The sequence below is a fragment of the Sorex fumeus genome, unplaced genomic scaffold (genome assembly GCF_029834395.1).
Source record: "Sorex fumeus unplaced genomic scaffold, SorFum_2.1 ptg000115l, whole genome shotgun sequence".
Lineage (NCBI taxonomy): Eukaryota > Metazoa > Chordata > Mammalia > Eulipotyphla > Soricidae > Sorex > Sorex fumeus.
The window spans coordinates 12,680,308-12,752,396 of record NW_026606172.1 but is presented as its reverse complement, the minus strand read 5'-3'; positions in this window follow the sequence as shown (position 1 = coordinate 12,752,396).

The following is a 72,089-nucleotide window of genomic DNA, read 5'->3' as shown; positions in this document are numbered from 1 at the left end:
TTATATCATTGCATTTTAATAAACATTCAAATATGATCAGTGATTGAATTTCTGAAATAATAAAATATGAGCATGAAGAAGCCAGAGCTGAATCATAAGATAATGGCTTCTTTGATAATATGATGGGAAGAGTAGATATTATTTTGAGACATAAATTATTCTTCTGGTATTCTCCTTTTACTAGCAATTTGATCCCTGACCTTTCACCAACTTTGGGTTAATTTCGATGAGAATTGTCCTGGTAATGTGAAAAGTAGAATACTATCTTATTCCTTTTTGTAATTTAAAATTTATCAAATTTTATTTAAATTTTATCATTAAAATATATCTCTGAAGGAGAAAAATATAAAATCTGGGACGAACATTTGAGAAACATAGGAACATCTTTCTTCACCCTTTCCACCAGATTGTTCTTAAATATTTATTCATTTATATTTTAGCCCACACTTTCAAGAACCCCTAGCCTCTATCCTACACCAACTACACACAAATATAAGGAAAGCATGCCTTGTTACTTGATGGGATATTGGTGACATAAAGTTGGGTTTTCCTTTCATTCTTAGATGTATGGGAAATAAAAGATTTCAATGACTGTATAGAACAATCTAGAGAATTACCAACTGAAATAGAAAATAACATTATTGTATTATGCAGCTTTGTTTTATGTTGTCAGAGTGATATATGTGGAAAGCCCTTGGGGGAAATATCTGAGGAGAATTGAATGCATTTATAAAACTGTCAATGATCAAGTCATCCATATGGTGATGTAAGAATAGTAGGTGGGAAGCATGGGAGAGATTGGCCAATACATTTATAAAGTAATCCTTCAACATATTTGGGAGATCTTAAAAAACTCAATACTAAAAGACAAAAAGTGCCTATAAGCAAGGTATGAGATTTAAACTTTTATTTTTAATCAAGATTTCAGTTATGATAAGTCTTGGAACATGAGAACTGAGGAATGGTGTAATCAATGACATAGAAGTTAAAGAGAAGCTGTTGGTGCGACATTTTAAAACAATGGTATTTGCTACTAGTAGTAACTGAAAGTTCATTAAGTAGGTGAAAGTTTGAAAAAGTCATGCACAAGTCAGATTTTTTTTCTTGCTTTTTGGGTCACACCCAGCATTGCATAGGGGTAACTCCTGGCTCAGCACTCAGGAATTACTCCTGGAGGTGCTCGGGGGACCACAGAGGATACTGGGAATAGAACCCAGGTTGGCCATGTGCAAGGTAAATTCCCTACCCGCTGTGCTATCACTCTTACCCCAAGAGTCAGATTTTAAGGTGAAGAATTCTTTAATTAACCAGATTTGTATTAGATTCTTCTAAAGACCTAATATTAATTTTCCCATTTTGATTTTTCAGTTATGATTTTTTCTGCATAAGTGCCAGTATTCCTAGTCATATGTATGTGCCACAAGTTACTTTCATAGGTAGGACTGGCTGACAGATATAATTCTTAACATTGATATGTAAGCAAAATGACCAAATTATTTGTGAATTTAAAATAGCAAGTAACATGTTCATTGATTTGTTTGAGGGAAATTGACTTAGCTTGCCCTTCTCTTTTCTTTTACTTTTTTGCCTGTTACCTTTCTAATTGGACAGAGGATAATAGACTTAATGCATTAAAACAAAACAAAACAGCAAAACCCACATATTTTATTTTGGAATCTCAAATCGTAGTATTTTGGGAAAGGATATATGAGAGAAGACCCAAAAGAACTTTAACTTTGCCAACCTTGGATATCGTTGATACGTGATGAAAATTAATCCCCATGTGATTAACTTTCAACAGAAAAAAATGTGTTACAAGGAGTCAAATATTATCTCTAATTAGAAAAGGATACAGTTGTCGTGGTGTTGCCATGGAAATGTTATGCCTTAAGGAAAATATACCATAGACGACTGATAGGACCTATTGGTGAATTCTCTGACTAAAAGCAGTGTTTCACTGGTGTCCTGCCATTTCTAATCTGACTCTCCAGGTGTTCAGGAATATTCATAATCAAAGTGGTGTTGGAATTCATTTATGGTAATCCATACTATGCTCTTAGGTTTTATTAAAATGATATTTCCTGTGAAATTGATCTTTAGGTTAATTTCAATGGGGAAAAAAACTTGCCGGGTCAGAGTTGGAATTAATTAGATAATGAAAAGCACCATATGTTCTCAAAAATCTGAAAATTAGTTGCAAAGTCACCGTTAATTTAATTATCTGGTCTTACTTACTTGAATAATTGATGCACAATGAGAATAGACAAAATACAACTCTATGAAAGAAATTTTGAATTTCTATGGTTTGGTTACCCAAATAAAACTATTTTATAACATACCATTTAAATGGTAATTCTCTAAATCCAATTAGACTACATTGCCATTTACATGACAATTTGTTAAAATATATTTTCCAGTTAATATTATCTATCATTATTTTATTTGTTTTCGAATATAGAATTTTAGATAAAATTGGTAGAAATCAGTATCTAATTACAGAAACATTAGACTATATTATATAAATGTAGTTGAGTGAATGAGTTATATATGATGAGCAATTATAGCTATCTATTTTAAAAGAAGTATTCTAATCCAGCATGAATGCACAAATTGTGGAAAGGCATGATATGCACATAATTTAAATTTTTTTTTTTATTGAACATCTCTTGTCAGTGGATCTAAAAATTGAGCTTGACTTAATGTAATTTAAAACATCTTTGAAAGGGAAGATAAAATTTCCAGTCCCACACATTTTAAGCATCTAATCTTCCCTCTTAATTTTATTACACACACAGACATATACATGCATGCAGGTTCCCATCCTTCATTGTTAAAAATAATAATTCAGTTTACAAATTAAAGGTCCTTCAGTTTTGATTTAGTATGATTTATTTCTAATAACTAATATAATAAACTTCAAGCATCATCTAATTTAGAGTCCTGAGAACTGACAGTTAAATAAAAATAATACTATTAAAGACTCTTTTCATAAAGTATGTATCTTTGCCCAGATAAAATTTGTTATTACTAATTTTAGCTCTTCTCTCTTCAATCTGTTCTTGTTATATTCAGTTCTATGATGTGCTATTATTTTTTTGTGCAAGCATATTAGGGTTTCTAAAATATTGCCTAGTTTTTTTCTTAATAATATTTTATGTTTTGAAATTTCTGAATCTAGCAGCATTTTTTAATAAATTATACAAATTTTAATAAACAATTTTCATTATGAACTATTTTTATGGCATATCACTGTTACTCTTTTAAAAGAAATGACATCTGTACCTATATGTTCTTTGCAGCACTGTTCACAATAGCCAAAATCTGGAAACAACCCAAGTGCCCCAGAACAGATGATTGGTTAAAGAAACTTTGGTACACCTACACAATGGAATACTATGCAGCTGTCAGGAGAGATGAAATCATGAACTTTGCTTATAAATGAATGGACATGGAGAGTATCATGCTAAGTGAAATGAGTCAGAAAGAGAGGGACAGACATAGGACTTCATTCATTTGTTGAGTATAAAACAATACAACATGGGGCTCACACCTAAGGACAGTAGAATATATGGGACAGATAGATTGCTCCATAGCTGGAAGCCTGCCTCCTGAGCAAAGGGGAGAAGGCAGCTGGAATAGAGAAGGGATCACTAAGAAAAAGATGGCTGGAGGAATTGGTTGGGATTGAAGATGTGTGCAGAAAGCAGATAAAGAATCAAACATGATAACCTCTCAGGGTCTGTATTGCAAACCATAATGGCCAAAAGTAGAGAGAGATTATGGGGAATAATGTCTGCCATGAAGGCAGGGGGAGGGTGGGAATGGGGGACTATTCTGGGGATATTGGTGGTGGGGGATGTGCACTGGTGAAGGGATGGGTGTTTGATTATTGTGTGATTGTAACCCAAACATGAAAGTTTGTAGCTATCTCATGGTGATTCAATGAAATGTTTTTAAAAAAAGTAACATTACACCTGACCAAATGTGAACATTATCTTGCATCTCTCACACATTTCAGTTACAAAACTTGAAATACAAATATAGTAGATCGAGGTTTATATATTCTATAGTCTATTATTATTAGCATTAAATAATTCTTAAGAAGAAAAATTATTAAAATGTGTTTTCAAAAATAGAGCTATTTGGATAAATATTAAAAAAACTACTGCCCCATTCTGCCCTATGCCAAGAAAAACTAGTCAAAAGACCCCAGAAATCACTCAAACTCATGGATAATGGATCTCTTTCTGTATCTGCAACTATCCCACACACAGCCATTGGAACTTTTCCCAAACATTATCAATTAAATTCCCTCTGTATAGGTAATCTAACAGGAACTAGATACCCACTTCTTTTGCCCCACGCCCCACAGGTGAGAATTCAATTCCATCCTGCAAGGATCATTCAGACACCTCGAACTGCACTGCTGTCAATCCCACCTTTTACACACACTAAGGATACATGGAAAACTACATGATTTTAATTCAGTGCAAGAATGCCGCCATAAAAAATCAAAAAGTAGTAAAAAGAAAAGACTCAAACAGAATAGCACCAAATCTCATTTTAATAAAAATGACAAGAACCAGAGACAGACTACTTAAAAATTCAAAAGAGAAGAAAAGTTCAAGTACAAGGGAAATAGCATAAGAATCACAGCCGATCTTCCATATTTAACTTTAGAAGCAAGAAAAGAGTGAAATTATATATCCGGAGTACTAAACAACAATAACAACAACAACAAAATCTTTCCATGTAGAGTCCACTATGCAAAACTGACATTTTGATTTGAGAAAGATAAAAATATATCAAACAAAAGCTGCTGATCATCTATAACTAAGCAAGCTTGCAAGAACTACTGACAGGCAGTCTATAGGAGGAAAATAAATAATTCTAAAAACAACTACACCCTGCACATAGAAAAATGGCAATGTATCCCTCAATATCAGTGGCTAAATGGATCAGGAAACAGAACTCATATATGATAATTATAGAAAACACATCAAAATTCAAAGCACAATGCATGCCCAGTGTGAAACTTTGGAAAACAAGTATACAAGCTAATGGTGAACACACACACACACACATACACACACCACACCACAATTTGGGGCAGTCAGATCAAATAGTATTTGATCTAAGAATGCAAATATATATAGGGATGGGAACAACATATTGGTTATGGGAACAAAGCATTAAAGTATGTTATTCTATGCACCAAATAAAGGATCATAAAAGTTTATAAAGCTTCTTTTTATAGACCTAAGGAAACAAGTTGGGAGAAACACAACAGTAATGGGGTATTTCAACTCTCCACTCTTGCCATGAGTCACTCCCACTAGACAGAATATCCAAAAAGATACAAAAGCACTAATTTGAAGAACTGGAATTAATTCGTGTATTTGTAGTAGGTCTTCCATACTTAATAAATGGCATATCCATCTCTAATAAGCATGAACAATTTTTTTAGGATTTATCACGTTCTAGAGCATAACTTAAACATATATAAGTTTACAAGTAAGGAAATTACTTAAGCATCCTCTAAGATCACCATACTATGAAGGTAGGGCGCTTGCCTTGCACGCAGCCAACATGGTCGACCTGAGTTCGATTCCTGCGCCCCTCTCGGAGAGCTCGGCAAGCTACCGAGAGTATCTCGCCCACATGGCAGAGCCTGGCAAGCTCCCCGTGACATATTCGATATGCCAAACACAGTAACAACAAAGTCTCCAATGGAGACGTTACTGGGCCTGCTTGAGCATGAAGGTTGAAAGTAACCACAAAAAGAAAATGGAGAAAAAACCCAGTACCTAGAAGCAAAATAAAACACTGATAAATAACTGGATCAAAGAGGGAATCAAGAAGGAAAAAAATTATTCCTGGAAATTAATAAGAATGAAGAAAGGAACAGTTGTAATTTACAGGATGCAGTAAAACCTTCAGAAGAGGGAAATTCATAGCAATGCAGTCCTTCATCATGAAAAAAAATAACACTAAAATTAACAACTCAAGCACAGCTCTTTAATATCTGGAGAAGAAACAACAAAGTAGTTGAAGGAATGAAACAATAAAATCACAATAGAAATCAAGAAAGCAATACAAAGAGTTAATGAATCCAGGAACTATTTCTTGAAAGGAATAAAGGATTTAGACAAACCTTTGACTAGACTCATGAGAAAAAGTATGAAAATGCCAAAATAAATTGGATTAGAGATAAAAGGGGATAAAAAAGAAACCTCAAAAATTCAATAAGCCATAAAGGGTTACTATGAACAACTTTGCACAATTAAACTGTAGAACCTAAAAGAAATGGACAGATTCTTAGGTTCATCTAACCTCCCCTAATTGGGGAGGAAATGTACAACCTGAACAGGCCAATCACAAGCAAGAAAAGTGAAAATGTAATTTAAAAATTCTCCAAGAACAAAGGCCCTGCTCCAGATGGGTTCACTATGAGTTTTTGTGTAAACTCCAAAAGACAGCAGTGGTCTATCTCTCCCGCTGCCTGCGTTTGGTAGTCCCACTCTGTTTCCCCCACCCAGGGGAGGTCTATGGCGATGGGCATATGAAGGAAGGAAACAAGGGCCAGGCTGGTTGGTGTTAGTTGCAGTTGCTGTTGATTTAATTCCCATCTCCATTCTCCTCTGATTTTCCTCCTGCTTCTACCTCCCCCATGCTACTTCATTCTCCTCCCCAATCTCCCTTCATTCTCCTTCTGGGTTTGGAGCCTGGATCCCTTTCTCCTTCTCCTTCTGGAGTCTGGATCCTGATCCCAATTCCCACTTTCTGGAGTCTGGATTCTGATCCCCTAGCCCACTTTTACAGTCTAGTTATTTCCCCCAGCATGAGGGGTTGGGGTAGGGCATTTGCCTTGCATGCAGCCAACAAGGCCGACCCGAGTTCGATTCCTTTACCCCTCTCAGAGAGCCTGGCAAGCTACCGAGAGTATCTCGCCCGCACGACAGAGCCTGGCAAGCTCCCCGTGACATATTCGATATGCCAAACACAGTAACAACAAGTCTCATGATGGAGACATTACTGGGCCCACTCAAGCAAATCAATGAACAACGGGAGGACCGTGACCGTGACTAAGTAAAAGGATCATCAGAATGTCAGGTGGCACGAGGGGTTGGGGTAACATTTACACATATGTGTGGTAACAATCAATAGGGGTAAATTTCTTTCCCTCAGGGAAAGCAGCTTCTAGGACAGATACTCTCTCAGCAGGACAACCCACCCTAGAATGGAATCTCCTGGGTGTGTTTCTCCTCTCCTTGTCCAACAAATATATAAGCATTCATAATATTAATTATTTTGTATGGAAACACTAAGAGATACATTAAGCTTATAGAATTGCTCTCCTAGGGCCATCTTGATCTCAGACTACAGTGCTCAGGCCAGATAGTCTTTCCTATCCCTAACAGGGTCCTACTCTGGTCGTTACTTTTGGATCATGACAGCATTTGTCTATGATCAAGCTCTTAACTTGTAGTTAAGAATTGTGGCACTTTGGCCTTTCCCATTTCGATGCAAGGGTAGCTCACAGCTTTCCCTGAGTCCATTCAGTCCCTCATTGGGACCCTGCTTTTAGGATGTTAGGAACCAAGGGCAACTGAGGCTTAAATCGAGAAAGCAGATGCCCGGGATTACATAATATTCAAAGCCAATTAAATCCTAAGTTACAAAGCATAATATCAATGGTCTTCCTCTATCTATACAAAAAGGACATTGCTTTAAAGTAAACTATTTAAAGGACATAAGAAGAGGAGAAAGGCAATATTAACTCGCAATACAATTTCAGTGTTCTAGAAGTATCTAGAACAGTATCTAGATGTATCTGAACTTACAAATTGGGGAGAAGAGCATAGGGTAGAGTTTACAGATAAACACAAAGGAATGGAAGTGCCTCAGGAGCAATTTAATAAACCTGAGTACCTTGTGGCAAGGGAGAAAGGACAAAGCAATATTATTCTACAAGTTTTATCAAACCTTCATAGAAGACTACTACCTTTACTATTCAAGCTCTTCCAAAATAGAGTATCCTTCCTAATAGTCTCTAATGAACCAACATTGCATTAATACCCAAAGGAAATAGAAATACTATAAAAATAGAATTTTACCAATTTCTTTATAAATATTGATACAAAATTTCTCAACAAACCCTTAATGAACTAAATTCAAGAACATTTCAACATTACCATACTTCACTATCGGGTGTAATTCATCTCAGAGATGCAAGATTGAGTCAAATAACATAAATGAATTAACACAATAAAATTCATGAATAATGAATAACTGTCCCATAATCATGTTATTTGATGTATAGAAAGTATTAGACACAATCTATTATTCATTTATGGGTTAAGAAAGAAAAAAACACTAGGCAAATTAGGTATGGATGGAACCTTCCTCAAGATAGTAATGATCATTTATAACAAACATACAGCCAGTAACATTCTCTACTGAGAAAAATTCTAAGCATTCCCTCTGCAATCAGGCACAAGAAAAGGATGACAAGTATCTACAGTATAATTCAATATAGAATTAAAAGTCTATCAACAGCAATTGCTCGAGCGGGCCCAGTAACGTCTCCATTGGAGACTTTGTTGTTACTGTGTCTGGCATATCGAATATGTCACTGGGAGGTTGCCAGGCTCTGCCGTGCGGGTGAGATACTCTCGGTAGCTTGCTGGTCTCTCCGAGAGGGGCAGAGGAATCGAACTCGGGTCGGCCATGTTGGCTGCGTGCAAGGCAAACGTCCTACCGCTGTGCTATCGCTTCAGCCCATCAACAGCAATTAGGCAAGAAAAATATGTGAAAGTGATTCAAATTGGAAAAGAACCTCAATTATCACTATTTGCAGATGACTTGACAATATGCATAGATGCCCGTAAAGAGTTTATTGAAAATTTCTCCAAAAAAAGATAAATACAACAAAATGCTGGCTACAAAGTCAGTACAATAAAGGCTGTCATATTTCTAAATACAAATAATGAAATAAAATAGATAAAAGCATCTTCTGTATTAAAAATCATTCAAAATAGTTTCCAAAAATAGCATATACCTAGGAATCAACTTAACAAAAATGTGAGAAATCTATAACATAAAAACTATGAATCAATTAAGAAAATAGTAAAAGAACACTTTAGGGAATAGAAAGGTATGTCATACTCGTAGATAAGAATCAATATTGTCAAAATTACCATCACACATAAGCTATATATAAATATAAGTTTTATATACTTAAATATTTATATATAGCTTATGTATGATGGTAATTTTGCCAATATTGATCATATATATGTATATATGCATATATACAAATAATATGATCTTAATTTAAATTCTGGTGACATTCTTCAAGGATTCAGAGTCATCAATAATAAAGTTTGCACACAATCATAAAATGTCTAGAATAGCCAAAGCCATACTGAAAAATAGGAAATTGGGAGGAATCACATTTTTTAACTTGAATCTATGCTATCAACATCTAGTGATTCAAACAGCTTGGTACCAGTATAAGGTTACACTCTCTGACCAAAGGATTAGAATGAGTACACAAAGACAAATTCTAAAATCTGTTGACAACTAATTGCCAACAAACGAACCTGGTACATGTTGTGGAGTGCAGATAGTCTCTTAAGAAAATGCTGAAAAAAACCTGCTGGAGAGATAGCACAGCAGTTAGGGTATTTGCCTTGCACAGGGCCTACCAGGGTTCGATTCCTCTGTCACTCTTGGAGAGCCCAGTAAGCTACTGAGAGTACCCCACCCTCACAGAAGAGCCTGGCAAGCTCCGCATGGCATATTCGATATGCCACAACAGTAACAAGACTCACAGTGGAGACGTTACTGGTTCCCACTTGAGCAAATCAATGAACAATGGGACTACAATGCTACAGTGCTAATCACATGTAAGAAAAAAGAAAAATGCACTTAAATAATATAATTCTGACCCCTGTGGATCCTACCATATTTGAAAAATAACTTAATATAGATATAATAATATTGTGCTTACTGGACTGCAGTTGGTCCTAAATCTAATGATTTACATCCTAAAAGGATATATAGGTATAAAAAATTAATATGAGGTTATGCTAGCAAGAAAACAGAGAGGAATTACTCAGCTATAATAAAAAGAAAGCATCTATTTTATAACAACAAGAAAACTTAGAAGTATGAAAATATTTCCAAGGTAGAGCACTATTTGCTACACTATTTGTTTGAATTTAAATTTCTTTCCTTCACAAAGTTGATAAATAAAAAATTTGTATGTTGGGCTGGAGAGATAGTACAAAGCTAAAAGAGTTTTCAATACGTCAGTGTTGGGAAATATGAGTAAGGAGAAGCTGCTAAAATCTCAGGGCTGGGACAAATAGACAAACTGGTGTCCGCTCGAGTAAACTGACGAACAATGGGATGACAGTGATACAGTGATATAGGGATGCTCATCTATATTTTATTCTGAATATACAATGTTTAATTGCCATTTTCATATGCTTTCTAATAAGCTTAGATATGTAATATGGGTAAGATTTTATTTTGTTTCCCAACTCTCTTATTTCCTAAGTGCTTACTATTTTCTGTAATAGCTTCTACATTCATCAATTGCTTAGGCCAATTACTTTCATCTTGTCATTAATGCTTCATCTTTCATGTTGGTTACTTAACATGTAATCATATTCTTTATAATGTTTTCACAACATATCCAGAATGCAATTATTCTTTAAATTTCCACTAATGTTATTTTGCATCCCTTTTATCTCCCTAGTGGACCACTGAATAGATCGAAATGTTGTCTAGTCATCTACTCAAGTGCCACACAAGACAAAATATTTTTTCTCTGCAAATACCCAAATCAGATAATATCATAGACTCTTTGGATCCTCTAAGGTATAATATCCTTAATATTCAATCCTAGATCTTTAAAAGATCTTATACTAATATACTTGACTTGGCTGGAGTGATAGCACAGTGGGTAGGGTGTTTGCCTTGCAAGTGGCCAATATGGCTGACTCGAGTTTGATTCCTCCGCCCCTCTTGGAGAGCCCGGCAAGCTATCGAGAGTATTGTGCCCGCATGGCAAAGCAAGTTCCTCGTGATGCACTCACTATGCCAGACACAGTAATAACAAAGTTTCACACTGGAAACGTTATTGGGCCCGCTCAAGAAAATCGATGAACAACAGGACAGTGACTTGACTTAGTGTTTGTTAATTCTCCTACTCCATTCATTCTCACTTCTCCAAAGACCACTCCCTTGATTTTATATAGATAATGTTGCATTTCTTTGAGGACTTCAACTCATTTTTTCTTCAGAATATTAGCATTTGAATTTACCTTTATTTCCAAAGTATTTTCATGGTTTTCTCTTTGCTTTCAAAATATCACTTCACAGGAGCTAATAAGGTGACCATTTTTTATTTGTCTGATTTTGGGATGCATCCAGAACTTCTAAGGAGTTACTCCAAACTCAGCATTTAAGAATCAATTCTGGTGGTGTTTGGGGGATTAATAGGATGCCAGGAATCAAACCCAGGTTGGCTGTATTCAAGGCAAGCACCCTGCCTGCTCTGGTATCCTTCTGGCCCCCAATTATTTATTTTTTAAATATTTACACTACTTCAAGATTTTCTATTATCTTGCAATAATTGAGACTGTGTTGTATTTGTAAAAGAATACACAAATAGACTAATCCAACAAAACAGAGAATGCAGAGACTCATACAATACAAATTTTCTATAATATAGACAATTTTTTTTCAATTTTTATTAGTGAAACACCATGAGGTACAGTTGTAGATTTACAAATTTTTGTGCTTGGGTTTCGATTATACAATGATCAAATACCCATCCCTCCACCAGTGCCCATTTTCCACCACCACGGGTCCCAGTATCCCTCCCACCCTCCCATCCCCCCATCCCACCCTGCCTCAGTGTCAGGGCATTCCCTTTTGTTCTCTCTCTCCTTTTGGGTGTTGTGGTCTGCAAAAGAGGCATTGAGTGGCAAACATGTTCAGTCCATAGTCTACTTTCAACATGCATCTCCCCTCCTGGGAGGATCCTCCAAACACCCTTTATTTGGTGCTCCCTTCTCTATCTGAAATGCCCTTTCCTCTAGAATACCCAGCTGGCCTCTAAGCTATGGAGTGATCCTCCTGGTGCTGATCTCAGCTATTCTTGGGTATTAATCTCATATTTTGTTACTTTATATCCCCCAGATGAATGCAATCTTTCTATGATATAGACAATATTTTTAACAAAAGAATCAGAATGTATTAGCATCTATATGCAAATAAATAAAAACACATCTATGTTCATCCTGGTTGTCTGAATCTCATCCAGAGTGACCCTGAGTTTAGGGAATTGCCCTTTAAAATACCAGGATAACATTGTGTGTATATCACAATGGCAAAAAAAAAAAACCAAACTGGTGATGTAACAAATTAGATCATAATATGGAGAATAAGAATTTTTCTGTTTTTAAGTGGGCAAGAAAAATAATCAAGACTTGGAATGCATTTTGAGAATTTTCCACAAAATTGAGCACACTGTAGTCATATTATCCAGCAACTGTAAAAATACTTTGAGTATGATTCCTTATTTTTTGTATGCAAAGGAGATGAAACTCAGGTGCCAACAGAAACACATATGTGTTTAGTTATAATGCTTCAGTTTAATTTTGACTATTACCTGAGGCAGAGTCTAGATGCAGTGATGCCTGCCAGTGAGATCAGATATTTTTAGTGCAGCCATTTGTAAAGTATAGCCTGTTTAGCAGAATAAGTTAATGAACAAATGGACAAAAGATCTAATTGACATCATTGTTATTTGCATCTAGGAAAACTTCTATGTATTGATGCTCAAAAATAACAGTAAACATTACCAAGATGATATTGTTACTAAAAAATGTTAAATAAATCAATATAATTTACACATTAAAATAAATCAAATATGATTTTGTAATGGATTTAAATTTGTAGCTTTTTAAATTAAGAATCATTTCAAGTTTCAACTTGAGATCACTAAAAAATGTGCCAAATACATTTTCATATATCTTTAGTTAGCCATGTCTTTAAATACTTTATGTTAAGCAAAATGTTCATTGTTCCTATATATTTCTTGTAAGAGCATTTAACCAATATGTTATGGCAAAAATTATCTATTCAACTTGAAATGACTATGTAATTAATTTAAAGCATTTAAAACCAATTTAATATGAACTCTACTTCTATCCTATTATTAACCTTTGAAGGCATAAAGAACGATGCTCTTTAGAATGTTAAAGAATACCTTAATATTTATATAAGTAAATTTCAAAACCAATTGATATTTCAAGCATTTGGATGGCTATTCAATCCCTTAGAGGTACCAATGATTTATAGATGTATGACTTTGTTTGAATAATCAACGTTCTAAAACATTTAAATGAAATAGTAGGCTAGAGCTCCCATAATCCTTTCAATGGTTTCTGAAAAATAGGTTTTCCAAATACTGAATAATTCTTCTCCTTTCACCAAAACATAAGCCCTGCATTAAATTATAAAAGGCACTCAGGAGACATGTAATAAAAATAAAACATTTTCTTCAAACATATTTTTTCCACAAGTCCTTCATACAATTAACATCCATCTAGCTAATAAAAACAACCCAGACCTATAATGCAACTCTGAAATGGTCAGGCAAGCTTAATTCATTGCAAACTCTTTACAATGCCGTCCCGGGAATTTCCATGTTGTATCCTAAGTCACAAACACTATGACAACTAATTGAAACAGAAGATATTTGGAACCTGTGGCAGAAAAAGAGCAAATATTTCTTATAAATTTCTGTGGGAATCTAGCTAAAAAGCTTTCCATAAAGCAAGAGTGGTATGTATGATCATCAAATCACACTGTTCAATGATAAGATATGTTGACATTGAACTAACAATTTATGTTCATTGCTTCACCCAAAAAAATGCAGTAGTTCTTTACGGCAAGTATCTTAATCTGTTTGTCTTTTTTAAAAAAATTTATTAGTGAAACACCATGAGGTACAGTTGTAGACTTACAAATGTTTGTGCTTCGGTTTCAGTTACATAATGATCCAGTATGCATCCCTCCACCAGCACCCATTCTCCATCATTTACATTTCCTTTTAATTTTTCTTAGTGAAACACCATGAGGTACAGTTGTACAAATTTTTGTTCTTGGGTTTCAATTGCACAATGATCACACACCCATCCCACCACCAGTGCCCATTTTCCACCACCACAGGTCCCAGTATCCCTCCCATCCCCCCATCCCCTTATCCCACCCTGCCTCAGTGTCAGGGCATTCCCTTTTGTTCTCTCTCTCCTTTTGGGTGTTGTGGTTTGCAAAAGAGGCATTGAGTGGCAATCATGTTTGGTCTATAGTCTGCTTTCAGCATGCTTCTCCCATCCTGGGCGGGTCCTCACAACACCCTTTATTTGGTACTCCCTTCTCTATCTGAGCTCCGTTTTCCTCTAGCATATGTGGCTGGCCTCCAAGTCATGGAGCAAAATTCCTGGTACTAATCTTGGCCACTCTTGGGTGTTAGTCTCCTATTTTGTTACTTTATGTTCCCCAGATGAATGCAATCTTTCTATGTCTATCCCTCTCTTTCTGACTCTTTTCGCTTAACATGATACTTTCCATGTAGAACCACTTGTATGTAAATTTCATGACTTCATCTTTTCTAACTGCTACATAGTACTCCATTGTGTAGATGTACTAAAGTTTCTTTAACCAGTCATCTGTTCTTGGGCACTCAGTTTTTTTCCAGATTCTGGCTATTGTAAAGAGTGCTACAGTGAACAAACAAGTGCAGATGTCACTTCGACTATACTTTTTTGCCTGTCTGGGATATATTCCAAGGAATGGTATTGCTGGGTCAAATGGGAGCTCGATTTCTAATTTTTTGAGAATTGTCCATACTTTTTTCCAAAAGGGCTGAAGCAGTCGGCATTCCCACCAGCAGTGAAGGAGGGTCCCTTTCTCGCCACATCCGCACCAGCACCGGTTGCTTTTGTTCTTTTGGATGTGGGCCAGTCTCTGTAGTGTGAGATGGTATCTCACTGTTGTTTTGATCTGCTTCTCCCTGATGATTAATGATGTAGAGCATTTTCTCATGTGCCTTTTAGCCATTCGGATTTCTTCTTTGGGAAAGTTTCTGTTCATTTCATCATCAGAGATTTTCTGTTTATTTTGCCGCCCCATTTTTTGATGGGTTATTGAAAAATATCTTTTCTCGAACTTCCTGTCTGTCAATTTCAGAGACTATCAAGTTCTCTGGGAAGAGTTTCTGAAGTTTTACACTGCCTAAGGCAATTTAGAAAATTTATCCACCTTCCTGTGAATCTATGTGTGTGTGCACGCGCAAGCACATGAGCTGGTATATGATTAACTCAAAAACACTAGCAATTCTCCTTGCATGCCATTTTATAAGATTTCCAGTTACCTTACAGAACTTGGGGGTGGATACTGGATCATGCAGATAGAAACATCTTCATGGCTCCCTGAAAAGTGTTGCATAGATGAATTTGCATCTTTCTCTGGGTGCTTATAAATTACTATGCAGTTTTCAGACTGTACTTTCCTCAAACACTAGAATGGGAAGGAAAACAGTTATATTTCTTATCAGGTAGTGAAGACAATTGTAAGTTATTCTCTTTATCTGCAAGTAGATTCAAAATTCCTGAGAAATAAGATTTGCAATGTAAAATCTTCATTTGTTCTCACTATGTCTTTCAAAGAACATAGATTTTGTAATAAAAACATGTCATTCAATTTGTCATTCAAAGACAAATTCAATATGTCATTCAAAGATAAAAATTTGGTTAAATAAAGAGAAGGTAGCCCTACCTGATTAATGGAAATTTTACCTTCTTGAAGAGTGAGTAAGGTTGCATAACCAGTAACAATAACAACTGAAACTAAAAATAGTAAAATAAAATTTAAAAATGTCCAAGCTCCTAATACTGGAGGTTATTCAGCTAAATGTCCACCCTGATTGAAATTCTGCTGGAGATTAATCTTTAGAGAAGGTATTTGGTGTCAGGAGCCTCTAGGCAAACCTTGGACTTGCACAGTTGAGATAATAACAACTGACTTTAGTTTCTTCTGCCTATGGAACAAATGATGTGGGACAGAGATAATGACTCAGAATGAAATCGTGGTTATCATTAGTGTATAATTGAAATTAGGAGACCATTCCAGCAAAAGTCAGATACACATCAAGAAAATCTTCTTTTCCACTCAAAACTAAAAACATATTGCTATGTTTAAACATTGTGAGGAAACAGTTATAGAAATAAGTGATAAATGACAATATTTGTTAAGCTTTATTTAGCTATTTAATCAATTCATAATAACTTTACTCACTTGTGCTATTGATGAAAATCTATCTCAAAGTACTTTTATGCAATAATTAGTAAAGAATGGAAGATGGAAGATACATACAAACAACTGCCAAATTATTTTTAGAGAGTAAAAAGTCATTGTAAATTGTAGAAAAAATTCCTATGCAAAATAAACAAGCTTAAGTGTATAATGTTTGGGAAATCTTGTATAGACTCGTTATGTTTAATGCTTTATGTTACCTAGTGAAGCATTATGTTCAACACTATAAAGTCACATTATGATATATGTGTATGTGGAGAGAGCTTAAATGGGAGATAGATGAAGTGATATATGTGTATGAGAGATATTGTATGGGCCAATAGCTTAAAAGACATAACTTGAGTGGTAGGTCACATACCTGGTCCAAAATTCAAACCCTAGAACCAGATGGTCCCATTAGCTCTATGAGAGCCCTGTGTTCCACCGTGGTGTCTCTGGTCCTCTCAAAGTAACACTGAGATGAGTCCTAATTATTTTAAAATAATTAAATTTTTTTCTATATATAATGTACTTATCAAAATTTCCATTCATGAGTTAATGTTGATAATATTTGATGAGTAAGATGGCATAAACAAATATGGGAAAACATTTATTGTTATGGAATTAGATAGGAAACAGGAGTCCTCAACACACTATAAATTATGACTGCAGATTCTTAAAATACAGCAGTATTAATATCAAATACAACATTTTCTAAATTATCAAAACCCAAATAGAGTTTCTATTCCCTTCAGGGTTTAACTCTGATATTTCCTTAAAATTCTGATGTATCATTAAAAAAATCATATAAAAAGCCAAGTTATTTGTGATGGGATGATTCAAATGGAATTTGAAGCATCCATTTGTTCCATTATATATATATATATACATACATATATGTATGTGTACATATATATACATATATGTGTATATATATATATATATATAAGTTTTCTGGAGGTTTAAAAAAACACTCAAATCTGGAAGACATTCTGGACTATGCTGAATAAGATCTCATTGCTTATGATGGACCAAGAGTAAATGGACTTGAAGGTACATGGATACTTGGGGCTAGAGAGAGAAAGAGAGTGGCGGGGCAGAGAGAGGCAGAGAGAGAGAGAGAGGGAGAGTACAACAGGAATGGCACTTGTCTTACATATGACTGCATTGTGTTCATTCCCTTGCAGTTTAGGAGTGATCTCTGAGCACAGAACAAGAAGTAAACCTGAGTATAGCCAGTATGCCCACCAAAAAACAAAACAGGACCATGGATATTTATCCTAAGAAAGTGCTGAATTAAGGACTCAGTTTGTTACTAGTGGGACAGTGTCAAATAGGACTGACTCACAGTGAGCTATTATATGAGTGAGAAATAGCCAGTGTGTTACTGGGAGGGTACAGTACCTCTGTAGCACTGTCCTCCCATTCTTCATTGATTTGCCTGAGTGGGCACCAGTAATGTCTCCATTGTGAGACTTTTTGTTACTGTTTTTGGCATATCGAATATGCCATGGGGAGCTTGCCAGACTCTGACGTGTGGGTGGGATACTCTCAGTAGCTTGTGGGGCTCTTCGAGAGGGGTGGAGGAATCGAACATGGGTTTGCCGCATGCAAGGCAAGCGTCCTACCCGCTGTGCTATTAGTAAATGGTTGACCAGTTAGTGTACTAATTTTTTAAAAAAATATTTATCTGAGAAACAGTACTTCCTCTATTCTACAATGAAAGCAATATGAAATGCAAATTTTTAAAAGAATAAATGAGAGCAAATTTGAGGACAGTTTTCTATAGAAAGAACTGAAAACTGCACTGACAGAGCATCACTGACAAAAATTTAAAACATGCTGAGCCCCCTAAAATGGAAGTGTGTTCAATTCCCCTAAACATATTTAAAAATTCTGTTGATAGCTTCAATGCATTGTCTCCCTCCTTTGTATTCGTATTTCAAGAGCTTTTCTTTCATTAGATTTGCTGTTGATACAATTGGATAAATGTTTATATTTTATAGAGGTACAAGGTGACAACAACAACACACCACATCCACCATGCAAGCACCAACTCCCCCACCCCTCCGCCATCCCTCCCTACTCCCAGCACACACACACACACACACACACAAAACACACACACACACACACATACACACTGTCCATAGGATATTCTCTCTCCTCGATCGCCTGCCTCCAGCTTTTATAATCTCAGTTCTGGTGTTAGAGTTGAGAGTTTGTTTGCATCGGGAATTTTCTATTCCCTTGCTTTGTTTCTTTCTATACCATGCATCATATATGAGTGCGATTTTCTGATATTTGACTATTCTTGCTTTAATTACCACAATTGGATTCAATTCTCTCCATACTGCAGTGATTTTTGTAGAGAAGAATATAATTAAGTTGTGATTCAAATCCCACTCCAAATAAAAATTTAAATAAAAATAAATCAAGGTGGACACTGAGGCTAATAATTTGAGTCAGCTACTGTATGTAATGATAGATGCCTCAAGAAATTTTGACCCCCAAAGTCTCGAGAGAACTACAAACTCACAGAACGTTCACAGGTGTATTATCTAAGGAGTATTTATCAACACAATCCACAGGCACTCATTTTAAATACATTGAGATGTATATTTATTTTTAACACACTACGTTTAACATTACCTAATTATTTATGCCTCTCTGCATCTGAAAAACTGTTAAGAACTTTGCATCTGAGCCATGGCTTCTACACAGGAACAACTGACCATTGTTGTTTCCTCTCTGTGTAGACATGAATACTTCATGCTTCCCAAACTTGATGACATTAGGCAATGGAACATCCAATTAACTACTCTTGCTTTATTCCCATATTGGCTATAAAATCATATAATTATAATTTAATTTGACTATAGGGAAGGACTTTGCTGATTGGGAAATAGAAGTTTTCAGCCCTCTGATAGCTATATGTTTTATTTCATGATTAGCTCTTTCTTGGTTGTGAATAAATTAGACTCTTGTGAGTGTGGTTAGCTTGACTTAAGGCCCTGGAGACTGATTGATTCAGGGTGCTTGAGCAATCACATCTGGGTCCTAATCCATGCTGACATCCGGCTGGATACCATGCCTCAGGACTGCCAAACAAGGACTCTTTCAAAGAAGAAATCCTTCTGCCCTTCTATCTTAAAGGTGCCTTTCCTTGAAATTTGTAGCACTTAGTTAAGTTTTGTTTTACTTGGCTTCAAGTCCAAAGAGACAGCATGTGTCCAAATGCTTTTATAACCTTCTCTATCAATATGCACTCACTACATTAAAAGATTAGTTCAGTATATAGATTTTAACCAAAATTTGACAAAATTCCACTTCATAGGCAAAATAAAATGCAACTGAGAAGTGAATTACCCATTGATCTCCATAAAAACACTTTTAGTCTGTGTGGGCATTAAGTGCTTTTAGAAGCTTATTGAACTTCTGAGCTATAACTTTAGTTTTTATACTAACTCTTTACAGCCATGGTTTCAACCAGAGAGATGAATGCTTTAAATAAGGTGTTCAAGAAAGCCATTAACCTTTTCAGGTAAATTGTGTTATTCCTTCACTGTTGTGAATTATGTAACTAAAAGTAATGTTGTATACACAGACAAAGGGTATTACTTGTGACCCAACATAAAAGGGGATGTATAGAGTTATGTTTTCTGGAATGATGTATTTGTGCTGATGGTATCATATTCTTTGACAGTTGCCCCCTAGCATATGCCTCTGTGGTTTATCGTGTCACTAGCTGTGGTTTCTGTCAGGCAGTGTTAACGAAATAAAAAACAAAGACCCTGAGGCTTATATAATCACCATTCCTTTACCCTACCAGCTGGCACATAAGGTTTGCTTACCTTCCTATTAGTTACTATCCCTTGATAAAAAAAAATTCCTCTCCAATATATTAATGTTGTCTATTTTTCCTGTGTACCTCTGAACGAACTGGACATCAATATATTAAGCCAGAACTGTTGTGTTTCCCCAAGGATAACTATTTCCCCCACTTTGTTTCTTGGAAGCAATCGAGCATGCATTTAAAATAATTAGCATCGGTCAAGTCTATAGTCTGAATCTGTGGAAGATTTATTCACTGCATACTAAAAAATTCTAATATCCATTGTTCACTCAGGAACAAAATAATTAGCCCAGAGAATTCTGGACTGAGGTTGTCTGAATATAAATCGGCTGGTAAAGAAGAATTTTCCATCTATATGAAAATAAAATAACATAGAAATCTCTTTTACCCTCATACACTTTCTTATGACTTTCACCCATAGGAAATATTAAGAATTTATCAGGCAGAAAATTGTAAAAGAGATGTGTCTCATCAGTATTAAGAATGCTATGGCTTTGCAGGTTTTCCACAACTGTGGCTAATATATTGTGGAAGGAAAAAGCCTTTAGGAGTATTCTCAGAGGGAACAAGAAAAGGCTCCAGTGCTTGCAGCTCTGGGATAGAATTCAAGTCAGATAGAAGTAACTATTGAAATGTACGGATAAAACCTCTCCTAGTGATGACACAGATCAAATGAACAGCAACCCCCACTTTCTATCTCTGCTTACTGCTTCAGGCAATCTGCCCAATGACAAGCATGAGTTATTAAAGTCAGAATCAGTTTTAAATCCTGATCTGTGGTGTGTCATTTTGTTGCAGTAGAATTTTAGGCATTGGCACTATTGTTCAAAACATGATTTTAAAAATGACTTGTAGTTAGCCATATGCAGATAAGAAAAGCATAGAGGATTAAAATGTAAACATAAAATGCTTAAAAAATTTTCTAGTAGAAATGATAATAATTTAAATATGATTAGTCAAGTAGAAGTTTAAAATATCAATAGTATGTTATAGAAATGCAGCATATAAGAAGAAAATGTTCCCTTTACTACAATATAATATTTTTATAAATAAGCAGATTATGTTCTTCGTTCATATCGATGCTGAAAATATACCAAATAGTTAATATATCAAGAGTTATATCAAGATGAATTTTATATACAAATAATGTATAATGCAAAGGGAAAAACTGAATTAAATATATAGTGTATAAAATGCAGTAGAAAAATTGGACAACAAATTATTTTTTCAAAAATCAAAAAACTAACTTTTAATTTGTAACAATTCCTAAGCTATATTGATAAAAAACAAAAACATAGCATAACAATTAGGGTGATTTGTTTCTTTTTGTTTCGCTGTTTTTTATTGAAGTAACCATATATTATAACATTACATAAAATACCGATATGCATTATTGAAAACTAAGATGAAACAATACATTAGCTGTACTGTAGAACTAAAATCCAATTCCGCCTTTTAAAATACATTTGTTCAGATTTATATACTCTTCTCCGATCTCTTCCAGTAATCACTAATTGGCTTAATAATCCAAAAGTTTAATTTTGCGTTATTTTGTTTACCATATATACTGCATATGAGAGAAATCATACAGTTTATCTTTCTCTGAGAGATTAATTTGACTAAGCATGATAATCCGATGATTTGCAAACAGTATCACGCTTAGTCCAAATAAATTTTATTACTTTAACATCATCAATTTAACCATAAATAATGTCTAGTTCTTTCACTAGATCCTATTAAAAAAATCCAATTAATTTTGAAATTGACATTTCAAAATATAAATTATTCAAAGTAAGTTACTTAACTGTTCAAGATATGATTTAATTATGTATTTAATTAGTACCTACTATATGCTAGATAATAAACTATAGCAAGAGAATACAACATGCAGAATTAATTTTAACATTCAAAGTTTAGTCATCAATTATAATACAGGATAAAATTATCATGAAATTAAGGGAAAATTCTATAAGGAAAAATTATTTATTCTCCGAGACAGACTTTATGAACTACTTGAATGAGACCTTTAGCAATCGATGAATAAGGAAAATTACCACATTATCATTCTCTAATTTGTGAAGAGTCAATTTTAGACTACTGGTACTTCTTTTGGTAACCTATATCTTTTAGGTTGGGGAGTGCAAGTAAGAGGTGTGGGAGAGCTATACCCAGCTAGCTCAGGGTTTACTCCTGGCTCTCCACTTAGAGAGAGCCTTAGGGCTCACCAGATCCACTAATGATCCACTTAGGGATCACTTTGGTAAGCTCAGGGGAGCCATATGTGGTGCTGCTTAACTCAGGTTTGCTGCATGCAAGCCAAACACCCTACATGCTATATTGTTGCTCCAGTCCCTACCTGTCTTGTGAGACATGAATTTCAGCCCAAAGACTAGCCACTTCTAGGAACTTGACTTATACAGGTCAATTCCTTTTTAACTTTTTTATAACCAAGTGGATTGTTTATTGGCTGCTAAAATGAGAGGGAGAGAATATCCCATTGTAATTTTAGGATAACATAATGATACAGTCTTTTTAAAATTCATTTATTTTTTAATGAATTGCTGTGAAATACAGTTACAAAGTTTTCATGTCTGAGTTTCAGTCATACAATGATCAAACACCAGGCTTAACCAACTCAACAATGCTGTTATGAGGTAACTAAACTACCTCCTACTCTAGTCTCAGTACCAGTCCAACTAATACCTATAGATAGAGGACATTAATAAATGCTAACTGATACATCTATAGAGAATGACTAGATTTTCTCAAACACATCTCTTTGAGATTTTCAAGGAATATTTTTGGTGATTGTAGCTTTTATCTTAAATTGAGTCTAATTTATTATTTTCCCCACCAGTTAATGCCCAGTTTAAGATTGATTTCCCAGCTCTAAGATGTGACTGACATGATTATATATATATTTTATTGGAAGAACATTACACTTATATTTCCAGTTTCAGTCCACAGTAATCTGAAAATGATTGCTTATGTTTTGGAGTAACACCAGATTGTACTCAGGGTTTATTTCTGCCTATGTGCTCAGGGATTACTTTTGCCTGGCAAGCTCAAGGGGCCATTTCGGGTGTCAAGGATTGAACCGGATTCAGATATGTGCAAGGTAAGCACCTGACCTTCTGTACTATTTCTGTCTACCCTGGAAATGATTTTTGTCTTTATTTGAGTTTGACATTGAGATTAGTATTTTCTTCTATGTGGATTATTATTTTACCGAGCTTTATTTCTTGAAAGAGCTCTACGAGGAGTAAGTTCTGAGCCCAAAATTAGGAGAAATCAAGAGTATCAAGTGTATCCTAAAACAAACTATCAAAAAATAGCTCCTTTTTATTATTCTTCAAACTCATCTTAGTCATAATTTAAGTAATTGTATGACAACCAGTACTAGTTTTATGCTATTCCATAGATTAATTGAGTTGTGATTATACCATATTGAACCCTTTTTTAAGTCTTTAGAGTAGCTTTCCTCACTTTCTTCTTAAAGTTAATTTCCTTATTATTGCTTGATATTGCATTGATATATAACTTTTAAATTTGCCACTTCATGTCTCCTATCACTGAAATAAAATCTTTACTGGAATTTTAGCTATTAAAATTAAAAAAAAAAAACAAAAAATGTCTTTATACCTGAGATCAATGCTACAAAAGCTTTATACACAGGCATATATCCATTCTTTTAGACTACTACATTAAAAAACAAAAAAGTAGAAGAAAATTGGGAGCGCCCCTGATGTTATCAGGGTTACCATCTGTGGTGCTCAAGATGGAACCCAGGTCAACCAAGTGCAAGAAAAACAACTTATCTGCTGTATAACCTTTCCAACTCCATAGGCTACTATATTTGAAAAAGAACACAATAATTGTATTTATAAATAAGACTGCTAAGAACTCCTGTAGGGATGGGAAACATTATGGAAGGCTTTGGGTTTTTCTCTTACGTATATTATAATTCTTGGTCTATGCCTCTTAAACACCAGAGTAAAACTTGTCTCTTCTTATTTTAAATCCTTTGAATTACTAATGCTGGTTGATGCACAGTCCAAAGTGCACATTGCATATGGAATTTACAGAAGGCTCCCAGGCTTCACCAATGACGATATCTTTTACTCACTCTTTCAGCCAGAAGCAGTCAGCTATTGTTTTCCCTCCAGTTAATGTGGGTGTTTCCTATAAAAAGAGGGACATGTTGACAAAAAGAGAGAATAGTAGGACACTTGAGAATGAACTTTATTCAGAAGGTGCTTAGTCACTAGCCTTGCAGTAATCCAAAGGCCACATCCCTTTGAGACACAAATACTAAAATTCTTGGAGATAGGAAAAATATGAACATCACCAGCCAGCTTCAGAAACTAAGGCACAACCCCCCCAAAAAGGTGGATAATCACAGACAAAGTGAAGTTCCAAGATGAACAAAAGATCATGATAAGACTGTGGAAAAGATCTCACTTGTCTCTTGGTCATACCCTAGGAACAAAGCCCCTGGTGGTAAATTTGTAAAAAGCATCATCAAATAACTTTCCAAAGGCCAGCAGGCATATTATCTAGTGTGAAGAGTCACCTGTATTTCAACCTGATATTGTACTCATTCCAACTTCTCTCTCTCTCCTTAAATCTTTCAAAAATGCATCACATTCATTTCTCTAAGTAAAACTATTTTACTTCAACCAAATTTTGTTTCAATTTTGCTTTTTCAATTAAATAGAAATCTTGACACAGCTATGTTGCAGGTATCACTTCTGTAAAGGCTCAGCTTGGGGAAAGCACTATGGGCCCCCAAGGTTGGCTTATGTGAGGCCGGGTGAGAAAGACAGTCACTTTCTCCCGTTTTGCCTCTGCCACACTGAGCTCCAGCTGGGAAGGACTGATACAGTCTGCCATGAGCTCCTGCTTGGCATGGGCTGTAGTCCCACCATCTCTACCAGGTGGCTGTCAAGCCACACATGATGTCAGCTTGATCTCCTTGACCCTGGAGTTGATCCTAGTCACCTGATATCCCGGGAGCCACAGACTCAGGTTAGGTTGAGAAAATGCTCTTTGCAGGAAAGGAAAGTCAGTCCTAGACATTACCCAGGGTTTCCGGGGTCTTTTCTTGCCTTGCAGAAAAGAATTTCAACAGAGGACAAACAGTGAAGCAAAAAATATTTTAGGGGAAGAGGAGGGAGGGCAAGTGAGAGAGAAAGAGAGTAAGGTGCTTAAGAAAAAACACAGGGTTTTCCAAGGGCAGAGAGAGCCTTGAAAGAGCTTTTGGACTGGATTTTATATGGATATCTTCTCAGGTTGCCATGGTCTGGAATGTTCTGGAATCTATTTTGGACTGAACGATGAAGGTTAATCATATTATAGGAGAGAGTTGGAGGGTGTCCACCCTCCAGAACTCAAGGCTGCTTCCGGGAGCATAAAATGAGGCCTTCATAAACATGCTACTGGACTCTCTGTGCCAAGATGTTTTCACTCGGGGTGCCCCAGAGGGGGTCGGGTGAGATTCCTCCCCATTCCAACGGACCCAGCCCCCTGCAGCAGACCTCCACTACCCAAATGCTGCTACACTCCAGGCTGCTTATCTCATGCTTGGGCTGAGCTTCACATATGAATGAACATATTACAGGATCAACACATCATATCTAACCATAATTACCACACCATACTTGATGGGGTTCAGACAGTAGGCAACAAATCATAGAGGGAAATATATATATATATATATATATATATATATATATATATATTAATTAAGGCTCTCCCATTGATCATCGATTTGCTCGAGCGGGCCCAGTAACGTCTCCATTGGAGACTTTGTTGTTACTGTGTTTGGCATATCGAATACGTCACGGGGAGCTTGCCAGGCTCTGCCGTGCAGGAAAGATACTCTCCGGTAGCTTTCCAGGCTGTCCAAGAGGGGCGGAGGAATCGAAATCGGGTCGGCCATGTTGGCTGCGTGCAAGGCAAACGCCCTACCGCTGTGCTATATCACAGAGCCTGGCAACCTGGCAAGCTACCCGTGATGTATTTAATATGTCCAAAACAGTAACAATAATGGTTTCATTTCCCTGACCCTGAAAGAGCCTCCAATACAGCCGCTTTGGGAAAGATGAGAAAGGAGATTCTGCTAAAATCTCAGGGCTAGTACGAGTGAAGACAATACTGGTGCCTGCTCGAGAAAATCAATGAACAATGGGATGACAGTAACACAATGATACAAAGGAGAGAGTTGTGGGTTATAAAGAATTTTCCTTCAGGTATTTCCATGGGGAAAGTTAGGTCTAGTCTCTTCTGGGTCTGCTGCTGAAGAAAGCATTATCAGGCCTTCTTTTGTGTATCCACAAGACTTTGCTTCCCACAGATTCAATTGTAAACCCAGGTCGTTTGTTATAGATGAATTTTATTGCCATGGGTCATTCCCTGTCTTTCTGCCTCCCTACATCAAAATCACCTGTGCAAAGGCAAACAGCATGATCATTTTGGTGCCACATCTAAATGTGAGGTGTGAATTTATTTTCTCATACTGAGTCTCCTTGCCTTCTAAATGAAACTAGTATTACTTTAAAGATTGCCTCTTCATGAAATTCTTTTCTTCAAGAAAAAGGTATTGATCCTGGAAAACATGGACTGATGTCACTTTTTCTGCAAGAGCAATTCCTCACTCCAGTCTAGATTCATAATTATGCAATAATCTGGGTGATAGAGACCAGTTCTCACAGGAGATAGATGAAGCGGATCCTAGGAAGAGATTGATAGTGACCTGTGGGGATGGTAAATGTTTAGTATTGATGGTATCTAGATACTCTTATCAGATTCTACCAGTTCTACCCAAAGCCAAGCATTTTGCCAGATGATCAAGATGGCTTTAACAGAGTAGAAGCAGTCTTCTTTTCTTTCTGGATCCCTTGATATTTATTCCCTCCTTTTTAAAAAAAAATATTGAATCACCATGAGATAGTTATAAGCTTTCATGTTTGGGTTACAATCACACAATGATCAAATATCCATCCCTCCACCAGTGCACATTCCTCACTAACAATAATCCCGGTATATCCCCCTTAGCCACCCTCCCCCTGCCTTCATGGTGGACATGATTCCCCATAATCTCTCTACTTTTGGGCATTATGGTTTGCAATACAGACCATGAGAGGTTATCATGTTTTGTCCTTTTTCCACTTTCTACAGACATCTCCCATCCCGAATTATTCCTCCAGCCATCTTTTTCTTAGTGATTCCTTCTCTATTCCAGCTGCCTTCTCCCCTTTGCTCATGAAGCAGACTTCCAGCTATGGAGCAATCTATCTGTCCCATGTATCTACTGTCCTTAGGTGCCAGCCTCATTTTATGTCATCTTATACTCCACAAATGTGTGCGGTTCTTCTATACCTGTCACTTTCTTTCTGACTCATTTCAGTTAGCATGATACTCTCCATGTCTATACATTTAAAAGCAAAGTTCATGACTTCATCTCTCCTGACAACTGCATAGTATTCCATTGTGTAGATGTACCAAAGTATCTTTAACCAGTCACCTATTCTAGGGCACTTGGGTTGTTTCCAGATTTTGGCTATAGTGAACAGTGCTGCAAAGAGCATATAGATACAGATGTCGTTTCTACTGTGCTTTTTTGCATCCTTGGGATATACACATTCTTCTCAAGTGTGCATGAAACATTCTCCAAGATAGACCACATGCTGAGCCACAAAACATACCTCCATAAAATCAAGAAGATAGAGATTGTATCAACAATCTTCTCAGAACACAATGCGCTGAAAGTAGAAGTAAACCATACACACAAACAGAAAACTAAACAAAGCACCTGGAAATTAAACAGCTCATTATGGACAACAAGTGGCTTATAAAGGAAGTCAAAGAGGAAATCAAAAGATTCCTATAAATGAATGAAAATGAAGACACGAGTTACCAAAACTTATGGGACACAGCAAAAGCTGTGTTAAGAGGAAAGTTTATAGCTTTATAAGCATTCCTCAGGAAGGAGGAGCAAGCCCACATAAGTAACCTAACCTCACAGCTGAAGAGCTTGGAGAATGACCAACAAAAGGAGCCCAATAAGAATAGGAGGAAGGAAATAATAAAACTCAGAACAGAAATTAACAAGATACAAACCTAAGAAGCAATCCTAAAGATCAATGAAACCAAGAGCTGGTTCTTTGATAAAATAAACAAGATTGGTAAGCCTTTAGCAAGACTAACAAAGAAAGTGAGAGAGAAAACCCTAATAAATCGAATCAGAAATGAAAAGTGGTCATTACAACGGAAACTACAGAAATTCAAAGGATCCACAGGGAGTACTTTGAGAAGCTTTATGCCACGAAACACAAAATCCTCGAGGGAATGGATAAATTCCTAGATCCCTCTAACCTCCCAAGGCTGAACCAAGAAGACCTGGAATACCAGAATAGACCTATCACCATCAAGGAAATTGAAACGGTAATAAAAATCTTTCCAAGCACAAAAGTCCTGGCCCAGATGGATTCACGAGTGAATTCTTCCAAATCTTTAAAGAGGACTTACTCCCAATCTTTAAGTTTTTTTAAAGCTTTTTCACGATTTTGAAATATCAAAAACACTTCCGAACAGTTTCTATGAAGCAAATATCACCCATATTCCAAAAACAGACAGAGATACCAGAAAGAAAGATAATTATAGGCCAATATCCCTGATGAACACAAATGCAAAGATTCTCAACAAACTATTAGCAAATCGAATTCAATGACTCATCAAAAAGATTATACATCATGACCAAGTAGGATTCATTCCAGGGATGCAAGGATGATTTAACATTCAGAAATAGATCAACATAATCCATCATATCAACAACAGAAAAGATAAAAACCATATGATCATATCAATTGAATCAGAGAAAGCGTTTGACAAGATCCAGCACCCGTTTATGATGAAAACTCTGAGCAAAATAGGCATTGAATGAACTTTCCTCAATATAGTCAAAGCCATCTACCACAAGTCCACGTTAGGTATCATTCACAATGGGGAAAAAATTGAAAGCCTTCCCTCTAAGATCAGGCACAAGACAAGGTTGCCCACTTACGCCACTCCTATTCAATATAGTACTGGAAGTCCTGGCCATTTCAGTTAGGCAAGAGAAAGGTATTGAGTGAATACAGATAAGAAAGGAAGAGGTCAAACTATAACTATTTTCTTAGTCCCTCCTTGTTCCATGGTTCACCCAACTATCTGCAACATCTGCTAGAGAATAGGAGTCAGGTGACTTTTAGCATAACGCACAGCCAAGTAGGGGACATTTTCTGTGGTCCAAGCCAAGTGCCCCACCTGCTTTAGCTACAATAGTTACTCCGCTTGGCTGCTCCTGATATATACAAGTTGAGAAGAAAAATAACATGGTTAGTGCTCTACCTAAAGAACATGCAAAATATCCACAGTAAGTAAATTAAGAGCATTCAGTCTCTTCACAGGACAGACAAAATCAAATGCCAATGTCTCTATGGCACCACATATGGGCTGAGAAGAAATAAACAATGATCAAAGATATTATGATAAGATGAGAGAGATATTGTCTCTATTGTATAACTGCCAACTTTATTTTATTTTTTTAACTAAAATTTTGGGCTGGAGTGATAGCACAGCGGTAGGGCGTTTGCCTTGCATGCAGCCAACATGGTCGACCCGAGTTCGATTCCTTCGCCCCTCTCGGAGAGCCCAGCAAGCTACCGAGAGTATCTTGCCTGCACGGGAGAGCATGCCAAACACAGTGACAACAAAGTCTCCAATGGAGATGTTACTGGGCCTGCTCGAGCAAATTGATGATCAACGGGAGGGCCTTTACCTTTACCTTTACCTTTACCTTTACCTTTACCTTTAACTAAAATTTGATATAGTTTGCACCCTATGTGGCTGAGGGCACTGCAGCACTGTCCTCCTATTGTTCATCGATTTGCTCGAGCAGACCCAGTAACATTGTGAGACTTGTTGTTACTGTGTTCGACATATTGGATATGTCATGGGTAGCTTGCCAGGATTTGCTGTGTGGGTGAGATACTCTTGGTAGCTTGTTGGGCTCTATGAGAGGGGCGGAGGTACCGAACTCAGGTTGGCCATATGCAAGACAAACTTCCTACCCTCTGTGCTATCACTCCAACCCATGGCTGAGGGCACAGTTTGATAATAGTGCTGTGACTAGAAGTCAGATCCTCATCCAGCCAGTATGAGCTATATCATTAACCATCCCTCAACCCCTACTGACATTTTTTATTTTATTTTGGTTTTTGGTTTTTGGGTCATACCTGGCAATGCTCAGGTCTGCTCCTAACTTTGCACCTAGAAATTACTCCTTTTGATGCATGGGGGACATCTGAGATTCCAAGGACCGAGCCCGGGTCTGGCGTGTGCATGACAAGTGTTCTACCTACTGTACTCTGTGTCTGACCCTCACACCCACACCCATTGCTAATTTTTAAAGCTGTCTTCTCTTTTCCTTGGTTACTTAATCACTAACTTCCCAAATATCATCAATTTGCTTGAGCAGGCACCAGTAACGTCTCCATTTGTCCCTGTTGCATGCTAGTGTAGCCAAATGCCATCTGTTCTTTTTAGGAAAATGAAGAGCCTCAACCGATCCTTCGGGGTCTTGAAGAAGAAGTCTGACCATCTGGTAGGTGAGCGGCCATGCAGTCTTTGACATCTTGTGGATTCCAGTCAGTAACGGCTCTAGTCCAGCGGTTGTCTCCAAACCTAATTTCATGTCCAGCCAATCTGATTTTCGATGCCTTGGCAAACAAGACAGTTTGACCATTGACGGAGGTCAGAACTCTGGATTCTTTCTCTCATTTGAGTGAAACGTGATACTCCAAGCATAGCTCTTTCAATTCCTCTTTGGGAGACCCGAATAGCGTTCTCATACTGTTTTCGTAGGGCCCAGGTCTCTGAGGTGTATGTCAATGCAGGAAGAACAGTGGAATCAAAGAGTTGTGCCCAGAGCCGGAGCTTCTTCATCCTCTTAGCCATTTCTTCGATGCTCTTGAAGGTGTTCCAAGCCATTCTCTTCCTCCTGCTCAATTCAGATGCCAGGGCATTCATCATGTTGAGTTCTTGACCTAGGTACACATAACTGTTGCAATTGGAGATGGTCGTTCTGTTGAGAGCAAATGGAATGTCAGGAATGAGACTGTTTCTCATAAAAATTGTCTTCGTGAGATTCAGCTGTAGTCTGACCTTTCCACACTTCTAGTCAAATTCGGCCAGCATTTGTGCCACTTGTCTAATGTTTGGTGTTATTAGAACGATGTCATCAGCAAAGCAGAGGTGATGTGGTTGCTGACCATCTATCTTCACTCCCATTCTTACCCATTCTGGTCATCGCATGATGTTCTTGAGGGTGGCACTGAAGATTTTTCGTGAAATGGTATCACCCTGCAGAACCCCACTCTTGACATCGATGATCACTTTTTTGTGAATGGTGAGATCCTGGTAGTGAATTCGTAATAGAGCTCATGGAGGATCCTGATGTATTTAGTTTGAATGCCCTGATTGGCTAGGGCTTTAATGACCACTTCCATCTCAACAGAATGAAAGGCCTTCTTTAAATCAATGAACGTTAGACAGAGCGGCATCTTGAACTCCAGAGAAACCTCAATGAGCTTGGTTATCGTGTGGATATGGTCAATCGTTCTGAATCCTTTTCAGAAACCGGCTTGCTCACATGGTTGTCCTTCATCTAGTGTTCTGTCAATCTTATTCAGGATGATTCGAGTGAACAGCTTGTAGATGACAGATAATAGGCAGATCGGGTGATAGTTGCCAATGTCGTGGTTGTCTCCCTTCTTGTATAGTGGTACAGTCCTGTTGGTTTTCCATTGGTACAGAACCTTGCATTCACAATGGTAGTGTGTGAAGAGCTGAGCCACCATATTGATGAGTACTGATGGCAGGTTTTTCAGGTGTTTAGGTCTGACTTTGTCTGAGCCAGGTGCTGTGCATTTCTTTACCAATGAAATGGCATTTCGGATTTCAGAAGGGACAACGTTGGTAATGACATATTCATCCTGTGGAATTTGGTATGTGAGCAGGTGGACGTGGCTATCAAAGAGATCTGAGTAGAAGTCATGGATAACATTCTCTATTGCTCTTCTGGAAGATGAGATAGATCCATCAGGACGTCGGAGGGCAGTAATTACAATGAGTCTCATTACCCTCACCCTGAAGGACTCACCAATACGGCATCATTGAGTGAATGAGGAAGGAGTGCTTCATAAAATCTTAAGGCCAAAGTAGGCTACCAAAAAGAAGAAAGACAGAAATGATTCTCTATACTATCAATGCAACTACGCTGGCATCAGATGCATCCATCGAGCACCTGATGTTGCAAGAGCGAAAGATCAAGTATGACATAATTATTCTGACCAAGACAAGAAGGCATCAATCACTTCACACCATTTTCGACACTGGAGATGAACTCTTCCTCGGAACATGCGATAAAAGAGGTGCCAGAGGAATTGGTGTCCTTGTCAACACGAACTTGGCCATGAGCATTGATTCATTCGAATGCCTAACAACCCGAATTGGACTATTACACTTAAATAGATGTTGCTCACTGCTGACAGTTTCTATCTTCTTTGCCTACACACTAAAAGTAAAGTAAAGTAAAGGCCCTCCCGTTGATCGTCGATTTGCTCGAGCGGGCCCAGTAACGTCTCCATTGGAGACTTTGTTGTTACTGTGTCTGGCATATCGAATACTCTCGGTAGCTTGCCGGGCTCTCCGAGAGGGGCGGAGGAATCGAACTCGGGTCGGCCATGTTGGCCGCTTGTAAGGCGGACACCCTACCCGCTGTGCTATCGCTCCAGCCCTGCCTACACACTAGCATCCAAATATTATGAAGGATAAATTGAGAAGTTCCACATGGAGCTGGAGAAGATCTATAAAGAAGACCACACCTTCTAAAAAATCATTGTTGGTGATTTTACTGCCAAGATACGACCAAGGAGATCAGCCGAAGAACTCCACATCAGGACCCATGGCATAGAACGGAACGAACAGGGTAAGTGACTGTCTGAGTTCATCATGTCATCCAAGACCATCCATGTTAACTCACAGTTCCAGAAGGCCGAATCTGAACATTGGACATGGGAGTCTCCTGGTGGACGGTTCCACAAAATAATTGACCACATCTTATCCAGGTTTTGCCTGACTGATGTCTCTGTTGTCCCAAAATTCCAAACGTTATCGGATCACCGTCTCCTTTGTGCAAAATTCTACTTCACATAGTGGGGAGAAAGGGCTGCAAAGTTTAAGAAGAGAACTTCCAGAACGGCCACCAACTGGGAGCTCTTTGGCACTATTGTTGCAACATGGAAAGATGCCGTCGTTGACAACATTGATGAGAAATATGGTTGACTGGTTCAGCACCTCCATGATTGTGGGAGGAACACCAAGAGAGAGATAGCCACAAAAAAAAAAAAATCCACCTATCTTTGAAAACTCTTGAGCTTATTCGTGGTTTGGTGCATGCCTGAGGCAACCACAAGCATATGTCCGAACTTGGAAAGCAGTGGAAGATCTCAAAGAGCAGAAGTGCTGGTAGATGCGGCAGAAGCCGGGAAAAACATCCATAATGCCTGCCTGTCCTTCAACTTTTTTCCTTATAAATGATTTAAAATGAGTGAATAAAATTAATTAGTGGGTATAAAATAGACTCAGGAAAACACTTCATGAGAGAAAAGATGAAATGGCATTTAAAAGATTTGCAGACAAATATGTTAAGTAGCTTTTAACTAGGAAATTAGAATAATTTTGAATTGAAAGTAATTGAAGTTGAAGGAAGAAAAACAAGAGGGGATGAAAATAGGTGACTGGAAAAAAATAACATCTTACAGGAGATGATCTCTGGTGCCAGGCACTGATGGCAACACATGACAGCTGGTTATTTTCAAAAGCAAAGCATGAGGAAGAGAGATGCCAGGTAAGATAATGAGCTTTGTAGTATAATGAGAGCAGCTTTTCTTCTGAGGTCATTCACAAGTTAACTTTTCAAATAGCACATCTAAGTTTTAAGTTCAACATGGAGATTATCATGCTGAGCAAAATGAGTCAGAGAGACAGGGACATCAAATGATTGCAACTCATTTGTGTGATATAAAAAAATTATAGTGTGCCAATAATACCCAAAGAGAGTAGAAAAGGGGCTAGGATAACTGGAAGTTGGAAGCTTGCTACAATTGGTGGAGGGGGAAGTCAGTTAGGACAGAGAAATCCACGATGGCATTGATAGCTGGAAACGATAGCTCTGGACAAGAACTGGATGCTGAAAGTAGGTAAAGGATAAGCACAATAACCTTTCAGCACCTGCATTGCAAACCATAATGCCCAAAAGGAAAAAGAGCAAGAGAACAAGTAGAAAAGAAGAAAATAAGAAAAGTGCTTCCCACAGAGTCAGGCTATGCTTGTGTGTTGGTGGGCGAGAAGGGAGAGGGTAGATGAGGAAGGAAAACCAGAGAAATTGATGGTGGGAAATGTACACTGGTGAGAGGAAAGGTGTTGGAAAAATGTATGGCTGAATCAATCATGAACAGCTTTGTAAATGTGTATATCTCGTGGTGATTCAATTAAAAAAAGGAAGAAAGAGAAAATGTCTCTCCAAAAATTCTGAGCAAATTATTAGGTCATTAGCCAAGAATAGAATACATGATGAACTGCTGGGATTCATAAACTGCTTGCATTGGTGCTATTAAAGCAGGCACACAAAGCATAGATTAACACAACTGAAGTAAATACTGGTAAGCATACCCTGCCAATATGTTAATCAAGATTTGGGGGTATTTAGAAGCCAGGCACAAAAACACTTCTCTGCATTCACACAAGAACAACATGCTCCTGCATAACTAAAACAATATTAGAAATGTTGGTCTGACTTAAATGACTGCTCATAATTTTTAGCAAATGATTACAGGGCTGTCCAGCTGTAATGTAAAAACATTGGACAAATGAACTGAAGAGTTTCCTGATAGTGAAAATATTGAAAACTGTCTGGATCACAAATCCATGAATATTCTGCTTCAAAGGAAGAGAGTGAGAGAAATGTGCTCTAAACATACCAATGTGATTGTTGAACAGCCAAAACTTAAAACCGTGTTATTCTGCTGTAATTCCACAGAAATACTGAAGCAGAAAAAAACAGATGATGTGCCAGATATAAAAGAGTTTTCTGAAGTGTGTATCTGTTTTCTGCATGAATATCTTAAACTTGAATGGAGCATACGTTCTGAAATAATTCTGGTGAACATGCTTCCTTGTTACAATCACAAATACTCAGAGCAATACTACAAGATCAATTTTTAATTTCATCACTTAACGATCTCTGAAAACTCAGTTTCATATCTGCAAAATAGGAGTGCTTGATAAAATAATCACTGAAATATTTTCAGACTTTAAATCTGTATAATTCACATGTTTGACTGCTGGTAATTTTTTTTTCTCACATTGCTCATGGAAAAATCACAGTACAATACATAAAATGTTTACTATGTGAGAAATTTTAATTTTTGTTGTTTAAATTTATTTATGAGACTGATGCACTGCCTACTGCACTAAGGAGGCAACCCTGGGCTGGAGCAATAGCACAGTGGGTAGGACGTTTGCCTTGCACGTGGCAGATCCCGCTGACCTGGGTTCAATTCCTCCACCCCTCTCAGAGAGCCAGGCAAGCTCCCAAAAGCATCTCCCCACAAGGCAAAGCCTGGCAAGCTACCTGTGGCGTATTCAATATGCCAAACACAGTAACAACAAGTCTCACGATGGAGACATTACTGAGCCAGCTCCAGCAAACTAATGAACAAAGGGAGGACTGTTCTACAGTGCTAAATTTATTAATTTGTGTTTTTTTTTTTGTGGGAGGGGCAGTCACATTCACCTATGTCAGTGATCACTCCTGGAGGGACTTGAAGGGCCATAAACAGTGGTAAATCCAGGTCTGTCACAAGGAAGTGAAGTGTTTTACACAATGTACTATCCTCTGACCACTGCATTGCTTAAATCTGAATAAATACACTAATACATTCTATATACCACTGAACTATACCCCACAAAGTAACTTAAAGTGTTTTTTACATTATGTGTTTAAAGATAACCATATAGCAATGGCTTTATAGCCATATGAAAATATTAAATATCATATGGCTACGTTGATGTTGCCATTGCTATATTTTATTGCTTTGTCACATAGACAATATCCTTAATGATAATATAGTCATATGAAAATATTAATTACACATAGACCATACAATAATTGGCTTCAGAAATTGCTTTCATTATTCTAAAAAATTCATTTCTCTTATGTCTTACATTCATATATATATGAAATATTCAAGAGATAGTTAGACAAAGGTGCCACATATTTGAAACAGCCCAGGCAGAAGACTCATGGCTAATGATTCAACATGCCTTTTAGAAATAAATGCTCACTAATAAAAAGAGTATTTAAAAAGGTGTTGACTAAAAAGAATGCAATATATTCAAAATTTATAAAAGCTCAAAATTGGCACACTAGCAATTTCTCATTTATAAATTCTTGGAAATATTTTTTTATTTCAACTTTGCAGTAGCTGACAAAAAATATATCAAACAAGTATATACACTTGTTTGATATGAGAAAAAAAATTAATCTAAAGGTGAGAGAAAAAGATTGAAGCTTGAGAACATAACAAAACCAATATCTATGTTGGAACTGTAAAGAAAATATTCTTTTACCTCTGAATGGCTTGAGCTTTCTGAGCACATTAATATCACTTGGGTCAAGGGACAAACATGGAATGGGAGCTCTAAGTAAATATATTGTGAGAACTTTGTAAACACTAAACTTCCCTGAGGTATGTTTTTTTCAATTCAAAATGGAATAAGACCTATAGCCATGAAAGAGTAGAATGAATTATAAGTTGGAAAACAGTCATGTCTCCTTACTGTCCCAAAGCCACTTGTTAATATTCTAGAGAGAGAGTTTGGATGACTTCTCTTTATTTTCTTAAGGAAGAATTATTTTCATTAAAGTGAATAATGTACCTCCCCTTCTTAAGATGTAATATACACATATATATTTCATTTTCATTTCATTTCATCATCCTGTTGTTCGTCGATTGCCTCAAGCAGGCCCCAGTAATGTCTCTTTCATCCTAGCCCTGAGATTATATTCAAGGTTCTTTAGGAGAATGAGACCCATCATTGTTACTGGTATTTGGCATATTTGGTAGGCCACGGGGAGTTTGCCAGACTCTGCCCTGTGGGCAGGCTACATTCGATAGCCTGCAAGTTTGTCCAAAGTAGGAATGAGATAATAAGATGTCATAAAAAAAGATGTCCCGATAAGATGTCATTCGCATTTGCGGCCACGCGGTTCCGGGAGCTGGATTTTATAGTCTCTGAGTCTTGGCCGTTGATGGGATTACAAGGCGCCAGGGGGCCAGGTGGTAGGTGTGACCCCCGCCTACTGGAATTTGGATGATCCGGGTGGAGGATGCTCCACCCATATATATTAATTCATACATATGAAAAATATTTATATATAAAATATTTCATATATATTTTATATACATGGGCTAGAGCAATCACACAGCGGGTAGGGCATTTGCCTTGCAAGTGACCAACATGGTCGACCCGAGTTCTATTCCTCTGACCCTCTTGGAGAGCCCCACAAGCTACCGAGAGTATCTCGCCCTCACAGCAAAGACTGGCAAGCTCTCCACGATGTATTCGATACACCAAATATAGTAACAATTGTCACAATGGAGATGTTACTGGGCCTGCTCGAGAAAATCGGTGAACAACGGGAGGGCAGTGACAGTGACAGTTCATATACATATATATGAATAAAAACTGGGCATGTGGACTCAAAGCTGCTAATTCCATAGTGGTAGTAATTCTAATATCTACTTCGGAAAATTTGTCTATAGTCAGAGAAAACAGAAATTGTATCAATCAGCAAACAAATAAGAGCTTTTCTTAAGGTTTCCAGCAGCTTTTCTTTGTTCCTTTATAACTCTTTCAATCAGAATCTCTAGTATTTCATTCATCCATTTATCAGTTTATTTAAATTTCAGCTGTTTCTACTACATTTTTTCGTTATAAAGATTACAAAACTAAACCTTGATATTAAAAAGTGGTTAGCTGACAATAAAAGAAAATGAAAAGCAACCAACAGGAAACCTAACATATCTCCCTAAGAATACAAATATATGGAAATATGTCACAAAATATATAATTAGTGCAGTTATACATTAACAATAATTTTACTAAAAAACTGACATGGCATTTGACTAAAATACATGGGAGTGTTTACTTAATAGAAGATCTTTGTGAGGGCTGGAGCAATAGCACAGTGGGTAGGGTTTTGGCCTAGGTTCAATCCCAGTCATCACAATAAAGGCCCCCGGAACCCTGATGTGTGATCACTGAGTACAGAGCCTGAATTAAGCCTTGTGTGTTGTCAGGTGTAGGTCCAAAAACAAAAACAAATAAACAAAGAAAAACAGAAAGAAGGCCTTTATGAATAGCAATAATTTTTGAATATTCAGTACTTCAAAGTATCTGGAATACCTTTCTGCATTTACTAAAAATAAGTTTTATTTACTTAATGTGAATAACTAAAGTAATAAAAATATTCAATATTTTGTAGCTAATAATATATATGTAGATAATTTTATCTGTCATGGTGAGTTTGACTTAAAGTTGGTTTTTAATTCTAGAAAAAAATGACAATAAAATCTATAATTTTGTCATCTTTAAGTATATAGTTCTTGCTATTAATTATATTGTCTTTCACTAGCATAATGCTTTTTCTACAGAACTTTTTCATATTCCCAAACTAAAACTTTGGGCCTATTGAATATTTATTGCCCAGTTTCCCTCCTGCAGCCCTGGAAGATATCATATTATCTTCATATCTCTATTAATGTGACATTTTTAGGAATATCAGTCTAGCCTCAAAAATTATTTGTTCTTATGTGAAAACATTTAATTTGTCACTATGTTTTCATTAGCTATACATTTTCCAGTGTGTCAAAATTCTCTTTGTTTAAGGACAAATTAAACATATATGTCAAAATTTTGTTTTTTAAGGATAAATTGCATATATGTCAATTGCACATGTATGTTATATTTTAACTACAAAAATATCCATAATTACTTGAATTACTACCATTTTTTGCCTTTAGTGACTACTGTTGCTATATACATAAATCAGATATTTTAGAGTTTCTGCTTTTATGTTTTTAGATAAATACCATAAGTGAAATAAGTGAAATAAATAGATCATTTGGTTATTTGATCTAATGAGTTTTGAATTACTGTAGCATTTGCTGTATAATCTCCTAGTTTAATGTTTCCATCAGCAATGCATCAGGTTCTATTTTCTCTACATGCTCATCTATGGTTGTCAAAATACAATTGTTTTTTTTAAAAAATAGTCATAATAATTTTTGTTAAATGTCCTTTCTATAATAAGCATACAATTATATTTATTATAATTTCTGAGTTTCCTAATAATTATTATATTTTCTTGTTGATATGTAGAGTGTTTTTACTACTGCCCAGTCAGTATAAATAACTCTGTCTCATAATCCTCTGAAACGCCGTTTCAACATTTTTTGCTATTTCACAATAAAACTTTATAATTAAAACTATATAATTATCACTGTACAGTCACTGTGATCCTGTTCATCAATTTACTCAAACAGGTGCCAATAACATCTCCATTCATCCCAGCCCTGAGATTTTAGCAGCCTCTCCTTATTCGTCTTTTCCAACGCTGCTGTATTGCTGGAGTCTCTTTCAGGGTCAGGGGAATGAATGCCATTATTGTTACTGTTTTTGGCATATCAAATATGCCATGGATAGCTTGCCAGGCTTTGGCGTGTGGGCAGGATACTCTCGGTAGTTTACCGGGCTCTCCGAGAGGCATACACATATATATTTCCATTTATGATTTGTTGCCTGCTGTTTGAACCCCATCAAATATGGTGTGGTCATTATGGAAAATGGGTAGGGAGTGTCTTATGATGTGTCACACAGCTGCAAAAGCGGAATCTCTGCTCCCGGTCCCATTGAGCCCAGACTCCAAGGTCACAAAGTTCCGCATTACTTGGGTTCCATGGGACTTCACTCATGTCTGAAGCTCGGCCTGAGCATGTGCAAAGCAGCCTGGAGCGTGGTGGTGGTTGGATAGTGGAGGTCACTGCTGGGGGCTGGGTCCCTTGGGTCAGGGAGGACTCTCACCCACCCCCCTCTGGGGCCCCCAAGTGTAAACAGCCTGATACGGAGTCTGGTAGCATGGTTATAGGGGGCCTCGTTTTATGTGTAAAGCTCTATAATTAAAGTGTAGAAAAGACAAATATAGAAAAGTCACACATCAATTGAAGCTGATTTCTATATTGGATTGAGAGAAAAGAATTAGAAAATAATAATCCTGTAAGTTGGTAACGATGTTATTAATTGTATACTTAGAGGCCATTCTATTTATATCTCTGATTCCATATCTATATTATGTTTTGTGAGGACTCAGTATAAACATCTGGAAAAAAAAGTTTGAGGATTATTTATTCATTTGGGTATTAATTCATTAAAATGAAAAAGAAGTCACTGATTTCTTATAGAAAGAAATCAATATATTACATTTAAAAAAAATTATCTACTTGAAAATGTTCTAGAAAGATCATTATGTATTGATATGTGTGTTTTATAAAGAAATTAAATTGAAATTAAAGCAACTTTTTCACATGATCATACATTTCTCATGGCATAGGGAACAGCACTTTTTTTTTTCAAGGAAAGTGTCATATCACTTATTTCTAGTCAATCCTACATACAATTATATATCTTGAATCTCATGTTATTTGAAGAGAGTGTCTTCTCCATAACACTGTGATAGCACATCTAAATTCCAGGGGATTTTATACCTCAGTAAACATCAATACAATGCAAATGATGATTTACTGGTTTTCTTTTATCTATGATCTTTTATTCATTGCCTCACGTAGAGCAAACGTGAAATGCAGCCTTTGTTCCTCAAATACAGGAAAACGGTACAGAATTCTTGGATCAGCAATCCTCTGTTTCTTTTTTTAAAAAAATGAGAAAGCAAGCATTCAATATTTTTGGACTTAATTTTGTGAGAAGTCTGGTCTAGCATATATAAGTGTATAATATCAATATTATATCCTTAATTAAATAAATTTATTGTTAGTTTTAAAGTCCTACATCACATCATTTTCTATTTCAAAAAGGACTTTGATTAAATGTCCAATATTTATTAAGTTCAAATACATAGTGTTGACATTCAGAAAGCACTTTGAAATTTTTGCACTATAGCACTGTATTGACACAATGAGTGATAGAGAAACAGTGTGAGTCCCAGAAAGCAAGCATCAAGCCACACATTAAGACTATATTGTATTTAAAGATCCGTAGAGGCCAATACTTAATTTCCTATTATGACAAGTTAGAGATCACACATAATCTTGTAGTTGAAGAGCTCTTAATTCTCATTAAAGCAAAGGGTTTTTGCAGTTAACAAAATAGGGTTATAATGATTTTTCTAATGCATGGTGAGCTGGGTAACATCTTGCCCCTAAAATGTAAAAACATTTATACTTCTAAACAAATGTTACCTCAATTAAAGAAAAAAATGTTTTCCCAAGCAATCCTCAAATCTCTCAGGTATCTGAAAACAAGCTACCCATACCACTGTTGCAAAGTCTTTACTGAAATATTTTTAATTTCAAGACATAATTAACTGCTTACCTAAAATTTTCTACCCAGTGATCCCATATATATTCTGTTTTCTAAGTATGTATAAAGGCATGCAACCATGAAACAGCACAGAAAATGCATACAGACATTCTTCATGACCTTTCAAAGTCTGTTCCCCCGGGCTAATATTTATCCTCATGTCTTTTATCATTGTGATTTTTCTCTTTTAATGTCCTTTCTGCCATCTACCTCTAGTATTTCTATTTTACCTTTCTCTGCTTTTTTGTTTTCGTTTATCTAGAATTTACTATGTATCATACATTAATAGTTTCACTGGGTATTGTACTTCGAATTCTTTTATAAAGTGCCCACTGTCAACTGAACAAATGATTACTAACATTTAAAACAACTGCTTAGAATAAACACACAAATTAAAATTGGAATCAGTCCTAATGATATAATAGGCATGAACTTTATGATGTTTATTTTGCTCCCTTTAATGATAATATATAATCAATAAAGAAACATGTTTATCATTCTTATTATTAATTGTATTATTGTTTTGATGCTGAACATTTATTATATTTTTCTTTGTTAGGCAATTTACTAAACATGCTATACTTAGTACTAAAATTAAATTTTGCAGTAAATTTTGTTGTATTGCTTATTTATTCTTATTTTTAGGTTTAAAGGTTAAGAGAGATGTTGGATGTTAGATGACATGCTTACTGTTTACACACTTTAAATTCAGTAACCCTATTGGGTAGGAGGAAGAGTATAGTATGCTACAGCATAGTATGTTGGTATAGTATGTTCTAGAGGGTATGTTGCTTGCTTTGCAAGTGGCTAAACAGAATTTAATTCCAAGCATGTCGTACGGTTCACAGAGTCCTGTCAGGAGTGATCCCTGAGTACAGAGCCAGGAATAAGCCCTGAGTACCTACTCCTTCCTATGTTTGATCAAAGATTATTTGATTCTATGATGCTTCGCTCAGGTTGGATTGGTGGAAATGTTTTTTAGGCCACCCATGTTGTATTTTGTTTCCTCAACCAAAGAAATCCAGTTTCTGTTTGTTTATTTGTTTGTCTTGTTTTAATCAGGCACATCTCAAAGCAGTGCTCTGGAGTTAGGGAGTTAGGGAGTTAGGGAGTTAGGGAGTGCCCTCCCAGAGCTTATCTGTGAGCTGGGGTGATCATTCAATGCAGTGCTGTTCAGGTCTTGTGGTGCAGGGGACTACCATGCCCTCAGAGTTGCTTGATTACCTCCAAACATGCAACCAGTTTGGCTCAGCAAACTATAATGTGGTGCTGGAAACATACTGGGATCAGCCCTCTGCAGGTCAGTAACTTAATGTTTTGTTGCACCAATTTTTCATTCAGGTATTTGCTCCAAGCTCAGGGGTTGCTTTCCCCAGTAGTTAGAGTTTAAGGGGTAGGTTTAAGACAGTGATGAAGGGCTAAAGAGATATAGACAGATGGTATGGTGCTTGCCTTGCATGTGGTGAATGCTGGTCTGAATTTTATCCTCCCATGTAGTTACCCAAGCACTGCCAATAGTAATTCCTCAGTGCAGAGCCAGGAGTTTTCTCTGAGCATTGCCAGGTGTCGCCCAACAACAATAACAACAGCAAAATAACCCAATCCTTATTTATAAGGAAGATATAATAAATAGTTTATTAAGTTATAAATAGATGGTTTACAGTTGTACATGAGACATAATTTCAGAAAATAGCAGAGGGAAAATGATACTAGAAGAAATCTGTTGAGTAGGAAAATTTTCCCTATGCTTTCAAGAAGACATCTAAAAAAATTATAATTTTCTCCTGAAAATTGACAAGAAAGAATGCAAATAAAAGGATGTGGTAGTGTATATTTGGTAACTGTGCACTTGAAAGCAAAATATTCTAATCTGATACAGTTCAGTAAACAGGTCTATTTTATTATCTGCATAGTATAGATCAGTAGAGATAAATTTATAATTTTATTGTTCCCTGAAAATTACTTCAAATAGTCTTGCAAACTCAGTTAAACACAAGAAAACTGTCATTTCTCTCTGAGAAGTCATATTAACAATTGAAATGAATTTAGATATACTAAAATTAAGTGTTAAAAGAATAATCTTTAAAATCTCATATGACAATCTATTCAGAAAAAAATTTAAAAATTTGTCATATTCATTTATTTATTTCCCAATAATATCCAGTATGCATCTACCAAGTATATGTAGAAGGGAGTGGAATTTGAACACAGTAACAAAATGTCTGTGCTCACCACGTTAAAGGGTAAGTTATTATATGCACAGATTTTAAAGTCTCTGAATATAATATAGTGATCAATATATGCAGAAAATTAGAAATAAATGTGAAAATGAAACAGAATATCAATTTTTCTTGTATCACAGTCTAGAATACCAAACTGTACTGAACGCTCATGTTTAACAAATGCCCTTCAACTACATAGACGTGAAATGATCGATAATTAGAAAAATGTCACAGTGGTTCCATGTTGTTCCTGTAGGAACCTTTGCTACACAGAAGACATGACATACATTTCACTGTTTTGACGTGATTAAGTGTCGAGGGAATGACATTTCTGAGGTAATGCAAGGTTGAAGTGCAATGACTAAATATACAGGTTTTACTTCCTGGGCTTGAAGGAATTTATATCTGTAACATTCATGGTTATAAATGCTCAGTGAAATTTAATTTTTATAATAGCAAGAGAAAACTACTGAATTAGAAGAAATCCAAAGCTATAATTCATGTTGTGTCTGAAGTATTTTATAACCCATTTCCTCTTTGTTCATTTTAATATTAGTATCTATAGCCTTTCTAAAAATATATAAATTTACAATGATTTTGCCAAACATATTACTTTGATTAGGTGTTTACAGGTATTTCTACTTATTTAATCAATTACTGACAATATCAGTTAGCTATCTATTCCTGGCTAAATAATAAATAATAATAAATAACTGAGCATTATTTTTGTTTTTAGATATAATTTTAATTTGAAATGTTGTCAGTGTCTTTATGCAATTATATTTTACTTTAGAGGAAAAAATTACATCATTCTATAGAAAATTTGATTCATAAGTAATGTATTTTCGAATCTGTTTATGATTTTAAAGAAAATAACATTTTAGACTTGAAAAGACAGAAAATCAGTAATTTATAAAATAACAGTTAACTGAATTTTAAGCTTTTTAAAAATATTCACACAGCAGATTATTTACTGTTTGTTTTTAATCCATATGAAAATGTAGTTGTTTATATAACAAAGATTCAGTTAAATTTTTTCCATTGTTTTATTTTAAAAATAATAACTACCATTTAGAAATTTTTGTATAAGGTCTATACAGGGTAATGCTTAGGGATCATATGGTGTTGGGTATTGAACTCAGGCCTTGTGCATGATTGGCATGTGATTTGGAAATAAATTCTTTAAATTACTATAAATGATTTTATGATGCATTTCAGCCTAATGCATAGATTGAAAATTGCTACAGACTGAATTTTATTCATGATAGTTGAAACCCTATAGTTGAATATATATATATGTATATATATGCATATATATATTTAAGGTTAGGTACTATTAGATTTGTTGTTTTAAAAAAGGAATTAAGATTAAATAAAGCCATAAAGGTGAGAATTAAAAGTCTTTATAATTCAAGAGCCACAAAAGTTCCCACTCTATTTGTGAAGACACAAGAATGTGGCCCCCCAGAACCTGATAGTGATGTTTCCCAGATACTGGGAATCTATTCTCCAAACTGTGATGGAAAAAACAAGGTGCTCTGTTTTGTCTTATTTGTTTTTTGGTTTTGGGTTTTTGTGGGTTTTTTTGAGTGGGGTACCTGTGGTACTCAGTTGTACTCCTGGTTCTGTGTTCTAGAATTCCTCCTGGAAGTGTGTTGGGGACTGTATGCAAGTGTCAGAGATTGATGCCAGCCCTCCTGCATGCAAAGCATGTGTCCTCAGTTCACTGAGCTATCTCTTTGGCTCTTCAGAGACTTTCTTTGTCATTCTATCTATGCCAGTGTGTTATGGTGGACTAAACTGACTGCCGAAAATCAGTTACAAAGGACTTCTATAGACAGACCATAGCAGATGACAAAAGATGTAATGAGAATTGTTGCAGACATTATTTCAGTTCCATTGATTAATTTGTTTATTCATCAACTATTTATTACAATGTGCTAAGTAGTCAGACAATATCAATAAATATACTTTCCTGGAGCAACCCAGGATGAATTTAGTATAAGTCAAGAAAAATTAAACAAATCTACATTAAATAACAGGCAATTTTAAGTTATAAGGTATATATAGCATAGAAATATATCTATGTGTATATAAAACATATCTAAGATGCATAGATGATATATATGCCTATATCTATAATTTATATATGTTTATACTTTCATATATGTATATATTTAGATGCATATAATATATACATTTATATAAATATATATATATATATCAGTGTATGATGCTAGATAGTAAAAAGATTTTTATATTAACTATAATGGCATAACAGTACTATAGAGCAGAAAGAAACTGGGTGAATGTTGAGTTTTTTTTCCAAATACTTGGAGTAGATAATGTAAAATATGCATTAATAGCAGAGAATTAAATTTTTCTCTCTGATTATTTAAGCCAGATAAGATTTCAGTGCCACTGAGGGATCAATGCAGTAATAAACTTGAGATTTGCATAGTAATTGGATTGACACGTATGCCTTTCTGTACAGGGCATTGGGCACAGATGTTAATGAATATACTCACCGTGGTCTTTGTGATCAGTATAAGAATGTGATGAAGCTGTTTTCTCCTTTTCATTCCTTAAGGTTTATAAGTAAACATTCTGGCTAATGAGCTAATTTAGAAAAGCTTTAAACAAGAATATAATCACATTAATGGTAATTATTAGAAAACATCACACAATGAAGCCTTTAATTTTCCATTCCAAGTTTTAATTAGCAATTAAAAAAGGTTATTTGACTTATGACTAACTTTAAATATGCTATACACATATATGTATGCATATATACATATAGAAAATAATTTTTAAAATGTTAATTCAATTAAAATAGCTCCAATAGAAATATTACCAAATATCTGTTCAGTGATATGAGAATATTCTAAAATTTAAAATATATTAAATATTCTATCAGTGATATTTAGAACGCTCTAAAACTATATTTAATCTAAATGATAGGAATGTATCATAGTTTTATATAGATGAACTCTAGTATATGAAGTCAGAAAATCATCTATTTGATAAAGTTTCACCTAAATTGAAGCCATTTAGAAAATATGAAATGACAATTTTTGCTTTTTTGGGTCACACGTGGCAATGCACAGGGGTTACTCCTGGCTCATGCACTCAGGAATTACTCCCGGCGGTGCTCAGGGGACTGTATGGGATACTGGGAATTGAACCAAGGTCAGCCACGTGCAAGGCAAATGCCCTACCCGCTGTGTTATTGCTCCAGCCCCCAAAATAACTTTTGTGTCATAAATCTGTTTTTCTTTAACTGGGAAATTGCTGGTGTGCCATAACTATTACATTAGTTAATATTAACAAAGAAAACACGCAATTCACTATTAACATAATTTAACAAATAAGTGAGGTCACGGTCCTCCGGTTATTCATCAATTTGCTTGAGTGGGCCCAGTAACATCTCCATCGTGAGACTTGTTGTTACTGTGTTTGGCATATCGAATATGTCACGGGGAGCTTGCCAGGCTTTGCCATGCGGGCGAGATACTCTCGGTAGCAAGCCGGGCTCTCCGAATACTAATTTTTTTAAATTGAAAAGTTCTCATAATTTTGCTTAGGTGCAATATGAATCTACAATATAGGGAAATGATATTTAATTGAGAAGAAAAGTATTTACTATTCTGAAATTTCCCTAAAGTATTAAACTTTAACTTCCTAACTCACCTCTCCAGGGACTGAAGCGTTATTCATATAATATAAAGTCTGCATGTGTTTCTTTTTAAATTCATTACATTTAAAACCTGGTTAATAGACAGTGGTCAATAAATGTTTGCTGAACATAGAAGCAAATACAGTTTTTTTCTAAAAAAAAAAACTATTTCTTAGAAGAAAAACCTTTTCAAGATAACAACAATTGATATTCCTACTCTAAGCACTCTGATGTGCTCAAAATCCCACTGGTAATTATAGAAATTAGATGCAAATAGCAAATATATTTCAAAATATTATTAGTCATAAACTTTTACTAAACATACTCTGAAGTACTTTTAAATACAAAGACTGAATAATAAAATAAGATTTTAACAATACTTTAAAAAATTACACTTTAGGGCAATGAATTGAGTATAAACTGGCAGCCATAAAAGGAGAATGTAATTTGGAATCTGCATTTTCAACAGAGGATAAAAAACAGAATATATTTTAACACTGTTCTGTTGACTTGGAGTTATTATCACATTATATGACATTTCATTCTATTCTGTTACAGATACTATGTGATTACATATGCTGATGTCATGAATCCTGTTATCAAATTATAATAGTCTCATATAAAGGGGTGCAAACAACATTGCAAATTAGCAATTATTTTGTCTCCTTCCATATTTTCTTGACTTTCCTTTGTTGTCATTATTACTTTCTTATTCTGTGTAATTAACTAAGGAAAAACCGTAGGGCATAGACTGAATATGTTAATTGAAGCTCAGGGAATTCGAGTATTTAGGAGATGGGTCTAAGAAAACAACATAAAACAAGCTATATTCCAAAAGAAATTCTGGCGAATACTTATAATCATTTGTAAGTTTCATCATAAGTTGGTTTAATACATTACCTGCTATTTGTGATGATCTCCAGAACAATAGAACTAATTCAAAATGCTGGCACCTGAACTTGACACCAGATAAATAATTTAACAGATTTGAAACTAAAAATCAATTTGGTTGTCATTCATGGCCGTTTTGAGGATTGAACCATAAAATTAATCAATGAAAAAGAGAAGACAGAGACAAGTCAAAAATATGTATTTTACATTAAATGTAAGATGAAAATGTTGGTAGTACATATCTATATTAATAATAAAATTTTAAGAGAGAGAGTGATAGCACAGCAGGTAGGACATTTACCTTGTACGTGGAACCTGGTTTTGATCCTTACCCCTTAAAGCAGACAGTGGTGTGGTTCTATGGGTAGAGAACATTGGCAATATTTTACACTAAATAATAGCATGAAAGTTAGCATTACTCTGACCCTATTAACAAAACAATATTTTGTCAATTATGCATTTTAATTTAATCTGCTTAATTTAGTTAAAGATTTTTAGTGAAAAAAATTCTTAGCACCTATAATGAAATAGTACATCTAACTTTCTTAATATATCTTGATCTGTTATTTATTTTCTTCAAGCAGCTACATATATTTCTTGATTCTAGAATTCACAACAGGTCTTATTCCCCTGACCCTAAAAGAATCACGAATATGGCAGCGTTAAGAAGCATGAGGAAGAAGAGGCTGATAAAATCTCAAGGCCGACCTAGGCTGCCACAATGAAGAAAGACAAAAATGACTGCTGTACTTTCAATGAAGTACTCTGGCATTGGATGCATCCATTGAGGACCTGGTGGTGCAACAGCGAAAGATCAAGTAAGACATCATTGGACTGAGCTAGACTGGAAGGCATCAATCACATCACGGAATTTTCGACACTGGGGAAGAACTCTTCCTCGGAACATGAGACAAAAGAGTTGTCGGTGGTGTCAGTACCCTTATCAACATGAACTTAGCCATGAACATTGATTCATTCGAATGCCTAACAATCCAAATTGGACAATTACACTTGAATAGATGTGACTCACTGACGGCAGTTACTATCTTTGTTGTCTACGCACCAACATCCAATCATGACGAAGGGGAAATTGAGAAGTTCTACATGGAGCTGGAGAAGTTGTATAAAGAAGACCACACCTTCTAAAAGATCATTGTAGGTGATTTCAATGGCAAGATAGGACCAAGAAGATCAGCCAAAGAACTCCACATCAGGAACCATGGCCTAGAGTGGAACGAACAGAGTGAGAGACTGTCTGAGTTCATCATGTCGACCAAGACCATCCATGGTAACTCACAATTACAGAAGGCTGAATCTAAACGTTAGACATGGGAGTTTCCCGGTGGACAATTCCACAAAATAATTGACCACATCATATCCAATCCTTGGTTTTACCTGACTGATGTTGCTGTTGTCCCAAAATTCCAAATGGTATTGGACCACTGTCTCCTTTGTGCAAAATTCTACTTCACAGAGCTGGGAGAAAGGGCCGCAAACTTAAGAAAAGAACTCCTAGAACGACCACCAACCTGGAGCTCTTTAGCACTATTGTGGCAACATGGGAAGATTCCATCGTTGACAACATTGACAAGGAATACGATCAACTGGTTCAGCACCTCCATGATTGTGAGGAGAACACCGAGAGAGAGATAGCCACAAAAAGATGCCTGTCTTCGAAAACTCTTGAGCTCATTCACCAAGTGGCTTGGTGCAATCCTCAGGCAACCACAAGCAAACATCAGAGCTCGCAAAGCAGTGCAGAGGAGAGATCAATGAAGACCTCAAAGAGGGAAAAGCAGCAGTGCTGGCAGATATGGCAGAAGCTGGGAAAAGCATTCACAATGCCTGTCTGTCCTTCAGTGACTAAAAGAACAAGATGACTGCCCTACAACATCCTGATGGATCTATCACATCTTCCAGAAGGGCAATGGAGATTAACCATGACTTCTGCTCGGATATCTTCAACAGCCATGTCCACCTGCCCAAATACCAAATTCTACAGGATGGATATGTCGTTCCTAAAGTTCTCCCTTGCAAAATCTGACATGCCATTTCATCAGTAAAGAAGCGAACAGCACCCGGCCCAGACAAGGTCTGACCCGAACACCTGAGGAACCTGGCGTCAGTGCCCATCAATACACTGGCTCGGATGTTCACAAGTTACCTATCTGAATGCAAGGTTTCGTCCCAATGGAAAATCCGCAGGACTGTACTACTGTACAAGAAGGAAAACATCCACGACATTGACAACTATTGCCTGATCTGCCTATTGTCTCTCATCTACAAGCTGTTCACTCGAGTCATCCTGAATAGGATTGGCAGAACACTAGATGAAGAACAACCATGCAAGCAAGCTGGTTTCTGAAAAGGATTTAGCACAATCAACCATATCCACATGATAAGCAAGCTCATTGAGGTTTTTTGGGAATTTAAGATGCCACTCTGTCTAACATTCATTGATTTAAAGAAGGCCTTTGATTATTTTGAGAATGAAGCAGTCATCAAGGTGCTAGCCAAAAAGGAATTCAATGTCAATACATCAGGACCCTCCATGAGCTGTATTGTGGATTCACTACTAGGATCTCACCATTCTACCAGGAGGTGATCATTGACATCAAGAGCGGGGTTCAGCAGGGTGATACCATTTCACTGGAACTCTTCAGTGCCACCCTCAAGAATGTCATGAGATGACTGGAATGGGAAGGAATGGGAGTGAAGATAGATGGTCGGCATCTACACCACCTCCACTTCGCTGATCACATCATTCTAATAACATCAAGCATCAGCCAAGTGGCACAAATGCAGGTCGACTTCGACCATGAGTGTGGAAAGGTTGAACTACAGCTGAATCTCTCAAAGACAATGTTTATGAGAAATGGTCTCATTCTTGAATTCCTTTCATTCTCAATGAGACATACATCTCCAAATGCAACAGTTATGTGTACTTAGGTCGAGAAGTCAACATGATAAATGACCTGGCACCTGAGTTGCACAGGAGGAACAGAGCAGCTTGGAACACCTTCAAGAACGTGGAAGAAATAGCTAAAAGAAAAAAGAACCTCTGGCTCTGGGCACATCTCTTCGATTCCACTGTTCTTTCTGCATTAACATATGCCTCAGAGACCTGGGCCCTATGAAAACAGGATGAGAACACTATTTGGGTCTCCCAAAAAAAAATCAAAAGAGCTATGCTTGGAGTAACCTGCTTCACTCACATGAGAGAAAGAATCCAGAGTTCTGACCTTCTTTGACCATCAGGAATCAGGGACACTGTCTCATTTGCCAAGGCATCGAAAATCAGATGGGATGGACACATAATGAGATTTGGAGACGACCACTGGACAAGAGCCATTACTAACTGGATTTTGCAGGTTGTCAAAATATAGTGTGGCTGCCCATCTATGAGATGGTGAGACTTCTTCATCAGGTCCCTGAATGATCGGTTTGAAGCTCTTCATGTTCCTAGAATTAGCAGACACCATTGGGCTAAATTACCATGCAACGGGGGGACGATTGGAGAAGTTATGGGTGCCCACTGGAGCAAATAGATGAGTAACGGGATGTCAAGTGATCAAGTGATCAAGTGATCGAGAATTCATTTGGCCTTTCATTATATGGGAGAAACCATTCAACCTTTTGGACTTATAGGAAAGTATGTCTGAAATTCTCACTTATTGAGTTTTCTAATTTAAAGCTCTGTGTTAAATTCATTGTTCTGCTACATCTGACGCTTCACCAAGACATTTTGCACTTTCCTAGACTCTTGGTTTAATATATATAAATATAAACATATATTATATCATTATATATGTAGCTTTTGGAGCCACACCTGGCAAAATTAGTATGCATATGTATTAGTATGTGTATATTGGGCTCCAAACCCAATATATATATATATATATATATATATATATATATATAATACATGTGGATAAATAAATACACATATATATCATTTGATCACTTCACATCCCATTGTTCATGATTTGCTTGAGCAGACACCAGTAATGTCTGCATTCATCCCCGTCATGTGCTAGCATAGCCCAAAGTCATCTGCTCATTCTTGGAACACGAAGAGCCTCAAACTGATCTTTCACAGTCTTGATGAAGAAGTCTGACTATCTTGTAGGTGGGGCGGCCACACAATCTTCTGACATCCAGTCGAATCCAGTCAGTAATGGCTCTAGTCCAGCGGTCGTCTCTAAATTGCATTACATGTCCAGCCAATCTGATTTTCAATGCTTTGGCAAATGAGACAGCATCCCTGATTCTTGATTGTTGATGGAGGTTGGAACTCTAGATTCTTTCTTTCATTTGAGTGAATCATGATACTCTAAGCATACTCGATTCCTCTTTGGGAGATCCAAATAACGTTCTCATCCTGTTTTCGTAGGACCCAGGTCTCTGAGGCGTATTTTAATGCAGGAAGAATGGTGAAGTCAAAGAGATGTGCCTGGAGCTGGACGTTCTTCTCCTCTTAGCTATTTCTTTGGCGTTCTTGAAGGAGTTCCAAGCTGCTCTCTTCCTCCTTCATAACTCAGGTGCCAGGTGATTCATCATTTGACTTCTCGACCTAGGTACACATAATTGTTGCATTCGGAGATGATCGTTCCATGAGAACAAATGGAACACTAGGGACGAGACCATTTCTCATAAACATTGTCTTTGTGATATTCAGCTGCAATCCAACGTTTCCACACTAATGGTCAAAGTCGGCCAGCATTTATGTTACATGGCTAATGTTTGGTTTTATAAGAATTATGTCGATTCCAACCAGGTACAGCCCGACCCCAAAGGCCTGGGACCTTCTGTGCGCATGCCCAGCTAGCTCCACCTCCTAGAAAGCCGGTTTTACCCCTGGTCTGCGTGGGACGGGCCCGGAGGCCCAGCTCTGGGCAACCAAGCGAACGGCTCCTATTCCAACCAGGTACAGCCCGCCCCCAAAGGTCTGGGACCTTCTGTGTGCATGCCCAGCTAGCTCCACCTCCTAGAAAGCCGGTTTTACCCCTGGTCTGCATGGGACGGGCCCAGAGGCCCAGCTCTGGGCAACCAAGCGAACGGCTCCTATTCCAACCAGGTACAGCCCGCCCCCAAAGGCCTGGGACCCTCTCTGCCCATGCACAGCTAGCTCCATCGACGTTCCCAACTCCTCGCTCAGTGCCAGGGACTCTTTCCAGAGCCGCGGCCGCATTAGCGGCCGCGAAATATTTTCCCACTTCATATGGCATAGGAACCATAAGCTACCTTCTTCGATGGAAACTTCTCTAGTTTAACTCAGTCACTAGAAACACAGTAGCCAATAACTCATAAGCCTATCTTAACTCACACTGCATATCAAGCAGAATAGTGAATGTTAAGGACTAAACCACAGCTTTCACAATGGTAAAGCAACGCAAAAGCCCATCAAACTTTCTTATTGAAGAGTCTAGCCCAGATGACACCAACAGTACTGCAGTGTTAGACAACCTCTCTGACAAGGAATTCAGGAGGGAGCTACTTAGGATGCTTAGGGAACTAAAAGAAACAATGGAAAGCAATGCCAATAGAAGACAAGAGGATTTGAAGGCAGAAATGAGGAAAATGCAATCAGAAATGTCAGACCTGAAAAAACTCATAGGCAAATTGAAAAACTCAGTGGAAGGCCTCAGCAGCAGAGTAACAGCTGCTGAGAACAGAATCAGTGAGCTCGAAGATGAAGTTCAGAGACTCTCCAGAAAAGAGCAGAAAATTGAAAAGAGACTCACAATTCGAGAACAGATGGCAAGAGAAGATCGTGATGAAGCCAAGAGGGGTAACATAAGAATTATTGGAGTCCCAGAGGTACAGGAAGAAAACCTTGATGAAGAAGAAACTGTCAAAGACATCATTGCTACAACGTTTCCAGAGCTGAAGAAAACTTGTGACCACATTCAGGAGGCCCGAAGGGTACCAGCTAGAAGAAATCCGAATAAAAATACCCCAAGACACATTCTGATCAAAATGACCAAAACCTTAGACAGAGACAAAATTCTGAAAGCAGCAAGATCGAAGAAAGAAATCTCTTACAAAGGAGCATCCTTAAAATTCACAGCTGATTTTTCTGATGAAACCCTATGGCCCGAAAACAGTGGTGGGACATAGTGAAAAAACTCAATGAAATAAATGCCTCCCCAAAAATACTTTACCCAGCGAGACACTCATTCATAATAGAAGGAACAACACACAGTTTCACAGACAAACAACAGCTCAGGAACTTCATAGACTCAAAACCGTGGTTACAAGAACAACTAAATGGGCTACTTTAAGGCAAGAAAGGCCCCTCAAATACAGCAAATTTCAACAGAACAATGGGACAAAATCCCATAACAATAATCTCTCTCAATGTCAATGGGCTAAACGCACCAATAAAAAGACATAGAGTGGCAGGATGGATTAGAAAATTGAACCCAACATTCTGCTGCCTACAGGAAACACATCTCAATAGTTAAAGCAAACACAGACTCAGATGCAAAGGCTGGAAAACAATCCTACAGGCAAACAGCTCCCATAAAAAAGCTGGGGTAGCCATCCTAATATCAGACCACATCGATTTCAGAGTGAGGAAGGTCATAAGAGACAGTGAAGGTCATTTCTTATTGATCAAAGGATCTGTACAACAGGAAGAACTTACAATAATAAATGTATATGCACCTGATGAGAGACCAGCAAAGTACTTAAAACAACTACTCATAGATTTGGAAAAAGACATCAATAGCAACACAATACTAGTGGGAGACTTCAACACTGCTTTGTCACCTCTTGATAGATCAACCAGACTCAAGCTTAGCAAGGACATACTTCATCTGAGGGAAACAATGGAAGAAAGGGACTTAGTAGATATATACAGGACACTTCATCCACAAAAAGCTGAATACACATTCTTCTCAAGCATACATGGAACATTCTCCAAGATAGACCACTTGCTGAGCCACAAAACATGCCTCCAAAACATGCCTCCAAAAAATTAAGAAGATAGAGATTGTATCGACAATCTTCTCAGACCATAATGCGCTGAAATTAGAAGTAAATCACATACAAAAACAGAAAACTAAATCAAACACCTGGAAATTAAACAGTGCTCTACTGAACAACGAGTGGCTTAGACAGGAAATCAAAGAGGAAATCAAAAGATTCCTAGAAACGAATGAAAATGAGGACACGAGTTACCAAAACTTATGGGACACAGCAAAAGCTGTGATAAGAGGAAAGTTTATAGCTCTACAAGCATTCCTCAGGAAGGAGGAGCGAGCACACATAAGTAACCTAACCTCACAGCTTAAGAGCTTGGAGAAGGACCAAAAAAGGGAGCACAACCCGAACAGGAGAAAGGAAATAATAAAACTCAGAGCAGAGATTAACGAGATGGAAACCCAAAAAACAATCCGAAAGATCAATGAAACCAAGAGCTGGTTCTTCGAGAAAATTAACAAGATTGATAAGCCTTTAGCAAAACTCACAAAGAAAGGGAGAGAGAAAACCCTAATAAACCGAATCAGAAATGAAAAGGGGGTCATTACAACAGAAACTACAGAAATTCAAAGGATCCTCAGGGAGTACTTTGAGAAACTGTATGCCACGGAACATCAAAACCTCGAGGAAATGGATAAATTCCTAGACTCCTACAGACTCCCAAGGCTGAACCAAGAAGACCTGGGATACCTGAACAGACCTATCACCATCAAGGAAATTGAAATGGTAATAAAAAGTCTCCCCAAGCACAAAAGTCCTGGTCCGGATGGATTCACTAGTGAATTCTTCCAAATCTTTAAAGAAGACTTACTCCCAATCCACTTTAAGCTTTTCCACAAAATTGAAATATCAAAAACACTTCCAAACAGTTTCTACGAAGCAAATATCACACTGATACCAAAAGCAGACAGAGATACCACAAAGAAAGAGAATTACAGACCGATATCCCTGATGAACACAGATGCAAAGATCCTCAACAAACTACTAGCAAATAGAATCCAACTACTCATCAAAAAGATCATACACCATGACCAAGTAGGATTCATCCCAGGGATGCAAGGATGGTTCAACATTCGGAAATCAATCAACATAATCCATCATATCAACAAAAGAAAAGATAAAAAGCATATGATTATATCAATAGATGCAGAGAAAGCATTTGACAAGATCCAGCACCCCTTTATGATGAAAACCCTAGCCAAAATGGGTATAGAGGGGACCTTCCTCAACATAATTAAAGCCATCTACCACAAGCCTACAGCAAGCATCATCCTCAATGGGGAAAAACTGAGAGCCTTCCCCCTAAGGTCAGGGATGAGACAAGGATGCCCAATCTCTCCACTGCTGTTCAATATTGTACTGGAAGTACTTGCAATAGCGATTAGGCAAGAAAAAGATATTAAGGGCATTCAGGTAGGAAAGGAAGAAATCAAGGTCTCACTATTCGCAGATGATATGATACTCTACTTAGAGAACCCAATAACCTCCACCAAAAAACTCCTAGAAACAATAGACTCGTATAGTAAAGTTGCAGGCTATAAAATCAATACCCAAAAGTCCATGGCATTCCTATATGCAAACAGTGAGAGAGAAGAAAGCAGCATGAAAAAAACAATCCCATTCACAATTGTGCCCCAGAAAATCAAGTACCTAGGAATCAGCTTAACTAAGGAAGTAAAGGACCTGTACAAAGAAAACTACAAAACGCTACTTCAGGAAATAAAAGAGGACATGAGGAAATGGAAAGATATCCCCTGCTCATGGGTCGGGAGGATTAACATTGTCAAAATGGCAATACTACCCAAAGCATTGTATAAATTCAATGCAATCCCTATGAGGATACCCATGACATTCTTCAAAGAAATGGAGCAAACGCTCCTGAAATTTATATGGAACAATAAGCCCCCACGAATAGCTAAAGCAATTCTTGGGAAAAAGAAAATGGGAGGAATCAACCTCCCGAACTTCAAACTGTACTACAAAGCAGTAATAATTAAAACAGCATGGTACTGGAACAAAGGCAGAACTGCAGACCAATGGAACAGGGTTGAATACACTGACATCTCCCCTCAATCGTATGATCATCTAAACTTTGATAAAGGTGCAAGTAATGTGAAGTGGAGTAAGGAAAGCCTCTTTAACAAATTGTGCTGGCATCACTGGACGGCTACATGCAAAAAAATGGGCTCAGAACTCTGCCTAACACCGTGTACTAAAGTAAGATCAAAATGGATTAAAGACCTCAACATCAGACCAGAAACCATAAGGTACATTGAAGACAAAGTTGGCAAAACCCTCCATGACATTGAAGCTAATGGTATCTTCAAAGATGCCACGCCACTGGCCGAGCAAGTGAAAACAGAGATAGATAAATGGGACTATCTTAAACTAAGAAGCTTCTGCACCTCCAAAGAAACAGTGACCAAAATACAAAGACAGTCTACAGAATGGGAAAGGATATTCGCCGAATACACATCTGACAAGGGGTTGATATCCAGGATATACTAAATACTGGTTAAACTCCACAAGAAGAAAACATCCAACCCCATCCACAAATGGGGCAATGAAATGAACAGAAACTTTCTCAAAGAAGAAATCCAAATGGCAAAAAAGCACATGAGAAAATGCTCTACATCATTAATCATCAGGGAGATGCAGATCAAAACCACAATGAGATACCATCCCACACCTCAGAGACTGGCCCACATTGAAAAGAACAAAAGCAACCGTTGCTGGCGTGGATGTGGCGAGAAAGGGACACTCCTTCATTGTTGGTGGGAATATCCACTGGTTCAGCCCTTCTGGAAAACAGTATGGACGATTCTCAAAAAATTAGAAATTGAGCTCCTATTTGACCCAGCAATACCACTCCTGGGAATATATCCCAGAGAGGCAAAAATGTATAGTCGAAGTGACATCTGCACTTGTTTGTTCATTGCAGCACTCTTTACAATAGCCAGAAACTGGAAGAAACCTGAGTGCCCAAGAACAGATGACTGGTTAAAGAAACTTTGGTACATCTACACAATGGAGTACTATGTAGCTCTTAGAAAAGATGAAGTCATGAAATTTATATAGAAGTGGTACAACATGGAAAGTATCATGCTAAGCGAAATGAGTCAGAAAGAGAGGGATAGACATAGAAAGATTGCATTCATCTGGGGGATATAAAGTAACAAAATAGGAGATTAATACCCAAGAATAGCTGAGATCAGCACCAGGAGGATTACTCCGTAGCTTAGTGGCCAGTTGGGCATTCTAGAGGAAAGGGCAGCTCAGATAGAGAAGGGAACACCAAATAAAGGGTGTTTGGAGGTCCCTCCCAGGAGGGAGGGGAAATGCATGTCGAAAGTGGACTATGGACTGAACATGTTTGCCACTCAATGCCTCTTTTGCAGACCACAACACCCAAAAGGAGAGAGAGAACACAGGGGATTGCCCTGCCACAGAGGCGGGGGGGATGGGGGGATGGGGGTGGGGGGGACATTATCCATGGTGGTGGAAAATGGGCACTGGTGGAGGGATGGGTATCTGATCATTGTATAATTGAAACCCAAGCACAAAAAATTGTAAATCTACAACTGTAAAAAAAAAAAAAAATTAAAATTCAAAAAAAAAAGAAGAATTATGTCAGGGCTGGAGTGATAGCACAGCGGGTAGGGCGTTTGCCTTGCACACGGCCAACCCAGGTTCGATTCCCAGCATCCCATATGGTCCCCTGAGCTCCGCCGGGAGTAATTCCTGAGTGCAGAGCCAGGAGTAACCCCTGTGTACCACCGGGTGTGACCCAAAAAGCAAAAAAAAAAAAAAAGAATTATGCCATCAGGGAAGCAGAGGTGGTGTAGTTGCCAACCGTCTATCTTCACTCTCAATTTCTTCCTGTTCTAGTCATCACATGATATTCTCGAGGGTGGCACTGAAGAGTTTTGGTGAAATGGTATCACCTTGCGGAACACTTCTCTTGACATGGATGATCACTTCCTTGTGAATGGTGATATCCTGGTAGTGAATCTGTAATACAGCTAATGGAGGATACTGATGTATTGAGTTTGAACGCCCTGTTTGACTAGGGCTTCGATGACCTCTTTTGTCTCAAGAGAATCAAAGGCATTCTTTAAAATCAATGAATATTAGACTTAGTGGTATCTTGAAATCCCAAGAAACTTCAATGAGTATGAGTATCGTGTTGATATGGTTGACCCTGCGAAATCCGTTTCCGTACCCGACTTGCTCCCATGGTTGTCCTTCATCTAGTGTTCTGCCAATCCTATTAAGGATGACTCAAGTGAACAGCTTGTAGACAATAGACAAGAGGTAGATTGGGCAATAGTTGACAATGTTGTGGATGTCTTTATTCTTATTCAGTGGTACAGTCCTGCTGGTTTTCCATTGGGACAGAAACTTGCATTCAGACAGCATGTGAAGAGCTGAGCCAGTGTATTTATGAATATATATATATATATATATATGTATATATACATATATATATTTGGGGTCACACCCTGCAATGCTCAGGGGGTAGTACTTTTTCCACACTTAGTAATTGCTCCTGGTGGTGCTTGGGGTACAATATGAAATAATGCAGATCAAGTGCAAGGCAAATGTTCTACCAGATGTACAATCACTCTGACTCTCTTGGTATAATTTTTATGGAAACATGACTTAACCCACCTTCTGCCTAGAGACTATACATCTATCATCTTTTAATAATTGTGTATTTTATATATATCTATCAATATTCTTTCCAGTAATGTCAATGATAGGGTTTCATGCACACAACATTCCAACCTCAATTCCTACCTATGTGTTTCTCTCCACCATTGACCTTCACCCCCAAATTCCTGCTGCTAACTCCCCACCATACAAAACTCAGTTCTGTCAACCAAGCAGATTCTGTCTCTTTTGTCCTTTTCCTACTCTCTCTCTGTGCTTATTTATATTCCATTTATGAGAGAAATCACTAGGTATCTGCTCCTTCCATCTAACATTACTCCACATATACCCTCAGTTCCATCTGCACAGTGAACATTTACATGATCCTGTCTTGATCTAACCAACTGTTTTTTGGTGATTGGGTTATTTTCAGGTATTGCCTATTGTAAAAAGTTCTGCGATGAACATAATAATGAAAATGTATTTTCTGGAGAGAGTTTTTAGATTCCTGGGGAAGATGCCTCAATAAGTCCATCCATTGTTCAAACAAAGATAATATTTAAAAAAGGATTACATCAAATTAATATGTATTTGTGTCACTAAAGAAATAAGTATCAGAATAATAAAAAAAGGTATCCCACAGATATAGAAAAAATATTTGCCATCACTCACCTAACAAAGGTTTAATATCCAAGACACATAAAGACTTGTAAAACAGGGAACAAAAAAAAAACCTCCAAAAATGGTGAGAAGAGATAAGCAGAAACTTCCTCAAGGAAGGTATACAGATTGCAAACATAAACTAAAAAAAATGTTCTTCATCAATGATCAGCATACAAATGCAAATTAAAACAACAATTGGGGTATCACCTCACAACAGACAGACTGGCACATACCAAAATAAAAACACAAAGATTTTGGCATGGGTGTATGGAATGTGTTGGTAAAAACATCACTCGATTAAACCCTTTTTGAAGACAATATTGACATTTTTCACAAAACTAGGATTTATTTCTCTGTGGCCCAGAAATTCCTTTTGTATATTTTTAACTTTGTTTTTCTCACCAAATATTAAGTATTTAAAAAAAACCTTTCTTGAGCTTCTTTTAAAAATAGTCATTTTGTTAAGGCAATGTATATGCTCTTAACATTCAAATACGCTTAAGAGTTTATTGTTAAAAACTGTCTTAAGCTTCTGAGACCATTCTTGCTAAGCAATGCCAATAAATGACAAGAGGATTTAAAGGTAGAAATGAGGAAAATGCAAACAAAATTAGCAACAGAAATGTCAGACCTGAACAACCTGGTAGGCGAATTGAAAAACTCAGCAGAAGGATCAGTGAGCTTGAAGATGAAGTCAAGAAACTCTCCAAGAAAAGAGCAAAAAATGGAAAAGGACTTACAATCTGGAAACAGATGGCAAGAGAAGATCGTAATGAAGGCAAGAGGAGTAACATAAGAATTATTGGAGTCCCAGAGGGACAGGAAGAAAACCCTGATGAAGAAGAAACTGTCAAAGACATCATTGCTATGACATTTCCAGAGCTGAAGAAAACATGCAACCACATTCACGAGGCCCAAAGGGTACCAGTTAGAAGATATCCGAATAAAAATACCCTAAGACACATCCTGATCAAAATGACAAAAACCTTAGAAAGAGAAAAAATTGTGAAAGCAGCAAGAACAAAGAAAGAAATTTCCTATAAAGGAGCATTCTTAAGATTCACAGCCGATTTGCCTGATGAAAGTCTCATGGCTCGAAAACAGTGGTGGGATATAGTGAAAATACTCAATGAAATAAATGCCTCACCAGAAATACTTTACCCAGCGAGACTCTCATTCATAACAAAAGGAGCAACACACAGTTTCAAAGGCAAACAACAGCTCAGGAGCTTCATAGACTCAAAACCATGGCTACAAGAACAACTAAATGGGCTACTTTAAGACAAAACAGGCCTCTCAAACACACCAAATTTTGACATAAAAATGGGACGAAACCCCATAACAATAATTTCTCTCAATGTTAATGGGGTAAGCGCACCAATTAAAAGACACAGTGGCAGGATGGATTAGAAAATTGAACCTAAAATTCTGCTGCCTGAAAGAAACATATCTCAATAGTCATAGTAAACACAGGCTCAAAGTCAAAGGCTGGAAAACAATCCTACAGGCAAACAACTCCCACAAAAATGCTGGGGTAGCCATCCTAATATCAGACCACATTGATTTCAGACTGAAGAAGGTCACAAGAGAAAGTGAAGGCCATTTCTTATTGATCAAGGGATCTGTACAACAGGAAGAAATTACAATACTAAATTTATATGCACCCAAAGAGGGACCAGAAAAGTACTTAAAACAACTACTTATAGACTTGGAGAAAGATGTCAATATCAACACAATACTAGGGGGAGAATTCAACACAGCTTTATCACCTCTTGATAGATCAACCAGACTCAAGCTTAGCAAGGACATACTTCATCTTAGGGGAAAAAATGGAAGGAAGGGACTTAGTAGTTATATACAGGACACTTCATCCTCAAAAAGCTGATTACACATTCTTCTCAAGTGTGCATGGAACATTCTCCAAGATAGACCACATGCTGAGCCACAAAACATACCTGCACAAAATTAAGAAGATAGAGATTATATCAACAATCTTCTCAGACCATGATGTGCTGAAATTAGAAGTAAATTACAAAAACAGAAAACTAAGACAAACATCTGGATATTAAACAGCTCACTCATGGACAATTAGTGGCTTAGAATGGAAATCAAAGAGGAAATCAAAAGATTCCTGGAAACGAACAAAAATGAGGACACAAGTTACCAAAACTTATGGAACATAGCAAAAGCTGTGTTAAGAGGAAAGTTTATAGCTCTACAAACATTCCTCAGGAAGGAAGAGCAAGCCCACATAAGTAACCTAACCTGACAGCTGAAGAGCTTGGAGAATGACCAGCAAAAGGAGCCCAATACGAACAGAGGAAGGAGATAATAAAACTCATAGCAGAGATTAATGGGATACAAACCGAAAAAACAATCCAAAAGATCAATGAAATCAAGAGCTGGTTCTTTGAGAAAATAAACAAGATTGATAAGCCTTTAGCAATACTCACAAAGAAAGGGAGAGAGAAAACCCTAATAAACTGAATCAGAAATAAAAAGAAGGTCATTACAACACAAACTACAGAAATTCAAAGGATCCACAGGGAGTACTTTGAGAGGTTTTATGCCACGAAACACAAAATCCTCAAGGAAATGGATAAATTCCTAGATCCCTATAGCCTCACAAGGCTGAACCAAGAAGACCTGGAATACCTGAACAGACCTATCACCATCAAGGAAATTGAAACAGTAATAAAAAATCTCCCCAAGCACAAAAGTCCTGGCCCAGATGGATTCACTAGTGAATTCTTCCAAATCTTTAAAGAGGACTTATTCCCAATCCTATTTATGCTTTTTCACGATTTTGAAGTATCAAAAACACTTCCGAACAGTTTCTATGAAGCAAATATCACCCTTATACCAAAAGCAGTCAGAGATACCACAAAGAAAGAGAATTACAGGCCAATATCCCTGATGAACAGAGATGCAAAAATCCTCAACAAACTATCAGCAAATAGAATTCAATGACTTATCAAAAAGATCATACACCATGACCAAGTAGGATTCATCCCAGGGATGCAAGGATCGTTTAACATTCGGAAATTTATCAACATAATCCATCATGTCAATAAAAGAAAAGATAAAACCATATGATAATATCATTAGACACAGAAAAAGCATTTGACAAGACCCAGCACTTGTTTCTGATGAAAACTCTGAGCAAAATAGGCATTGAAGGAACTTTCCTCAATAATGTCAAAGCCATCTACCACAAGCCCATGGCAAGAATAATTCACAAAGGGAAAAAAACTAAAAACCTTTCCTCTAAGATTGGGCAAAAGACAAGGATGCCCACTTTTGCCTCTCCTATTCAATATAGTACTGCAAGTCCTGGCCATTGCAGGTAGGCAAGAGAAAGGTATTAAGTGAATACAGATAGGAAAGGAAGAGGTCAAACTATCACTATTTGCAGACAATATGATACTATACTTAGAAAACCCTAAGGAGCAAGATATGTGAAGTGAAACATGGAAATCCTCTTCAACAAGTGGAGCTGGAAAAACTGGATGACTACCTGCAAAAAAATGAACTCTGACCTCTGTCTAATGTCATGCACAAAAGTCAGATCTAAGTGGATTAGAGACCTCAATATATGACATGAATCCATAAGGTACATAGAGGAAAATGTAGGCAGAACTCTTCACGACTTTGAAGCTAAAAACATCTTTAAGGATGAAACAGCACTGACCATGCAAGTGAAAGCAAACATAAACAAATGGGACTACATCAAACTAAGAAGCGTCTGCACTTCAAAAGAAACAGTGACCAAAATGCAGAAAGAGCCCACAAAATGGGAAAGAATATTTACCCAATACCCATCTGATAAGGCATTAATATTCAGAATATTCAAGACACTAGTAGAATTATACAAGCAAAAAACCTCCATCAACATCAATAAATGGGGAGAAGAAATGAACAGAGGTTTCATTAAAAAAGAAACACAAAGGGCCAAAGGGCACTTGAAAAAAATGCTCCACATCTCTAGCCATTATGGAGATGCAAATCAAAACAACAATGAGATACCATCTTACACCATAGAGACTGGCACAGATTCAAAAGAACAAAAGCAACCAGTGCTGGCATGGATATGGGGAAAAATGGACACTCTTTCACTGTTGGTGGGAAAGCCCACTAATCCAGCCTTTCTGGAAAACAATATGCTCAGTCCTTCAAAAACTACAAATTGAGCTTCCATATGACCCCACCATGCCACTCCTGGGAGTATATCCCGAGGATGCAAAAAAGCACAGTAGAAATGACATCTGTACCTATATGTTCATTGCAGCACTGTTCACAATAGCCAAAATCTGGAAACAACCCAAGTGCCCTAGAACAGATGACTTGTTAAAGAAATGTTGGTACATCTACACAATGGAATACTATGTAGCTGTCAGGAGAGATGAAATTGTGAACTTTGCTTATAAATGAATAGACATGGAGGGTATCATGCTAAGTGAAATGAGTCAGAAAGAGAGGGACAGACATTGAAGGACTGCACTCATTTTTGGGGTATAAAACAACATAACATGAAGCTGGTTCCTAAGGATAGTAGATACACTTGACAGATAGATTGCTACATAGCTGGAAGCCTGCCTCATGAGCAAAGGTGTGAAGGCAGCTGGAATAGAGAAGGGATCACTTAGAAAAAGATGACTGGGGGAATAGTTCGGGATAGGAGATGTGTGCAGAAAGTGGATAAAGGAGCAAGCATGATAACCTCTCATGGTCTGTATTGCAAACCATAATGGCCAAAAGTAGAGAGAGATTATGGGAAATATGTCTGCCATGGAGGCAGGGGGAAGGTGGTAAAGGGGGTGTATACCGGGCATATTGGTGGTGCGGAATGTGCACTGGTGGAGGGATGGGTGTTTGATCATTGCCTGATTGTAACCCAAACAGGAAAGTTGTAACTATCTCATGTTGATTCAATAAAATTTAAAAATCACTTATCACTTAATCACTTAATCCCCGTTATTCATCGATTTATTCGAGCGGGTGCCAGTAACGTCTCCATTCATCCCGGTTGCGTGCTAGCGTAGCCCAATGGTATCTGTTCGTTTTAGGAACATGTAGAGCCTCAAACCGATCATTTAGGGTCTTGACGAAGAAGTCTGACCATCTTATAGGTGGGCGTCCACGTGATCTTTTGATGTCTCGTGGAATCCAATCAGTAATGGCTCTAGTCCAGCGGTTGTCTGTAAACCTCATTACATGTCCAGCCCATCTGATTTTTGATGTCTTGGCAAATGAGACAGCGTCTCTGATTCTTGAGCGTTGACGAAGATCAGAACTCCGGATTCTATCTCTCATTTGAGTGAATCGTGATATTCCAAGCATAGTTCTTTCGATTCCTCTTTGAGAGACCCGAATAGTGTTCTCATCCTGTTTTCGTAGGGTCCAGGTCTCTGAGGCATATGTTAATGCAGGAAGAATAGTGGAATCAAAGAGATGTGCTCGTAGTTGGAGGTTCTTTGTCCTTTTAGTTATTTCTTCAATGCTCTTGAAGGCATTCCAAGCCGCTCTCTTCCTCCTGCGTAACTCAGGTGCCAGGTCATTCATCATGTTGATTTCTCGACCTAGGTATATATAACTGTTGCATTCGGAGATGGTGGTTCCGTTGAGAGCGAATGGAGCGTCAGGAACAAGGCTGTTTCTCATAAACATTGTCTTCGTAAGATTCAGCTCTAGTCCAACCTTTCCACACTCACGGTCAAAGTCCGCAAGCATTTGTGCCGCTTGGCTGATGTTTGGTGTTATTAGAACGATGTCATCAGCAAAGCGGAGGTGGTGTAGTTGCCGACCATCTATCTTCACTCCCATGTTTTCCCATTCTAGTCGTCGCATGATGTTCTTGAGGGTGGCACTGAAGAGTTTTGGTGAAATGGTATCACCCTGCCGAACCCCTCTCTTGATATGGATGATTACTTCTTTGTAGAATGGTGAGATCTTGGTAGTGAATCCGCAATTTTAAATTTAAAATTTAAAAAATAAATAAATAAATAATAAAATGTGACTAAAAAAAGTGGATGATACCTTGTCCTCCATCAGTCTTGGAGTGTTGGTTCTTGTTAGGACGGAAGGCCACCTCTCAATATTCAGAGAAACAAAGTGTCCAGTGGGAATGCAAACCACATACTGAGACTTTATTATTCCAGCTAGCTGGGGCCCTGGTGTCCTGATATTGCAGTCATATTGGAGCTCGAAGAAAAACAATTCCAAAGGCAAAAGTAACTTACAAAGAGTCCAAAGCAAAGAAAGGCAAAAAACAAACAAAATAAACAAAGCAAACAAAATAGGCACAAAAGCATGAAAGTACATATCTCAAAAGGGTAGATGGGGGCAACACATGTGCTCGGCCACATGAGCACAAGCAGCAGATGGGCTTGGGCATCATATGTGCACCCTTTCAAGGTGGAATTTATAGGGTTCCTCCAACCTGCCCCCACGTGGACTTCTGCCTAGATAAAAGTCCATTGCTAAGGTGGTTACCAGTGGGGTTGGGAATGGTGATGGTCTTCTTTGAAATTCCTTTCCTGGCCTTATGTTCCTGCTGGAGCTTCTCTAGATCTGTTGCTGTAAACTAGTTAACTCAGTTAAATCATTTATCCCTCTTGGCCAGAGATGCCTCCTACAACTTTTACGACCAGGGTGAGAAGACGTGAGCTAGCTGCTTCTCACATTCCCCTTTTCCTAGCATCTCACTGAGGAATCTTCTGCTTCACACATCCCTCCCTTTTCTATGATCATATTGAGGAATCTTCTGCTTCTTACTGTTCTAATTCTTGGGGTATTGGTTCTCAGTTTCCAAAGGCTGGCTGATTCTTAGCAGTGAAGTGCTGGTTCTCAATCCTGAAGAGCTGGTTCTTAGATTTTTTTTCCCTTATACTAGTTAAGGAGATGTTACCTGACAGAAATATTGGAGGTGGATATATAGTACAGCACCTTAAAGGGCTTGTTATGCACACAACTGACCATGGGTTGATAAATCCCTGGCATTGCATATGGATCCCAAATGTCACCAGGATAAAAAGACTGTAAAAATTTTTCTTGATATTATGCTTTCATTTGTTGTTACTGTGTGAAAGCATAATATCAGCACAGTGGTAGGGTGTTTGCCTTGCATGCAGCCAACATGGCCGACCCGAGTTCGATTCCTCCGCCCCTCTCGAAGAGCCCGGCAAGCTACCGAGAGTATCTTGCCCACACGCAGGGCCTGGCAAGCTCCCCGTGATGTATTCGATATGCCAAACACAGTAACAACAAAGTCTCCAGTGGAGACGTTACTGGGCCCGCTCGAGCAAATCGATGATCAACGGGAGGGCCTTTACTTTACTTTACTATTATGCTTTCACTTGACAAAAATAATTGATGCAGGATAATTTGTAGATTCCTAATAGTCTTTATTTAGTTAGTTAAATTGGATTGATAAAATAGGCATCATGTTTAGATCTTAGTAATTTACTATTGTTAAAATAAAGAACACTGCCTCTTAAGATCAATATTCCAGTAAAGGCTATTCTAGGAGAGGTTGTTAAACTTATTGCTGAAAATGACTTTTAATTTCTAAATTATTATTTGCTTGTTTGTTTGAGGGCCACACCCATCATGCTCAACAGTTACTCCTGGTTCTGAACTCAGGAATTACTCCTAGTGTCACTCAGGGGACCATACGGGATATTGGGGATGGAAACTGGGTTTGTTGAAAGCAAGACAAGCTCCCTATTCACTGTACTGCTGTTATAGCCCCTGAAAAATGACATTTTAGATCCAATGATACACAATACTACTAAAGTGTTAAAGGAGTTGATATTTATTTGAGTGAAAAACTTCAAGCAGTTTTACATTGTTTAGTTATAATGTGAAATATTTTCCAAAGGAAAATAGCAGTATCTTTTTATTTTTATTTATTTATTTTGCATGAGGAAAAACTACTTTTAATTTAAACTTACTTTAAAACATGTGAAAGGAGGAGAATGAAAGGAGTACCTGTTCAAGAGAGAACACAGGCTTCTCCAGAGTGAAAATAAGCAAGCAAAGGAATATACGCACAAGCAACGGTGTTCGAGGGATAATATGGGCTAAGAGAGCAAGCCAACAGTATCTTTTTAATTCAAAATGAGTCTTGTGGCCTTGAGGCTCATAGGAGGCAAACTTGCACTCCAAGCACTGTTCACTGGCTAGGGTCTCAGATACTGCTTGGGAGCCTTCATATTTGCATTAAGACACACTCATGCCCTGCAGCCACTCAGGAGCTCTGTGAAAGAAAAACACTATGATTATATATTGGAAATACAATGAAATCATCTAAAAAAAGAGAGAACAGTGCACAGAGCACAATAGTAAGAGAATATGCATCCCTCTAAAAAATACTGATCAACCAAACCTAAACCCACAATGCATTAGGAGCCATTTGAACTTTTCAAATGAATGTTTATTCATGATTCAGAAAATAAAATCTTTATGTACTATATTTACATAAGATCAGTATTTTTACTTTGTTAGTTTGCAAAGAAATTGTAAGGTATTTCTGAGTGACTATACCTATTATTGTACCTTGAAACTCACATATTCATTTATTGATCAATTTAGTTTTTTTAATTTATTGTATATGTAACAGATATATTTTGATTTTGCCAAAAACAATAATAAGCCTCACAATTTGTTGTGAGACGTTGCTGGTGCCCGCTCAAGCAAATCAATGAACAACGGGAGGACAGTGCTACAGTGCTACAGTTCTTCAAATATAAGATTTTTTATACTGTGTTAAATTTTTTAAATAAAATAGCACTATTTTGACTTAATTATCAGATCATTTTTAATAAAATTACTGATAGCAGTTTAAATTGAACAGCAAAACCTTAGGAAATACATTTTTAAAATATGATTTTGCGAAGCATTATAAATCCACAAAAAAGTTAATATTCATGAATTTATGTGTACAAACTGGACTCACAGGTTTGAGCTAACTGCTTTTTTTTTTTTTGGCCCATACCTGGCAGTGCTAATTGCTTACTTGTGACAGTACCGATGGGAGCATATGGGGTGCCAGGGATTAAACCCAGGCAAGCCTCATGCAAGGGAAACACCATCCTTCCTGTACTGTTGCTATGATTATCCCAAATGCTTTAATTGAATATTGGACTAAAACAATGCACCTTTTTTTAGTTTTAAAAGAATTCTGATACTTCATAAAACTAACAAATATTGGTTAAGTAATCTAGAAATAATTTTGAATGTCAAAGTATAACTATTGTAACAATACACAAAGTTGTTTTTATTTACAGCTTAGGGAAACATGCTTGTTAATAAGCCACCCTTGCCTGTGTGCTCTGCTCTAGGTGTGTGACACTTATTCAAATCTCCTGTTTCATTTTCTGCTCACAGTCCATCCGCTATTTTTATGCCTCCACTGTCCTCAATTGAAGAGATTATTATAGCATTGCTTCTTCAATTTCCTGTGTCTGAGTTTCCTGCTACAACTTCTTTTTTGGTTTTGGCCGAAATCCAAGTGAAGAGCAGAAAAGCGATTTAGATAGATTTACGCCCTCTTAGAATCATTTATCGTATCAAAAATAGGCTCATTTTTCTCCCTATCTCTGTCTCTCTGAGAGAATCCATTCCATTAACCAAGGGTGGACAAGAGGAAGAAAGTTATTTAAATGTTATAGCTTTTCTCCTATGTCTTCTAACTTCTAAGCAATCTTCATCTCTCTCTCCCTCCCTCTCTCTTTCTCTCACTTATCTCTCTCTCTGTCTCCCTCTCTGTATCCCTCACCCTCTCTCTCTCCTTAACTTAATAGCTCTCTATGAAGCTTTGCTAGTTTTATTGTCTTCTGCCATCTTCCTTAAGGGGCTAACAGTCTAAGAAAACTAGAATATGAATCTTTGAAGATCATTATGTATGTTTAAAAAAGTTAGAAAAGCAGCAATACAATTAAGTTAAAGTTATTTTAAGATAGTATGTTAATTGAGGAGCTTTGTTCTCAAACACAAAAGAATATACTGCTTTACTAATGCTGGGGGCAATATATTTTGTAGTAATGCTTTCTTTTTCCTTTTTAATGTAACATTATTTTGTTCAAAGCACTCCTTAATCAATCTTGATGCTTCATCATATATAAGGGACATTAATAACAATGCAATCTAGGTATGAAATACTGAGGCTTCAACTTGATGCCTTTGGTCAGACCTTATTTAGGGGGTTGATGAGGATATTCATTATAAACAGTCAAAACAAATTTTGATTTCAAGATAAGTTAATCTTTCTTCACTGCTTTCAATCTTTGTATAAAAAAGATAAGATAGGAAAAATGGAAATAAAAGTAAAATCTATCGATAATTATCCTTGGAAGTACAAATACAAAAATTTAAATGATAACACAAGAGAGAATGGAAACAGATTCTAGTAAAAATAATCAACAAATGTTCTTCATTTGGTTAGCCCTAAAACCAGTTTTTCGTTGTTTTAATATAGTATTTTGACTTAGAATAGTTACTGATTCATTCTTTCACTCATGAAACAAATATTTGAGCTATGTTGTACCACATGCAAGATTTTTAACTCCTCTCTAAGTAGCTCTTTTTGCAACTTAATTAAACACGTTATATGCATTTGAGCATATATCAAGATTATATCAGAATTAATATGTGACTTCTTAGTAAATCCTTGTTTTTTTTTCACTTTTATTTATTTATTGATTGATATATTGATTGTTGGGTCCCATCTGGCAGTGGCAGTGCCCAGGCTTCACTAAGGTATCAGGAATCTGTGCCTTAGAGATCATTCCAGGTATGCTCAGGGCAATATATGTGAGTGCTGGAATCATGGCTTATGTGCAAGGCACATGCCCTTCCATTGTGTTGGAGTCTTCTCCTGGCTTGGGCCAATCTACTCTTCCTGTAAAGAGAGGGGTCTGGGGAAAAGAGCATATCACTATGCCAATCACTTCCACCGAGAAATGAACACACAAGCATGGTGAGAGCCCTGTCAAGCCATTCC